This window comes from Lepus europaeus, chromosome 7, assembly GCF_033115175.1.
Source record: "Lepus europaeus isolate LE1 chromosome 7, mLepTim1.pri, whole genome shotgun sequence".
NCBI classification, from domain to species: domain Eukaryota; kingdom Metazoa; phylum Chordata; class Mammalia; order Lagomorpha; family Leporidae; genus Lepus; species Lepus europaeus.
Genome location: NC_084833.1, coordinates 16,118,834 through 16,190,922, shown reverse-complemented (window position 1 = coordinate 16,190,922; position 72,089 = coordinate 16,118,834). Strand labels below are relative to the sequence as shown.

Genomic DNA, 72,089 nt, shown 5'->3' with positions numbered 1-72,089 from the left:
GACAGTTTAGGTCATGAGGTTCTATGATATTACCCAAAGAAAACAGGTAGAGGGCAGGAGAAGTGGAACTACAACAAGATATAGATTTATGCCAACTTATGAAAGAATCCCTGAAGGACATCAGGTACCAAGTTCAAGGAATCGTGATAAAATCACAAGCGTGTGGGACCAGCATTGTGGCATAGTGGGTTAAGCCACTGCCTGCAGTGGTGGCATCCCATTTGGGCAATTGTTCGAGTTATGGATGATTCAATTCTGATCCAGCTCCCTGCTAATGTGCTTGGGAACGCAGTGGAGGCTAGGACCCCTGCACCCACTTGGGAGACCTGGAACAAGATCCTGGCTGTTGACTTCAACCTGGCCCCTGCTGGTCATAGCTTTCTTATTCTCTACCATAGTTATCATAGTAAAAATCACAAATAATATAAGCTATGCATTAATAATGGTTAATTCAGTGAATTAAAGACTAAAATAAATGAAACCAAATTGGAAATAATATTATATATTATTCTACAGTTATATTTGCTGAAATATCATCTTTGCAATTAGAATTGTAGGTGAAGCAAATAAAATACTTTTTCTAAACTACACTGAAGGCTCTTATTTATAAGAGCAGATATAAGAGAGGTCAAGTCTGTAATCTTTGCATTACTCCTCCAAAAATCCTGTTCACTGATGTGATTTAGTGCTAGTAGTCAACAGTACTAGATATTAAATGGGACATATAGATGTCACAGCAGATTATGTTTAGGTGCCTCTCATCTGCCCTAGGTAGATTTTCTGGACCTTGGGCCATCAGCTCTCCATGAATCCTATGCTTCTAATGTCCCTTGCTGGCTCTCTATGAGTAATAAAGTGTCTTGGCTTAATGTATTTTGTGAATGTTTGTATTAGTGGACTTGGGCTACTGGTAGAAACTGCCAAGATTCAATGTAAATTGTATAGACCCTATTCCTGGTGGTTGATGTAGTTATGATCTTTAGTATTCCATTGGGAGTCCAACCTGGAATTGATAACCAAAGCACAGTGAATCTACTTCATGAATTTAAAACAATTTTATAATTTAAAAACCAATATGAGGGAAGGTATGTGGCCTAGTGGTTAAGACTGCTGGTTAAAGGAGCAGATATTTGGCACAATGGCTGTATGGTATTCTCTCATCCCATATGAGTGCCTAGGAATCCAGTTTCTCCTCTTCTGATCCAGTTTCCTGCTAGTTCAGTGATGATTCAAGTTATTGTATTTCTGCCTCCCATGTGGGTACCTGAAATTGAGTTTCTGGCTCCTGGCTTCAGTAGAGGCCTAGCTTCAAGTTGTTTCAGGCATTTGGGGAGATAATCAGCAGGTGGGAATTCTCTCTCTCTCACTCTGTCTGCCTGTCTCTCTCTTTCCTTCCTTGTATCTGCCTGACTCTCAAAATCAATAGGATTTTAGGGGACAAGTAGAAGTTACATGGGTATGCCAAGCATTTCTCCAGGGTACAATTTCTTGGATCCATAAACTGTACTGAAGTGATGACAATAATGAATTCTGGAGTTAATCCTATTTCTGGATTGCTTAGAACTCAGTCCCTTCCTCTGGCTCATGTAGACAGGAAGAGAAAAGTGTATTTCCTAAGGAAGATGACCAGCTATGGTCAATGTCATCTTCCAGCATTGTCTCTTGGTTTCTGAGGCTGATGCAATACTTTAATTATTTATAATAATTGCTACTGAACCCATTTCCATACTAAGGGACTGTTAACAAATCCCATTGCTAACTTTCGGCAAAGAATAGATTCTTGGCAAGAGGCTTCAGAGCTGGAAGCTGCTACCCAGCTACCAAAAATTGGTCACCTTAGCAGTCCCAATTACCTCAAAGGCTCTGTTATCATTACACCAACCAATAAAGAATATTCTGAAGACCTCCTCTGTTCTCCTTTGCAGGAGGCCATGCCAAGTCTCTGTCTTTTCACAGAGGAATTTCTTGAGATCTTCCTCTTTCCTGTCAGCCAGAGCATAGGAAAAGCTTCATTCTCATTCAAGGCAAAACAGGCATGACTTGTGTGATGCCTTGCAGTTGCTGGCATTTAAATTTATGGCACCCAAGGATATCATTATGATATGTAGACAGTTGTTTCTCAAATTTGAGTTCCTTATGGAAAGTTTATATACAGAAATGCTCTGTAGTTCAGCTTTCACTTTTTTTTTTTTTTTTTTTTTAGCTTTCACCTTTAATTCACTTGTTTACTTATCCACTTAGACTTCAAAAGATAGAAACAAGAATACTTCCTAACTCGTTCTGGAAGGTCAGAATTACCTTCACACAAAAACATACAGTGAAAGTATTAAAAATTATAAACAAAGAAGATTATACATTAATATACTACATGACATAAATATAAAAAAGCATCAACAAAATATCAAGCACTTAGATGTAATATTTAAAATAATTATAGACTACAAAAGTAGTATTTAGTGTAGCTAGTTGGTACAGATTCAACATTTGAAAATCAACTAATGTAATTAATCACATCAACATATTGAAAGATCTCATGAGTATATCAATACATGCAGAAAAAACACGTTTAATGAAATCTAACACCCACTCATGACACAAATTCTTAGGAACCTACAAAAACGGTTCTTCTTCAACATGATGAATTATATCTACAAATATACAAATAACATCCTATTTGTGATTAGATCAGAACCAATCAATAATGTCCCTTCTTCCCACTTCTTTCACCATCAAATTCCTAGGTAATGCAATTAGCAATTAAAATAAAATAAAACAAAATAAATACTATTTTCAAAGAGAAAATTAAAATTGCCTCTTTTCATAGATGCCAGGGTTGTCCATGCAGAAAATTCAAAACAATTCACCAAAATTCCCTTCTGGAACTAACTATCAAGTATAATAATGTTGTAAGATACAAAGTTAAAATAAAATAATCAATTGCTTTCTTCTATAGCAAGAAAGAAAAAGGATATAAAACTAAAAACCTAAGGATGCCCAAAATAGAATATTTAGATAGACATATAACAACATATGCACCAAATATATGTGAGGAGAAATACAGTTCTGTGTAAAAAAAATTTCATTTATTTACTTGAGAGGTAGAGCTATGGACAGAGAGAGGGACAGACAGAGAGAAAGGTCTTCGACTCGCTGGTTCACTCTCCAAATGACTGCAATGGGCCAGAGCTGAGCCAATGGGAAAGAGCCGAGCTTGTCTGAAGCCAGGTGCCAGGGGCTTTGTTTGGCTCGCCCATAGAGGTGCTGAAGTCCAAGTACTGGAGCCATCCTACACTGCTTTCCCAGGCCACAAACAAATAACTGTATTGGAAGAGGAGCAGCCCACGCACAAACCAGTGCCATATGGAATGCATGAAAGGCAGGTTGAGGCACAGCCCACTGCACCACAGCACTGGCTACGATAAATATAACTCTTAAAAAGGAAATCAAAATAAACCTAAATACATGGAGAGATAGTCCACGTTCCTGGATAAGAAGTCTTAATATTTTCAAGATGTATGATCTTCCCAACTTGGCAGAAAGATTCTGCGCAATCTAAGTAACAATCCTGGAAATTATTTTTGTGGTTAGTAATAAACTGATTCATAGAAAGAAAAGAATTACTTTATATGAGCGAAATTAAACATTGTTTCCAAATGGTTATTGTTTATAGACTTACGTATTTTTCTGCTGAACTACAATCTTTTTTTAAACATTCTTTTTGCTGAAATTTTTATTTAGTGTGGCTTGAAGCATCTGACTATAATGTAATTTAAAATACATTTGCTCAAAAATAATAACTAAAATGTTACATTTTAAAAAGTTTAACTATAGGGGCGAAACACCCTGCTTATCCACCTCAGCAATGAAGAAAACAGAATGCGTACTTCTCTAAACACTAAAATAAAATTATCACATAGGCCTTTCTGAATATTTATCCATAAGATTTGAAATGAATCTGTCAAAGAGATATCTTCACTCCTATGTTCATTTCAAAATTATTTATAATTACCAAAATGAGGAAACTACCTAATGGAAGAATTAATCAAGTGAATGTGTATTATATCCTGCCATAGTGTAGAGCTTTGAAACAGAATCAGAATCTGTCATTTGCAACAACATAGATGAATCTTAATTTGAAGGAGAAAAGAATGTCATCAGAGCAGCACTCCCCAATTCTGATTTACATGAACTCTACAGTAATGAAGATAGAATACTGTTGGCAGGAGAACAGATATATAGATTTATGGAGAAGACTAGAGAGCTCATAAACAAAGTCAACTTATGTTTGAAAGGGGAGCAAGGTAATACAGTGAAGATAGTCATTTACCCATCAACCCTGGAGCAATTGGATATTTACATGTAAAAGTTTTTTTAAAAAAATCCTGCATTTGGGCCGGCGCCATGGCTTAACAGGCTAATCTTCCGCCTTGCGGCGCCGGCACACCGGGTTCTAGTCCCGGTTGGGGCGCTGGATTCTGTCCCCGTTGCCCCTCTTCCAGGCCAGCTCTCTGCTATGGCCCGGCAGTGCAGTGGAGGATGGCCCAAGTGCTTGGGCCCTGCACCCGCATGGGAGACCAGGAGAAGCACCTGGCTCCTGGCTTCGGATCATCGCGATGCGCTGGCCGCAGCTGCCATTGGAGGGTGAACCAACGGCAACAAGGAAGACCTTTCTCTCTGTCTCTCTCACTATCCACTGTGCCTGTCAAAAAAAAAAAAAAATCTTTCATTTGGAATATATCTTCCCATTCTCTCCTAGCCTTTAGGGTTCCTGATGAGAAGTCCACTGTGAGTCTAATTGGGGATTTTCTGCAAATAATCTGGAATTTCTCTTGTGCAGTTTTTAGAATCTTTTCTTTATGTTTTACAGTGGAGAATTTGATTACAATGTGTCATGGTAAGGATCTTTTCTGGTCATGTCTATCAGGAGTTGTATGTGTTTCCTGTACTTGGATGCCCCTTTCTTTCTCCAAATTGGGGAAATTTTCTGTCATTATTTCACTAAAAAGTCCTTCTAATCCTTTCTCTCTTTCCACACCCTCAGGAGCTCCTAGAACCTATATGTCAGGATGTTAAATAGTATCCTCTAGATTCCCAACAGTGTTTTTTAGTTTTCTAACTTCTTCTTTTTGTGTTTGACCTGACTGTATAATTCCCCATGCTTTGTGCTTGGCTTTCTTTGTCTGATATTCTTTTTATGCTTCACTGATTCTTTTCTTAAGGATTTCCACTGTAGTTTCAGTTGTTCTATTAAATTCTTCTCTTTGAATATTTCATTTTGATTTCCCTTTAAGATCTCAATTTCATGGGAGAAATTTTCTTTCATAACTTGTATGGATTTCAATAATTCATGCATTTACTTCTGATTACTTCTAAGTAATTCTATGATCAGCATCTTTCTTCTGTTGTTTTCCAGGAAAATTTTTTACATCTACCTCTACCATACATTTTCAGTTAAATTTTGTAACTAATGCAATTTTATTTAGATTTTAAGAGAATAAAAAAAAAACCTGTCAACCCAGAATACTACCCTGCAGAGCTCACGTTTATGAACGAAGGTGAAATAAAGACCTGACATGACTAACAGAAACTGAAAGATCACCCCGTCCAGTCTGCAGAAGATGCTTTAGGATAGGCTGCACGCAGAATCACAAAAATTTGGTCATCACTATGAAAAAAGGTAAAGGAAGGAAAATCTCCCAGTAAAACTACAAAGAAAATACAAAGTAAAATAGGAATATTTATGGAAAAATGGCAGAGAAAAGTCATTACTTATCAAAAATCACCTTGAATGTAAATTGCGTTAACTCTCCAGTTAAAAGACATGACTTAGCTGAATGGACTAAAAGATAAAACCGATTTCTTTTCTGCCTACAAGCAACATCTCTCACTAACAAAAATGCATGCAGACTGAAAGCAAAAGGATGGAAAAAGATATCCCATGCTAACAGAAATGAAAAAAGGGCTGGTGTACCATCCTGATATCAGACAAAATAGACTTTAACACAAAAACTGTCAAAGAGACAAAGACATTATGTAATGATTAAGGGATCAATTCAACAGGAAGATGTGACTACTATAAACGTATGTGCACCTAATATCAGGCACCTGGCTATTTTAGAGAAATGTTAAGGTATGTAAAAGGAGACATGGACTCAAATACATTGTAATGGGGGTTTCAATACCCACTTCCCACAAAGGACAGATCAACCAGACAGAAAATCAACAAGGAAACGGTAGAGTTATTAACACTATATACCAATTGGATCTAACAGATATCTATAAAACTTTTTATCCTGCAGTAAAGAAAACACATTCTTCTCACCTGAGCATGGAACTTTCTCTAGGATTGACCATATTCTATGCCATAAAGCAAGTCTCAGCAAATTCAAAAAAATCAAATTCTACCATGCATTGTCTCAGACCACAAGGCAATGAAGCTGGAAAGCAACAGCTCAGGAATCTCCAGGACATATGGAAACTCATAGAGACTGAACAACACACTCCTGAGTGAACAGTGTGTCACAGACTAAATAGAAAGAGAAATCAAAAACTTTCTGGAAACAAATGAAGATGACAATACAACATATCAAAACTTATGAGATACAGCAAAGCAGTGTGAAGAGGACAGTTTATGCCAATTGGGGCATACATCATGAAACTGGAAAGGGAGCAAATAAATGAACACTCAATGCATCTCAAGGATCTAGAAAAACCAAACCCAAAACTGGTAAGAGAAAAGAATACTCAAAAGTAGAGAAGAAATCAAAGTGATTCAAATTGGGAAATTGGAAGTCAAACAATCCTGATTAGCAGGTGACTTGATTCCATATATAGGGAATCCAACAGACTCTACAAGGGAGTCTTCGAATTCACAGAAGAGTTTGGTAATTTAGCAGGATAATAATCAATACACAACAATCAATAGCATTTGTATACACAGACAATGCAGTGGCTGAGAAAGAACTTCTAGGATCAATCCTATTCAAAATAGCTACAAAAAAAAAATCAAGTACCTTAGCATTCATTAACCAAGGATGTAAAAGAGCTCTATGATTAGAAGTAAAAAACATTACAGAAAGAAATAGAAGATACAAAAAAAAATGGAAAAATCTTCCATACTCATGGATTGGAAGAATCAATATCATCAAAATTTCCATTCTTCCAAAAGCAATTTCGACATTTGATGTGATACCAATCAAAATACCAAAGACATCTCCTCCTCGGATCTAATGAAAATGATGCTGAAATTCAAATGGAGACACAGGAGACCTTGAAGAGCTAAAGAAATCTTATACATCAAAAACAAAGCCGGAGCATCACAATACCAGATTTCAAGACATACTACAAGGCAATTATAATCAAAACAGCCTGATATTTGTAATCAAACAGATGGATAGAGCAATGGAATAGAATATACATGCCAGAAATCAATCCAAGTATCTACAACCAGCTTTTATTTGACCAAGGAGCTGAAACATCCCTGGACTAAGGACAGTCTCTTCAACAAATGGCGCTGGAAAAACTGAATTTCCACATGCAAAAGTCTGAAGCAGGATCCGTACTTTACACTTGGCACAAAAATCCATTCAAAAAGGATTATAGACCTAAATCTGTGACCTGATAACATAAATATATTAGAAAACATTGGGAAACCATGCAAGACATTGGTATAGGCAAAGAGTTCCTGGACAGACCTCAGAGACACAGACAATCATAGCCAAAATCAACAAAAGGAATAATATCAAATTGAGAAGCTTCTGTACTGCAAAATAAGCATTCAGGAAAGTGAAGAGGCAACTGACAGAAAGGGAGAAATTATTTGCAAATAATGCAATTGATAAAGATTAATAGCCAAAATACATAAAGGGTTCAAGAAACTCCACAACAGCAAAACAAACAACCCAGTGAAGAAATGGGCCATGGACTTAAATAGACATTTTTGAAAAGAGAGAATCCAATGGCCAACAGACACATGAAATGATGTTTGGGATCTCCAGCCATCAGGGAAATGCAAATCAAACCACAATGAGGTTTACTTCACTCCTGTTAGAATGGCTTCGATAGAGAAATCAGCAAACAACAAATGCTGGTGAGGATATAGGGAAAATATACCTTAGTCTACTGTTGGTGAGAATGTAAAGTTAAAAACACTATGGAAGTCAGTTCAGTGATACTTCAAAAATCTGAATATAGATCTACCATATGACCCAGCCATCCTACTCCTGAGAATTTACCCAAGGAAAAATAAATCAGCAAATAAAAGTTATCTGTACCCCCATGTTTATTGCAGCTCAATTCACGTTAGCTAACAGAAGGGATCAACCTAAATGCCTGCCAACTAAAGACTGGATAAAGAAACTATGGGGTATGTACACTATGGATTACTACACAGTGATAAAAAATGAAATCCAGTCATTTGCAACACATTGGATGATTCTGGAAAATATCCTCCTTAGTGAAATAAGCCAGTCCCAAATGGACAAATACCAGATATTCTCCTTGATCTGTGAGAACTAATAGAGCACGCGAAAGAAAAGCTGTAGAAATGAAATAGACATTTTGAGAAGCAATGACTAGAACATCCCTTGTCTTGACTGTTGAGGAACAGTTTTTATTTTTCTTAATGGAGAATAGGACTGGGAATGGGAGAGGTAGAAGCAGGTGGTGTGGGAGTGGGGGAGGGAGGGCGAGTATGGTAGTGAGAATCACTCTATTCCTAAAGTTGTACTTACAAAATTTATCCTCATTAAATAAATGGTTTCACTGGGGGAACAAAAAAAAGAATATTTAGCAAAACATGCCAAGAATAGTTTAAATCTAACAATAAGAAAATGAGCAACCTGTCTTTAAAAGTACAAAATATCTAGTTTTATATTTGATTCCTGAATAGAAACAGAAACTCAACAAAACTTACAACAATTCAAGAATCTATTGAAGAAGTCACAGTAACCCAAAGCAACACAAAACCAAAATCGACCATGATTAAATAAGTAAGGATCATATCATCTTGCCTGCATCATCAACTTTAGCATTATTAGCACCAAAAGAGATTACAAATTCCCTTTGCATTAGGGGTACATTCCTTTGGAGGCCAGTTTCTTTCATGTCTCTCACAGAGGACATAAAAAACTGGCTTGGCCCACAAGGCTGAGGAAGCTTCAGGAACAGACACCTTCCTTTGGCTAGCACAGCTCTACAAAGCTTGAACAGCAGATAGAACTAATGAAGCTCATCCAGGAGGGAGGAAGTAATGTGTTAATGCTACAACATGCCTCAATGCTCGCTGAGTACATGAACCTGGTCTCCACACAGAGTTGAACAAATCAGCATAATGTGGAAACTTGGATCAGCTCCAGCTAGCATAGATCTTCAAGAGTGGGAAAAGACACACAGAAAAGGATTTTTAACCAGGAAGGAGGCAGGATAATGGTTTTTTGATCATACTTCCCAAAGGGTCTGATTCCATATAGTATCACACAGAGAATATCTCACTGGTCTGACTGGCACTCTCAGAGAACACATGCAACAAAATAACACAGTCTCCTAAAAATTAACAGATTCTGGAGATTTGGGAGCATTTGGAAAGGAAAACCCAGAATTTTCAGTTGGGTTGACTGCTAAAGGTCTTCCTCATTAAATGCTAGTGAGTAAAGACTAGCAAATGGAACTGATTCAGAAGAGTAAAGTGCAGAGATACAAATCAAATCCACTAATTCACACATTTATCCATGATTCTCACATCTTAACTTTTGTTAAATTTAGCTATCAATCTCTTGCTGAAAATTTACTTAATTATTCTGTATAATTCACACAGCTTATGTAGAAATGCCTCATTTTGTTTGGAGATATAGTGTAACCCATATTTTTGGAGAAGTTCACCAAGTTTTTGACACAGAAATTAAAACATAGGTTCATTTTTTTTTTTTTGTATAAATCCTGATCGTCCTATCCATGCACGGACCCAGGTAGTTGAGACTTCTTGACCTCAGCAGGTACTCCTTGTACCTTCATGTATGTGAATTCGTTGTCCCTCCAATGGATCTCACATTCGGGTACTCAAGAGTTGGTGCAGTTTTAAAAATCATGGTAGGCCGGCGCCGAGGCTCAACTGGCTAATCCTCGGCCTTGCGGCGCCAGCACACCGGGTTCCGGTGTGCACCAGATTCTATCCCGGTTGCCCCTCTTCCAGGCCAGCTCTCTGCTATGGCCCGGCAGTGCAGTGGAGGATGGCCCAAGTGCTTGGGCTCTGCACCCTCATGGGAGACCAGGAGAAGCACCTGGCTCCTGGCTTCGGATCAGCGTGATGCGCTGGCCGTGGTGGCCATTGGAGGGTGAACCAACGGCAAAAAGGAAGACCTTTCTTTCTGTCTCTCTCTCATTATCCAACTCTGCCTGTCAAAAAAAAAAAAAAAGGTAATTATACACGTCTATTCTGAAATGATGCTGCTGTAAATGAGTATGCCATTTAATTTCATGCAGCTTTTGTAAATGACAGACTTTTAATTTCACTAACAGCTGTTAAATTAACAGTAGAAGAGCATGAAGTTCTGACAGTGATGTAGAGATTAAAGATAAAACAATTAAAGAAATCTGCACAGACAAGGAAGTCCTGCATGATTAAAAAATAGAGGTAATGAAGTCTCAAATATTTTCTGCATCTTCAAATCCACATGCTTGAGAAATACCCAAGACATGCTTTGCCTAGGTGTTTAAACATTTGGCAACTGAACAAGAAAAAGAAAAACAACAAAAGAAGGAACCTGACCTTTTCTCAACACATATGGAAGCATCCTCCTCACCTTCCAAGTCTCATGCTAACTACCAGTATTTCTCCCAGTTTGGATAAACCCAATATTTGTACAAGCAATTGTCACTGAAAGATGGAAATAGTGAGTCCATAGGTAACTTTAGGACTTAAATGCGTTGGAAGGAGAATGATTCATAGGATTAATGAATGAGCTTTCAGAATTGGAATTTCACACATTATAGTGCGAAATTGGGTGCATTGGTTGGAAAAGGACATGGGGAATAATTTTGATTAATGGGCTCTCAGGGTTCTTTCTTTTTCCTTTTTTTAATTATTTATTTATTTATTTTGAAAGTCAGAGTTATACACAGAAAGAGAAGGAGAGTCAGAGAGAGAGAGAGAGAGAGAGGTCTTCCATTTGCTGATTCACTCCCCAGTTGGCTGCAATGGCTGGAGCAGCACTGATCCGAAGCCAGGAGCCAGGAGCTTCTTCTGGGTCTCCAACATAGGTGCAAGAATCCAAGGACTTGGGCCATCTTCCACTGCATTCCCAGACCATAGCAGAGAGCTGGATCAGAAGTGGAATGGCAGGAACTCGAATCAATGCCCATATGGGATGCCGGCACTGCAGATGACGGCTTTCACACTATGCCATACAGCTGGCACCAAGGTTCTTTCTTATATCAGTCCATAGATGAAATGATTCCCATGGTTATAGGTTTTTCTTTTGAGACCACATCCTCTCAAGATTAACCATGTTTATGGCTTATAATTCCTATTGAACTCATTGCTCTCAGCTTATTCTTTTAGGAAAGTTGTTCTTGAAACTTCAGTTTTAAGAAATTGAAAGAATTGAAAGCTGAGGCATCTAAAAGACTGGCATTGTGATCTAGCTTGTAAAGCATCCCATACGGGCTCCGCTTTATCTTTGATTCTTCACTTTCCAGTCTAACTCCCTGCTAATGACCTAGGAGAACCAGAGGAAGATGGCCCAAGTCACTGGGCTCCAGCACCTATGTGGGAGACCTGGACTATGCTCCTGGATCCTGGCTTAAATCTGGTCCAGCCCTGGCCATTGAGGCTATCTGAGGAGTGAACCAGTGAATGCAATCTCTCTCTCTCTCTCTCTCTCTCTCTCTCTCTCTCTCTGTATCTCTCTCTCTCTTTGTGTAACTCTAATTTTCATATAAATAAATAAATCTTTAGGCCAGCAGTGTGGCTCACTAGGCTAATAATCCACGACCTGCGGCACTGTTACTCCGGGTTCCAGTCCCGGATGGGGCACTGGTTCTGTCACGGTTGCTCCTCTTCCAATCCAGCTCTCTACTGTGGCCCAGGAAAGCAGTGGAGGATGGCCCAAGTGCCTGGGCCCTGCACCCACATGGAAAACCAGGAGGAAGCACCTGGCTCCTGGCTTCAGATCAGCGCCGCACACCAGGCATAGCGGCCATTTGGGGGGTGAATCAATGGAAGGAAGGCCTTTTTCTCTGTCTCTCTCTCTCTCTCATTAACTCTGCCTGTCCAAAAAAAAAAAAAAAAAAAAAAAGGCATCTGGTGGATGGTGTTGTGGCGTAGTAGGTAAAGCCGATGCCTGCTTTGCTGGTCCAAGTTCAGCAGCTCTGCTTCTGATTCAGGTCCCTGCTAATACACCTGGGAAAGCATCTGTAGAAGGCCCAGTCATTCATGTGGGAGATACAGATTCAGTTCATGGCTCTTGGCATTGGACTTGCCCAGCCTTGGCCATTGTGGCCATTTGGGGAGTGAACCAGCAGATGGATGATTCTCTCTCTCTCTCTCTCTCTCTCTCTCTCTCTCTCTCTCTCTCTCTCTAACTCTGCCTTTCTAATAAATGACTTTTTTGAAAAAAGAGAGACATCTGTCAATGAATATTTCTTGTGCATTATTCACTTATATGGCAGTGGCATTAATATCAGAAATACCTTACGGGGTGAAGGATGACTTCTGATTTGCTCTTCTTTCTAGGATTTAAGGAATGCTACAGAAGTTCTCATTTGATCCTTTATATCTGATACACACTATAGCACAAGACAAGTAACCATGAGAAATATGTCAGCTTCGAAGTACATGCAGAGGCTGGGAAACCAACTTGAGTTACACTAAAACTAAACAAATAAACTAAAAAACACTTTAATTGAACAGAAGGGGTCACTTGAGCCAAACCTCTGTAGCCTGGCTTTCATATTCTTATACTCCAATCAAAGAGAACCATGGTACTATTTTGAATGTCTTGTATCATTGTCGGCTCTGAACTCAAAATTAACTATCTTTGAAATGTCTTGGTATTCTGACTCACTATTCATAAGCTATAGAGGCACAACATTTTTTTTTAAGTATGAAAAAGACTTTTGCATAGTTTCAGTGCAATGATTATTTCTTAGTGGGACCCAAGGTACAATTCAATCACTGATATATGGGTCTGAAATTTTATTTAATTCTGGAACATTGTCAGATACTACAATTTTCTACTGCAATTACTGGCAGTATTGTTCTCATCAGCTAGTGACATTAATAATACTACTATTTATATATCTTTCTGGGGCTGCCATTGTGGCACAGTGTATTAATCAGCTGCCTGTGATGCAGGCATCCCATAGGAGCACTGGATCCAGTTCAACCTGCTTGGATTCTGAGCCAGGTCCCTGTTATTATGCGTGGGAAAGCAGCAGAAGATGGCCCAAATCCTTGGGCCCCTGTTGCTCATATGGGAGATCTAGATGGAGTCCCCAATGCCTGGCTTTGGCCTGGCCCACCTCTGGCCATTGTTGAAGTTTGGGAACTGAACCAGAGAATGGAGGGGTTCACTTTCTCTTTGTCTTTCTCCCTCCTCTCTCTTTCCATGTAACTCTGGCATTTAAATAAAGAGATAAATGTTTAAAAAAATGAAAAAGTCTTACAGTAACTTAGTTGGTTAATGGTCTGTCTATTTAGCAGTTACCCTTTCTTGTTACTAAAGTATTATGAGCTGCTTTCCATTGCCACAGTCCTACAGATAAAGGCACCTCATTGCACATTGGACTTACTGTCAATATTACAACTGCATCCACCTTTTCTCTGACATTCATTGTTTTCTTCTGCCTGCTATTCTAGAATCTCTTCATTCCTTTTAATTCCAGAGAGCAAAAATATAGGTAAGTACCATCATTTACTGCTTTCACAAATCTTTTCAAAACAAGTTTATGTCCCCCTTTCCTGTAGGCTTACACTGTATTAGTGAAGGCAGTATCTTTTGTGCCTTCAACAAAAACATAGCTCATGGGTTCTGGTCTTAAACATCAGAGTTCTCATCACTCTGAGTTTTCTTTCCTGATACTATGTCAAGGAACCTGGGGATCTTATTTTCATTTGTTGAGTCTACTGTGATAGGCAGAATATTGGTTCCACATAAATAACTGCTACCATCCCTGGAAGCTGCTAATACAATAGTTTACATGACAAAGAATTAAGATATAGTAAAATTAGGTCCTTTAATCAGATGACCTGTTTTGAAGATTTATTAATTTATTTGAAAGGCAGAGTTATAGAGAGGCAGCAGAGAAGAGATAGAGATAGAGAGAGAGAGAGAGAGAGTCTTCCATCCCCTGGTTCACTCTGCAACTGGCTGCAACAGCCAGAGCTGTGACATTCCGAAGCCAGGATCCAGGAGATTCTTCTGAATCTCCCATGTGGGTACAGGGGTGCAAGGACTTGGGCCATCTTCTACTGCTTTCCCAGGCCATAGCAGAGAGCTGGGTCAGAAGAAGAACATCTGGGACTCAAACCGGTGTCCCTGGGGGATGCGGGCAATGCAGGCAGCAGCTTCACCCACTATGCCACAGTATTGGCCCCGATTTTATTTTCTAGAACTTCCATAACATAGTACAATTGGTTTACTGGCTTAAACAGTAGAAATTAATTACCTCATTGTTCTGAATGTTGAAAGTTTGAGATCAACATATGAGCAGATTGGCCTCTCCTGAGAGCTACGAGGAAAGCATGTTCCATGCCTGCAGCCTCGCTCTTGACAACTGACTGACAATCATTGGCAGGATTTGCTTTGGTTAGGTTTACCACTGGGATTCTGCCTTCATTTTCATATGAGATTCTCTGTGTGTGTATATGTGTGTGCCTGTCTCTAAGCCTAAATTACCCTTTTATTTTTTATTTTATTTTAAGATTTATTTATTTATTTGAAAGGCAGAATTACAGAGAGGCAGAAGCAGAGAAAGACAGAGATAGCTTCCACCTTCTCATTCTCTCCCCGGATGGCCACAAAGGTCAGAGCAGCACTGATCAAAGCCAAGGAGCCAAGGGCTTCTTCCGTGTCTCCCAAGTGGGTGCGGGGGCCCAAGGACCTGGGCCATCTTCCACTGCTCTCCCAGGTCATAGCAGGGAGCTGGATCACAGTGGAGAAGCCAGGACTCAAAGCAGCACCTATATGGAATCAGAGCACTGCAGGCACTACACCACAGCGCCGGCCACCTAAATTACCCTTTTAAAAAGACATTCATAGTATAAGATTAAAGTCCACCATGTCTAGGTTTTTCACTGAATGTCGGGGCCAGTGGCCCTGGCCCGACATGAGATGCAGCAGGCTGAGGCTGTCCCTTATCTAATCCTGTTTCCAAGACTTTTCGTCCCATATTCCTGCAGGCAGGATGTGACTTCTGATGAAGGTTTATGATGTTCTTTGCTCTATCTGCAGAGCTTGTACCATGATCATTGCTACTTTGTAAACTTGCTCTATTCCTGTGCTATGCATGATTGCACACAATGAATGTTATCTGTATGGGGTCTGGGGTATATAACCTTGTCTTTCTGTGTGCTCGGGGCTGGAGACTGAAGGGTTTCCTTAGGGAGACTGCCTCCAGTCCCTCATCGCCGGGCCCCCTACTTTGGCTTAGAACGCGATGAGGCAATAAACGTGGTGATGAATTGACTGAGTGCTGTGTGTCTCCATGTGGTTTGTCGGGTGGCCTCCGACAACTGAAATCGGTTAACTGTAGAAAAACCCTATCTTGGCAGGTCAAATTCCAAGATACTGGGGATCAAGATTCTAACTATTTTCCTTTCTTCACCGCATAACAATATCAAATCGCAATTTCAGAGTGAATGTCTCTTGTCAAAAAATATTTAGTCTCTAGTTGCATGTTGCACTATGCTGTGTTAACACCTTCAGGATCCACTCCTGCAGTGCAGTGTTCTCATGGTTTAGATCTGTATGTAATTACTAAGCCCCAGAGTTTCCTCATGTATGTCATCTCCCCTACAACAAGATGGTCCTTTCCTGCTTAGGTTTGCTTGAGACTTGTCCCTCACTCGCTGTTTGGAGTCAATAAAGGGCACAAAATCTTGAAAGGAGAGGAAATACTGTATTGCATGTTCTTCCAAGAGCTTTGTATCAAGACAAGGGAAGGTGATTCCCATTTTTCCCTATCAGAACACAGGCTTCACCCAGATAAAATCCTGGTGGAGCTACACAGCCAGTCTTCTTTGCATCGTTATTATAAATTTCTGAACCTGGCTTTGAGCACAATGTATGTCTGCAGGACATCTGATGACAGTACTAACAGGAATCTTAAGACATTTTGGCAAAGTTTGTCTAGAGAAGGAAAGACATTCAATATACACCATTTTTCACAATCCCCTGGTTTTGAGACAAATGAAGACACCATGTGAAACCCTGTCAATTGGAATCAACTGCTTTGCATATGTTTCAACAGCTGAACTAAATGTAATTGCTATAAAGTCATAGTGTTCTTGATGGTTATTTTCTCCTGAAATACAAAGAATATGAAAAATGTAAACATGAAGCAATAATTGTTCTTGAAATGCAAAATTTTCACTCATAAACAATAATAGATGATCATTTTCTCACGGTTAGGTAACTAATTTACTGGTACAATAAAATTATTCTGACTTCATATTTAAAACATTTATTTTTTTTATTTCAGAAGGGGGAGAGAGAGAGAGAGAGAGAGAGAGAGAGAGAGAGAGAGAGAGAGAATGAGAAAGAAGAGGCTAGCTAGAGAGTCTTCCTATAGACTAGTTCACTCCTCAAATGTTTGGAAACCTAGGACTCGATGCAGGCCTCAACATAAGTGGCAGAGCACATGAATTTACACCATTGCCTGCTGCCATTAAAGATTCGTATTAGCAGGACACTCGAATTGTGAGCAGACCCAGGAATCAAATGTAGGCACTCCAATATGGGGTGTGGTCATCCTAAGTGGTATCTTAATGCAATTTGTAATATGAAATTCTATTCCCAAATAAAAATAATCAAGACTAATTTTCTATATGGAAAACATACACACAAGAGAACTAACTGAAGTTGGAATGTTAGCATTCATATGAGGAGACACTGTAGTGCAACAGAGAGTGACAAAAGGTGGTATCTATCACAAGTGTAGAATTATAATTTTCTGTTTTTTATTTAGTAAATATAAATTTCCAAAGTATAGTTTATGGATTACAATGTCTTCTCCTTCCCATAATTTCCATCCCACTCGCACCCCTCCCATCTCCCGCTCCCTCTCCCATTTCATTCACATCAAGATTCATTTCCAATTATCTTTACATACAGAAGATCGATTTAGTATATACTAAGTAAAGATTTCATCAGTTTGTACCCACACAGAACATAAAGTGTAAAATACTGTTTCAGTACTAGTTATAGCATTACTTCACATTGGACAACACATTAAGGACAGAGATCCTACATGAGGAGTAAGTACACAGTGACTCCTGTTGCTGACTTAACAATTTGACACTGTTGTTTATGGCATCAGTAATTTGCCTAGGCTCCAGTCATGAGTTGCCAAGGCTATGGAAGCCTTTAGGGTTCGCCAACTTTGATCTTATTCCGATAGGGTCATAGTCAAAGTGGAAGTTCTCTCCTCCCTTCAGAGAAAGGTAACTCCTTCTTTGATGGCCCCGTTCTTTCCACTGGTATCTCACTCACAGAGATCTTTCATTTAGGTCTTCTTTTTTTTTCTTTCCAGAGTGTCTTGGCTTTCCATGCCTAAAATACTCCCATGGGCTCTTCAGCCAGATCTGAATGCCTTAAGGGCTGATTGTGAGGCCAGAGTGCTATTTAGGACATCTGCCATTCTATGAGTCTGCTGTGTATCCTGCTTTCCATGATGGATTATTCTTTCCCTTTTTGATTCTATCAGTTAGTATTAGCAGACACTCGTCTTGTTTGTGTGATCCCTTTGACTCTTAGACCTATCAGTGTGATCAATTATGAACTGAAATTGATCACTTGGACTAGTGAGATGGCATTGGTACAAGCCACCTTGATGGGATTGTGTTAGAATCCCCTGGCACGTTTCTAACTCCACCATTTGGTGCAAGTCCGATTGAGCATGTCCCAAATTGTACATCTCCTCCCTCTCTTTTTCCCACTCTTATATTTAACATGGATCACTTTTCAATTAAAATTTAAACATTGATGCTATAAACATTAATGTGCAGACAGCTTTTTTGTTTGCCAATTTAATTTCCTTTGGGTAAATTCCAAGAAGTGGGATGGCTGGGTTGAAGGGTAGGGTTATATTCAGGTTTCTGAGGAATCTCCAGACTGACTTCCATAGTGGCTTAACCAGTTTGCATTCCCACCAACAGTAGGTAAGTGTCCCTTTTTCCCCACATCCTCTCCAGCATCTGTTGTTGGTAGATTTCTGAATGTGAGCCATTCTGACTGGGGTGAAGTGAATCCTCACTGTGGTTTTAATTTGCATTTCCCTGATGTCTAGTGATCTTGAATATTTTTTCATGTGTCTGTTGGCCATTTGGACTTCCTCTTTTGAAAAATGTCTGTTGAGGTCTTTGGCCCATCTCTTAAATGAGTTGTTTGTCTTGATGTTGTAGAGTTTCTTGATTTCTTTGTAGATTCTGGTTATCAACCCTTTATCTATTGCAGTGTTTGCAAATATTTTTTCCCATTCTGTCAGTTGCCTCTTCACTTTCCTGACTGTTTCTTTTGAAGTACAGAAACTTCTCAATTTGATGCAATCCCAAATGTTAATTTTTGCTTTGACTGCCTGTGCTTCTGGGGTCTTTTCCAAGAAGTCTTTGCCAGTACCTGTATCTTGCAGGGTTTCTCCAATGCTCTCTAATAATTTGATGGTGTCAGGTCATAGATTTAAATCATTAATCCATGTTGAGTTACTTTTTGTGTAAGGTGAAAGGTAGGGGTCTTGCTTCATGATTCTGCATGTAGAAATCTAATTTTCCCAGCACCATTTATTGGATAGACTGTCTTTACTCCAGGGATTGATTTTGGATCCTTGATCAAATATAATTTGTTTGTAGATGTTTGAATTGATTTCTGGTGTTTCTATTCTGTTCCATTGGTCTATCCATGTTTCTGTACCAGTACCATGCTGTTTTGATGACAACTGCCCTGTAGTATGTGCTGAAATTTGGTATTGTGATGCCTCCGGATTTATTTTTGTTATACAAAATTGCTTTAGCTATTGGAGGTCTCCTTTAACTCCATATGAATTTCAGCATCATTTTTTCCATATCTGAGAAGAATGTCTTTGGCATTTTGATTGGTATCGCATTGAATCAGCAAATTGCTTCTGGGACAATGGACATTTGATGATATTGATTCTTCCAATCCATGAATATAAAAGATTTCTACATTTTTCGGTATCTTCTTCTATTTCGTTCTTTAAGGTTTTGTAATTTTCATCATAGAGATCTTTAACGTCCTTGGTTAAGTTTATTCCAAGGTATTTGATTGTTTTTGTAGCTATTGTGAATGGGATTGATCTTAGAAGTTCTTCCTCAGCCGTGGCATTGCCTGGGTATACAAAGGCTGTTGATTTTTGTGTATTGATTTTTATATCCTGCTACTTTGCCAAACTCTTCTATGATTTCCAATATTCTCTTAGTAGAGTTCTTTGGATCCCCTAAATAAAGAATCATATCATCTGCAAAGAGGGATAGTTTGAGTTCTTCCTTCCCAATTTGTATCCCTTTAATTTCTATTTCTTGCCTAATGGCTCTGGCTTAAACCTCCAGAACTATATTGAATAGCAGTGGTGAGAGTGGGCATCCCTGTCTGGTACCAGATCTCAGTGGAAATGCTTCCAACTTTTCTCCACTCAATAGGATGTTGGCCGAAGTTTTTCATAAAGTGCTTTGATTGTGTTGAGGAATGTTCCTTCCATACTCAGTTTGCTTAGAGTTTTCATCATGAAAGGGTGTTGTGTTTTGTCAAATGCTTTCTCGGCGTCTATTGAGAGAATCATATGGTTTTTCTTCTGCAGTCTGTTAATGTGATGTATCACACTGATTGTTTTGCAAACATTGAACCATCCCTGCATACCAGGGATAAATCCCACTTGGTCTGGGTGGATGATCTTTCTGATGTGTTGTTGCATTCTATTGGCCAGCATTTTATAGAGGATTTTTGCATCTATGTTCATCAGGGATATCGGTCTGTAATTCTCTTTCAATGTTGCATCTGTTTCCGGCTTAGGAATTCAGGTGATTCTGGCTTCATAAAAAGAATTTGGGAGGATTCCCTCTTTTTTTGATTGTTCTGAATAGTTTGAGAATAATTGGAGTTAGTTCTTCTTTAAATGTCTGGTAGAATTCAGTAGTGAATCCATCTGGTCCTGGGCTTTTCTTTGTTGGGAGGGCCTTTACTACTGTTTCAATTTCTATGTCATTTATGGATCTGTTTAGGTTTTCTATGTCTTCCTGGCTCAACTTAGGAAGGTTGCATGTGTGCATGAATCTATACATTTCTGATAGACTTCCCTGTTTGCTGGCATACAAGTCCTTGTAGTAATTTCTGATGATTCTTTTTATTTCTGTGTTGTCTGTTGTTACGTTTCCTTTTTCATTTCTGATTTTATTGATTTGGGTCTTTTCTATTCTTTTTTTAGTTAGTTGGCCCAATGGGGTGTCAATTTTGTTTATTTTTTCAAAAAACACAGTTCCTCGTTTGGATGATTTTTGTAATTTTTTTTGGGGGGGGGATTCACTCCTGTTGATTTCTTCTTTGATTTTCATTATTTCTCTTCTCCTACTAGTTTTGGGTCTGGTTTGCTGCAGATTTTCCAGATCCTTGAGAGGAATTGAAAGCTCATTTATTTGGTGAATTTCCAATTTCTTGATGTAGGCACCTAGTGCTATACACTTTCCTCTTAACACTGCTTTTGCTGTATCCTATAAGTTTTGGTATGTTGTACTGTTATCCTCATTTACTTCCAGAAAATTTTTGGCTTCTCTTTTGATTTCCTCTATGACCCATTGTTCATTCAGAAGCACATTGATCAATATCCATCATTTGCATATGCTTTAGGGATTCCTGAGTTGCTAATTTCCAACTTCATTCCTTTATTTTCTGAGAAGCTGCATCGTGTGATTCTAATTCTTTTGAATTTGCTGAGATTTGCTTTATGGCTTAGTATGTGGTCAACCCTAGAGAAGGTTCCATGTAATGCTGAGAAGAATGTAAATTATTTATGTGTAGGATGAAAAATTCTATAGATATCTGTTAGATACATTTGAGTTATAGTGTTGTTTAAATCTACTGTCTCCTTGTTGATCTTCGGTCCAGTTGATCTGTCTATTTCTGAGAGTGGAGTATTGAAGTCCCCCAGTACTATTGTATTGGAGTCTAAGTCTCCCTTTAAGACCCTTAACAAATCTTTTAAATAAACCAGTGCCCTGTAATTAGGTGCATATACATTGATAATCATTATATCTTCCTGTTGAATTGATCCCTTAATCATTATATAGTGCCTCTCTTTGTCTCTCTTAACGTTTTTTGTGTTAAAGTTTATGTTGTCTGATATTAAGATGGCTATGCCTGCTCTTTTTTCATTTCTGTTGGCATGGTATATCTTTTTCCAGCCTTTCACTTTCAGTCTGTATCCATCTTTGTTGGAAAGATGAGTTTCTTTTTTTTTTATTTTTTTTATTTTTTTTTTAACTTTTATTTAATGAATATAAATTTCCAGTATACAGCTTATGGATTACAACGGCTTCCCCTTCCCATAACTTCCCTCCCACCCGCAACCCTCCCCTCTCCCGCTCCCTCTCCCCTTCCATTCACATCAAGATTCATTTTCAATTCTATTTATATACAGAAGATCAATTTAGTATAAAATACTTCAACAGTTTGCACCCACATAGCAACACAAAGTGAAACATACTGTTTGAGTACTAGTTATAGCATTAAATCAAAATGTACAGTACATCAAGGACAGAGATCCCACATCAGGAGCAAGCGCACAGTGGCTCCTGTTGTTGACCCAACAAATTGACACTCTAGTTTATGGCGCCAGTAACCACCCTAGGCTGTCGTCATGAGTTGCCAAGGCTATGGAAGCCTTCCAAGTTCCCCGACTCTGATCATATTTAGACAAGGTCATAAAAGACAGGTTGAGGATAGTAACCAATGATCCTAAGAGTGGCCTTAACCAGGTCTGAACAATTATACAGCATTAAGTGGGGAAGAGGATCATCAGTACACACAGGTTGGGAGTAGAGCCATTGGTGGTAGAGTAGAGGTTATGATTACAAAGGAATGAGGCTCAAGTGCACTAGACAGGGTCTAGAACAAAGGACAGAGTCATTATTAGAGGAGCTAAGAAAGGTGCTGTCTAAGCTACAATTAAGTTTTCTGATTGAGAGGCAAATAGAACCTGATAGAAGGGGCTTGATAATAATCTGTTGGGTTTTAGGCCTTGTAAGTTAAGAGGCCCAGACCTATCTATCTCTTCACATGGGGTATATCCTAAGGGAGGTGTGAACCTCCTAGGGGAAGGCACTCTGTTGACTTACATTACTTGGCTGGCCTGGGAGGAGAGCTGGCCAGGTAAAGGCAGGTGGCATCTCTAACAAGAAATTTACAGTTCTGCCTGCAATGTTGCTGACCCTACTTGACCATACCCTCAGCTGCAGTGGTCACTTTGGAAGTTGGGCTGAGTGAAGGGCTTTTCAGCTTGGAGCCAATAAGATCTGTGGCTCTGACCTGGGCATCCTTCGATTCCAGGGCAGGTCCATTTCCAGTGATCCAACTCTTGGCAGAGCTGCCAGGGCTCTTCACAAGCTGACTTCTGCTGAAGCCCAGGCTTACCACATTGAAAGCCACTGCAGTGGACTGGCCTGTTGGGTCTCCTTGAGGGCAGATCACTGCACAGATCAGCCATTAATAGGCCTGCCACCCATTGCTTCTGATGCCTAGCTTTCTTTTCCTCCTGGTTTGTGTTAAAGCAGACCAGAGGATGCAAGTCAAGGGAGTGCCCGTGTCCCATCTCTAATCTTCGGTGGCCTGAACTACAAGTCTATAGTCACAGGCATGTTCTGTAGTAGTTTTTCTAAGGTAGACAATGCCCATGAGGAAAATTATATTCTCACTTTAAAACTTTCTTTCCCTTTGGTCTGAAAGGGAGGTTTTTTTTTTTTTTTCTACTTACTGTATACTTCGCTGATGGCGATGTGAATCTCGCTATGAGATTATTAGTTAAGTTCTTATTTTGGCTATGCTATTACAGAAAAATGTCAGCCATCTCTTATAAGGTCTAAAGATTAAATTGTGCATCCCACAGATTCCTTCATAATAGAATTAGTTCCCTACCTTGAAGAAAATAGAGAAGTGAAAGAACAAGTTGGGCTTAGAATAGAGAAATGAGGGAGTAAGTCCTAGATCGCTTGCTGACAATAGCAATATTACATGAATACTTAGCAAACCGTTTCAACCCTTAGATAAGAACTTAATAAAACATTTACCGGAAGGTCCAATGCCTTCTATAAATTTTAAGAATCATGTATTTGAAAACCCGTCTTAAATATCTAACATGGTGTAGTTTGTTTAACCAGTAAACTTAAGCACAACCATATAAAATGTTTTTAGTTTCTTTCTACCGACAAGTTTAAAACATATGATACACAGATTCAGGTCATACAAATTAAAATGTATCTTTGATTGATTTTAGCAGCTTAAATTTATGGACAATCTTATCTATAAGCCATTTAAAATAAAACTCTTAATAAAATTTCCCCATGTGGACATACAATATGTACGCACATATAACATAGCATAATAGACCAATATCAAAATCCAAAATATTTGGTTGAAATAAGATTCCTTAAAATCATGACATAACATAGATCAAATCTGATCATTGTTACAAGGTGATTATTCAAGTCTTTGAAAATAAGCACATAGTTAAATAACCCATAGCTCTTCATCTCCTCCCTCTCTTTTTCCACTCTTAGATTTAACAGGGATCACTTTTCAGTTAAAATTTAAACACCTAAGAATAATTGTGTGTTAATTACTGAGTTCAACCAATAGTACTAGAACCACAACAACAACAACAAATACTAAAAAGGATAAAGTATTACATTGTACATCTAAAGTCAGGACAGGAGCTGATCAGTTCATTGTTGCTTATAGTCCATTTCACTTAACAGGTTTCCCCTTTGGCACTCAGTTGTCACCGATCAGGGAAAACAAATGATATTTTTCTCTTTGGGACTGGCTTAATTCACTCAGCATGATGTTTTCCAGATTGCTCCATCTTGTTGCAAATGACTGGATTTCGTTGTTTCTTACTGCTGTATAGTATTCTATGGAGTACATGTCCCATAATTTCTTTATCCAGTCTACTGTTGATGGGCATTTGGGTTGGTTCCAGGTCTTAGCTATTGTGAATTGAGCTGCAATAAACATTAATGTGCAGATGGCTTTTTTATTTGCCAAATTAATTTCCTTTGGGTAAATTCCAAGGAGTGGGATGGCTGGGTTGTATGGTAGGGTTATGTTCAGGTTTCTGAGGAATCTCCAGACAGACTTCCATAGTGGCTTAACCAGTTTGCATTCCCACCAACAGTGGGTTAGTGTCCCTTTTTCCCCACATCCTCTCCAGCATCTGTTGTTGGTAGATTTCTGAATGTGAGCCATTCTAACCGGGGTGAGATGGAACCTCATTGTGGTTTTGATTTGCATTTCTCTGATTGCTAGTGATCTTGAACATTTTTTCATGTGTCTGTTGGCCATTTGGATTTCCTCTTTCGAAAAATGTCTATTGAGGTCCTTGGCCCATCTCTTAAGTGGGTTGTTTGTTTTGTTGTTGTGGATTTTCTTGATTTCTTTGTAGATTCTGGTTATCAATCCTTTATCTGTAGTATAGTTTGCGAATATTTTTTCCCATTCTGTTGGTTGCCTCTTCACTTTCCTGACTGTTTCTTTTGAAGTACAGAAACTTCTCAATTTGATGCAGTCCCAAATGTTAATTTTGGTTTTGACTGCCTGTGCTGTTGGAGTATTTTCCAGGAAGTCTTTGCCTGTGCCTATATCTTGCAGGGTTTCTCCAATGCTCTCTAATAATTTGATGGTTTCAGGTCGTAGATTTAAGTCTTTAATCCATGTTGAGTGAATTTTTGTGTAAGGTGATAGGTATGGGTCTTGCTTCAAGCTTCTGCACGTGGAAATCCAATTTTCCCAGCACCATTTATTGAATAGACTGTCCTTATTCCAGGGATTAGATTTGGATCTTTGGTCAAATATAAGTTGGCTGTAGATGTTTGGATTGATTTCTGGTGTTTCTATTCTGTTCCATTGGTCTATCCATCTGTTTCTGTACCAGTACCATGCTGTTTTGATAACAACTGCCCTGTAGTATGTCCTGAAATCAGGTATTGTGATGCCTCCGGCTTTGTTTTTGTTGTACAGGATTGCTTTGGCTATTCGAGGTCTTCTGTGTCTCCATATGAATTTCAGCATCATTTTTTCCAGATCTGAGAAGAAGGTCTTCGGGATCTTGATGGGTATTGCATTGAATGTATAAATTGCTTTTGGGAGAATAGACATTTTGATGATATTGATTCTTCCAATCCATGAGCATGGAAGATTTCTCCATTTTTTGGTATCCTCTTCTATTTCTTTCTGTAAGGTTTTGTAGTTTTCATCGTAGAGATCTTTAACGTCTTTGGTTAAGTTTATTCCAAGGTATTTGATTGTTTTTGTAGCTATTGTGAATGGGATTGATTTTAGAAGTTCTTCCTCAGCCGTGGCATTGCCTGTGTATACAAAGGCTGTTGATTTTTGTGCATTGATTTTATATCCTGCTACTTTGCCAAACTCTTCGATGAGTTCCAGCAGTCTCTTAGTAGAGTTCTTTGGGTCCCCTAAATAAAGAATCATATCATCTGCAAAGAGGGATAGTTTGAGTTCGTCCTTCCCAATTTGTATCCCTTTAATTTCTTTTTCTTGCCTAATAGCTCTGGCCAAAACTTCCAGAACTATATTGAATAGCAGTGGTGAGAGAGGGCATCCCTGTCTGGTACCAGATTTCAGTGGAAATGCTTCCAACTTTTCCCCATTCAATAGGATGTTGGCCGTGGGTTTTTCATATATTGCTTTGATTGTATTAAGGAATGTTCCTTCCATACCCAGTTTGCTTAGAGTTTTCATCATGAAAGGGTGTTGTATTTTATCAAATGCTTTCTCTGCATCTATTGAGAGAATCATATGGTTTTTCTTCTGCAGTCTGTTAATGTGATGTATCACACTGATTGTTTTGCGAATGTTGAACCATCCCTGCATACCGGGGATGAATCCCACTTGGTCTGGGTGGATGATCTTTCTGATGTGTTGTTGCATTCTATTGGCCAGAATTTTATTGAGTATTTTTGCATCTATGTTCATCAGGGATATTGGTCTGTAATTCTCTTTCAATGTTGCGTCTCTTTCTGGCTTAGGAATTAAGGTGATGGTGGCTTCATAGAAAGAATTTGGGAGGATTCCCTCTTTTTCGATTGCTCTGAATAGTTTGAGAAGAATTGGAGTTAGTTCTTCTCTAAATGTCTGGTAGAACTCAGCAGTGAATCCATCTGGCCCTGGGCTTTTCTTTGTTGGGAGGGCCTTTATTACTGTTTCAATTTCTGTGTCAGTTATTGGTCTGTTTAGGTTTTCTATGTCTTCCTGGCTCAATTTAGGGAGGTTGTATGTGTCTAAGAATCTGTCCATTTCTGATAGATTTCCCTGTTTGCTGGCATACAAGTCCTTGTAGTAATTTCTGATGATTCTTTTTATTTCTGTGGCGTCTGTTGTTACGTTTCCCATTTCATCTCTGATCCTATTGATTTGGGTCTTTTCTCTTCTTTTTTTAGTTAGTTGGGCCAATGGGGTGTCAATTTTGTTTATTTTTTCAAAAAACCAGCTCCTCGTTTGGCTGATTTTTTGTAATGTTTTTTTGGATTCAATCCTGTTGATTTCTTCTCTGATTTTAATTATTTCTCTTCTCCTACTGGGTTTGGGTTTGGTTTGCTGCAGATTTTCTAGATCCTTGAGATGACTTGAAAGCTCATCTATTTGGTGCCTCTCCAATTTCTTGATGTAGGCACCTATTGATATAAACTTTCCTCTTAACACTGCTTTTGTTGTATCCCATAGGTTTTGGTATGTTGTGCTGTTATCCTCATTTACTTCCAGAAAATTTTTTATTTCTCTTTTAATTTCTTCTATGACCCATTGTTCATTCAGGAGCATGTTGTCCAATCTCCATGTGTTTGCATGTGCTCTAGGGATTCCTGAGTTGCCAATTTCCAATTTCATTCCTTTGTGGTCTGAGAAGCTGCATGGTATGATTCTAATTCTTTTGAATTTGCTGAGACTTGCTTTATGGCCTAGTATGTGGTCAATCCTAGAGAGGGTTCCATGTACTGCTGAGAAGAATGTAAAGTCCTTAGATGTAGGATGAAATGTTCTGTAGATATCTGTTAGATCCATTTGGGCTATAGTGTCGTTTAAATCTACTGTCTCCTTGTTGATCTTCTGTCCTGTTGATCTGTCTATCTCTGAGAGTGGAGTATTGAAGTCCCCCAGTACTATTGTATTGGGGTCTATGTCTCCTTTTAAGTCCCTTAACAAGTCTTTTAAATAAGCTGGTGCCCTGTAATTAGGTGCATATACGTTGATAATCGTTATATCTTCCTGTTGAATGGATCCCTTAATCATTAAATAGTGCCCCTCTTTGTCTCTCCTAACAGTTTTTGTGGTAAAGTTTATGTTGTCCGATATTAAGATGGCTACGCCCGCTCTCTTTTCATTTCTGTTGGCGTGGTATATCTTTTTCCAGCCTTTCACTCTCAGCCTGTATGGATCATTGTTGGATAGATGGGTTTCTTGTAAGCAGCAAAAGGATGGGTTTTGTTCCTTAACCCAGTCAGCCAATCGGTGTCTTTTAACTGGACAGTTCAAGCCATTAACATTCAATGTGACTATTGAGAAGGAGTAACTTTGCCCTGCCATTAGCCAAAGATACTTTCTAATATATGGTTTGAGATTCCTGTGATCTTTTGGTGTGAGGTTTCCTACCTTTACCTTCTTTCATATTGGTGACCGTGTTTCTGTGTTTCTGTATGCAACACATCTTTAAGCATGTTTTGCAGGGCTGGACGAGTGGCGACAAATTCTTTCAATTTCTGTTTGCTGTGAAAGGTCTTAATTTCACCTTCATTCACAAATGAGAGCTTTGCAGGATATAATATTCTGGGCTGGCAGTTTTTCTCTCTTAGCACCTGGGCTATGTCTCGCCATTCCCTTCTAGCTTGTAGGGTTTCTGAAGAGAAGTCAGCTGTGAGTCTAATTGGAGATCCTCTGAGAGTAATCTGGCGTTTCTCTCTTGCACATTTTAGGATCTTTTCTTTGTGTTTCACTGTGGTGAGTTTGATTACGACGTGTCGTGGTGAGGATCTCATTTGGTCATGTTTATTAGGGGTTCTATGAGCTTCCTGTATTAGGATGTCTCTGTCTTTCTCCAAACCTGGGAAATTTTCTGCTAGTATCTCACTGAAAAGGCCTTCTAATCCTTTCTCTCTCTCCATGCCTTCAGGTACTCCTAGAACTCGAATGTTGGGTTTTTTAAGAGTATCCTGTAGATTCCTGACAGTATTTTTTAGATTTCTGATTTCTTCTTCTTTTCTTTGATTTGATTGTTTCCTTTCCTGTTCTCTGTCTTCTAAGTCTGATATTCTCTCTTCTGCTTCGCCCATTCTGTTTTTAAGACTCTCTAATGTGTTTGTCATTTGATCTATTGAATTCTTCATTTCATTAAGATTTCTCGTCACTCTCACCATTTCTTGTTCCACTAGTTGTTTCATTTCATTTTGATTCCTCCTTAATATTTCATTTTCACGAGAGAGATTTTCTACCTTGTCCATTAGGGATTTCTGTAGTTCAAGAATTTGTTTTTGAGAACTTCTTAATGTTCTTATCAATTTTTTGAGATCTGCTTCTTGTATTTCTTCAATCTCCTCATCTTCATAATCTTGAATTGGGGTGTCTTTTTCATTTGGGGGTGTCATAGTGTCTTCCTTGTTCTTGTTAGCTTGGTTTTTGCGTTTGTTGTTTGGCATGTTGGAGATATTTGGTTTCTTCACTGTGGTGTTTTTTTCTTGTTACACTATGGCTCTATATTAAGTGTACTGTCTGCTTTCAGTGGTGCCTTAGAGGCTTGAGATGAGCGTGGACTGAGAGCTGTGTTTGGTTTCTCAGGGCTGAGGGTGTGTCAAAGATGACATTCCCAGGTTAGGTGTGGTAAATCTCTCTCTTTTTTGATTCAAAAGGGAAGTAATTCCGCACAGCTGAACGTAATTGGAGGTAGTTAGCAGGCAAATGATATACCCACAGGAGCCAGAGATCGGAAGCTCTTTCCCACGGACCACACAGGCAATCTCTGCTGCCCTCAGTGTGGGCTCCAATTCTCCTGAAATCTCCCACTGGGTTGCCAAGTTAGATGCTAATCTCCTGTTATTTCACCCCTCCCCCCAGAGTCAGGTTTTTCTGCTAGGCTCAGGGCCGGTGCAGACCTGAGGTCGCCCTGCTTATGACGTATGTCCAAAATGGTGCCTGCTCTGTCTTGCTCGCCTTTGAGAGGTGAGCGGAGAGAGAGAAACTTGTGTCCGTATCGGTTGCTTTTTTTATTTTTTTCCTCTCTCTCTTCTAGTTAGCCTGGTGAACTTTTCCCCACGGAGTTTCAAGCCTCGTTCCCTCTAGCCTCCTCTTTCCGCTTGCCCGCTGGTGTCTCGGGCTATTGTGGTTCGGCTCACCTCGCGTTCCAGCGCTGGTGCGTTGAGTCTGCTGCTGGTGTCCCGAACTTGGGCTCCCGTGCTCTCCACGCAGGTACACTGTGAATTACTAGTTCCGGAAGAGTTTCCTATGCTGTTTCATCCCCTACTCTTCCTTGACCCTGCAGTATCTCCACTTATATTCACCTGTCTCTGTCTCCGGACTAATAGTTTGCTCTCTGCCTATTCCGCCATCTTGCCGCTCTCAAGATGAGTTTCTTGTAATCAGCAAATAGAAGGGTTTTGTTCCTTAACCCAATCAGCCAATTGGTGTCTTTTAACTAGATAATTCAGGCCATTAACACTCAATGTGACTTTTGATAAGTAGTAACTTTGCCCTACCATTTGTCAAGGATATTTTCTAATATATGCTTTGAACTCCCTGTGATCTTTTGCTGTGAGGTTTCCTTCCTTTACCTTCCTTCATATTGATGACCCTGTTTCTGTGTTTCTGTGTGTAACACATCTTTAAGCATCTTTGGCAGGGTTGGACGAGTGGCAACAAATTCTTTCAATTTCTGTTTGGTATGAAAGGTCTATATTTCACCTTCATTTACAAATGAGAGCTTTGTAGGATATAATATTCTGGGCTGGCAGTTTTTCTCTCTTAGTACCTGGGCTATGTCTCGCCATTTCCTTCTAGCTTGTAGGGTTTCTGATGAGAAGTCTGCTGTGAATCTAATTAGAGATCCTCTGAGAGTAATCTGACGTTTCTCTCTTGCACATTTTAGAATCTTTTCTTTATGTTTCACTGTGTTGAGTTTGATCACAACGTGTCGTGGTGAGGATCTTTTTTTGGTCATGTTTAATAGGGGTTCTATGAGCTTCCTGTACTAAGATGTCTCTGTCCTTCTCCAAACCCGGGAAGTTTTCTGCAATAACTCACCAACAAGGCTTTCTAATCCTTTCTCTCTCTCCATGCCTTCAGGAACTCCTAGAACCCGAATGTTGGGTTTCTTAATAATATCTTGTAGATTCCCAACAATATTTTTTCGATTTCTAATTTCCTCTTCTTTTCTTTGGTTTGACTGTATACTTTCCTGTGCTCCTTCTTCTAAGTCCAATATTCTCTGTTCTGTTTCACTGACTCTGTTTTTAAAGCTCTAAAATGTGTTTGTCATTTGATCTATTGAGTTCTTCATTTCATTTTGATTTCTCTTCACTATCACACTTTCTTGTTCTACTGTTTCTGCGTTTCACTTTGATTCCTCCTTAAGATTTCATTTTCTAGAAGGAGATTTTCTATCCTGTCCAGTAAGGCATTCCTTAGTTCAAGCATTTTTTTTAAAACTTCTAATTGTTCTTATCATAAATTTTTTGAAATCCATATCTTGCATTTCTTCCATCTCATCATCTTTGTAATCTTGGCTTGGGGTGTCTTGTTCATTTGGGGGTGTCATAATGTCTTCCTTCTTCTTGTTTCCTCGGTTTCTGCATTTGCTGCTTGGCATTGTGGATAAATTCTTTGGATTCTTCTGTCCTCGCTGTGGTGTTTTTTCTTGTTATACTATGACCATATTAAGTGGATTGTCTGCTTTTGACGAAGCCTTAGATGCTTGAGATGGATGTGGCCTGAGAGCTCTGTTTGGTTCCTCAGGGTTAAGGGTGTGCCAAAGGTGACACTACAGGATAGGTGTGATGAATCTCTCTCTCTCTTTCTTTCTTTCTCCCCCCCCCTTTTTTTATTCAAAAGGGAAGTAATTCCACACAGCTGATTGGAATTGGAGGTATTTAGCAGGCCAATGATATACTCACAGGAGCCAGAAATTGGAAGCTCTTTCCCAAGGACCACACAGGGAATCTGTGCTGCCCTCAGTGTGGGCTCAAATTCTCCTGCAGTCTCCCACTGGGTTGCCATGGTTACTGAATTGTAGCATCTCTGGAGAGTACTCACGTGAATTCAGTGAGTTCTCTCCCCCACAGTCCCTTTTCTCACAGTCTCAGTTCATTAGCACCACACATTCACTAGGTCCTAATCTCCTGTTATTTCACCCCCGCCTCGAGTCAGGTTTTTCTGCTAGGGTGAGGGCCGGTACAGACCTAAGGTCACCCCACTTATGACATATGTCCAAAATGGTGACTGCTCTTTGTCTTGCTCGCCTTTGAGAGGTGAGCGAAGAGAGAGAACCTCGTGTCCATATTGGTCACTTTTTTTTTTTCCTCTCTCTTCTAGTTAGCCTGGTGAAGTTTTCCCCACAGGGTTCAAGCCTGGTTCCCTGTAGTCTCTTTTTTGCCCACCTGTGTCTTGGGCTATTGAGGTTCAGCTCACCTCACGTTCCAGAGCTGGTGTGTTGATTCTGCTGCTGATGTCCCGAACCATGGACTCCCACACTCTCCACGCAGGTCCACTGTGAATCACTGGTTCTGGAAGAGTTTCCTCTGCTGTTTTTTCCCCTATACTTCCTTGACCCTGCAGTATCTCCACTTTTATTAACCTGTGTCTTCCCGAACTATCAGTGTGCTCCCTTCCTATTCTTCCATCTTGCCGCTCTCCCAGAATTATAATTTTCATCCAAAAAATTTGAATTGGTTATCAAGTTAATCTTTTATGGATTGAAATAAACTCTGTTATACGGTCTAAAAATATTCTTCTGTTTTCTCACATCTTTTAATCTGTTAAATTATCTTCACATTTCCTTTCATCAACTGGTTGCACTATTTATTTCTAGCCCATACAAATACCTCTAAGTTAACTTGAGCTAAACATGTTTTAGGTGCCATAGCCTTATAGTGTAAACAATTTTCTATTGTAGTTATGATTTAAGAGAAAACTTAATGCTCTCTGCAAAAATATAAGGAAGAATAATTAACAGAAAAATACAAAATTTATTTATTTATTTATTTTATTTAATAAATGTGAATTTACAAGGTGCAACTTTTGCATTGTTGTGGCTTTCCCTCCCCAACTTCACTCCTTCCCACAGCCCTCCCCTCTCACACTCCTTCTCCCATCCCAACCGTCATTGAGTTTCATTTTCAATTATCTTCATATAAAGAAGATTAACTTAGTATATACTAAGCAAAGATTTCAACAGACTGCGCTCACACAACTGCACAAATTATATAGTATTGTTCGACTAGTTATGTTATCTTTAACTCTCATAGTAAAACACATTAAGGACAGAGATCCTACGTGGGGAACATTTGCTCAGTGACTCCTGTTGTTGATTCAACAATTGACACCCTTATTTATGATGTTAGTAATCACCCCAGTCTCTTGCCATGAACTGTCAAGGCTATGGAAGCCCCTTGAGTTCTCCAACTCTGAACTTGTTTAGTCAAGGCCATATCACAGTGGAGGTTCCTTCCTCCCTTCAGAGAAAGGCGACTCCCTCCTTGATGGCCCATTCCTTCCACTGGGGGAAAAAGACAAATTTTGAAAAAGATTGATTTATGCTTATACACTAATGTCAGAGCCTTCTTAAGATCGAGTCTCCTTCAGAAGAGAGAATATTATTTTCTGTGTTCTCCTACTCTTCTATAAAGAACCTAAGTAAATGCATGATAATTTCAACATATACACCAAAGAATTAGAATGGAGATTACCCTAGTGTATATAGGATATATTCAGTATATAGTAGAATATATATATATATATATATATATATATATATATATACACATACATACACACATAAATTCATACACAGGTATGTATGTATAGAATTATTTACCACTGAAGATTTTAAGATTATTTGAATCTAGTAGTTTCAGCTGAACTACGGAAAGCAATTATGTAGCTGATCAGAAATGACAGAACCATAATATTTAAAGTACTAATAGAGAAAACCATTTGAAAGCGGGAAGCCTAACCATGATGAAAATATAAAAGTGCATATATACATGGGTAACTATTTGCAGAGAAATCTAGAAGTCAGCATAGAGAAGAGCAGGGAAAACAGCTGGCTAAGTCATAAGTGATGCTAGGCAGGCAAGAGATCCGGATTCACAGCAGGGAACAACAAGGCAAGCAAAGAGCTTGCACATTTCTTTTCACCACATGCTGGATCTCTCGACACAAAACAAACCAAACAGCAACTGGTTTATGTGTTCCCATTGCATCATTACAAGAGGGAACGTATCCCCATGCCTCAATATAGGCTTATATTAAATCCACAATGACAGATCATATCCCCTATTGAATTCAAACAAGGAATTAGAATTTGAAGCCTCCACTCATCGTGTGTCATCTGAGATCAACTTCTTGCTCCACAGTCTCCTCATGGCATTTTTCACCTCTGCATTTCTCAGCGTATAAATCAGAGGGTTCAGCAAAGGTGTTCCAATTGTATAAAACACTGCTATCATCTTATCCACGGGGAAAGTGGTGGCAGGGCGTGTGTATATGAATATGCAAGGACCAAAGAACAGGATGACCACAGTGATGTGAGAGATGCAGGTAGAGAGGGCTTTTCTCCTCCCTTCAGCACTGTGGTTCCTCAGAGAACGCAGGATGATCCCATAGGAGAACATTAGCATGACAAAACTCACTGTGCAAATGGCCCCACTATTGGACACCAGGAGTAGGTTGGTCACATAGGTGTCTGCACAGGCCAGCTTCAACAAGGGCTGCAAGTCACAGAAATAGTGATCAATCAAATTAGGACCACAGAAAGGTAACCTCAAGGCAAGGGAAATCTGAGCTGAAGAATGCACACAGGACCCCACCCAGGCTAAGGCCACCAAGATGGTACAGACCTGGGGGCTCATGATGGTCATGTAGTACAAGGGCTTACAGATGGCCACATAGCGGTCAGCAGCCATGAGGACAAGGATGAAGATCTCCAGGCAGCCAAAAAAATGGGACGTAAAGACTTGGATAATGCATTCACTGAAAGAAATAATCCCTTTCTCCAAAAGTGCATCTGCAATGGTTCTGGGGGCTACCGAGGTAGAGAAGCAGGTATCAGATAAGGATAAGTGAAAAAGGAAGAAGTACATTGGACTCCCAAGTGCTCGGCTGGTCTTGATGGTAACAAGAATCAGCAAGTTCCCCAATATTGTTCCCAAATAGAAAAACAAAAATGTGACAAACACCATTTTCCTCCTATCAGGATCGTCTGTCAACCCCAGTAGAATGAACTCAGTCACATTATTATGCAGCTTCATGGCTTCATGAATGAGGAGAAGGGACAAGGGTGAAATGATTTACCTGCAAAAAACAAAGGGATACATTTGTGGTGTGCTTATTGATGTTATGAAATATTTTCATCAAACTTTAAAATTCCTCATCAGAGAGATTCTGTCTGAGATTTCTTAATAAGTCCCATCAACGGTTGTTTCTCAATTTGAGTGACAAGTTCATAAGGTTATTATGCGCAGCAAATATGCTTATGAATGTAACGTTCTCCTATAGCCTTCTTTGATTATAAGACCTCGTCAGTTTGGGGAAGGTTCTGAGTGATTTTGCTAATTCAATTTATGCAAAATCAAGTTGTATACCTATTTAATATTAGCTTCATTGTTACTATATCCAGTAAGCATCAGGGTCCACGTTTTAGAGGGCACATCACTCATCATTTAGGATGAATTTATCTGTCTTTGGAGTGTTGTGATATAAAGTCACTCATTACTGCTCTTCTAAAGAGAATTTATACATATTTAGTACGCTAAATATGTAGGCATGTTTATACAAACATATCTTATTTGTACTAGATAATGTTGTCTGCTTCTCTGCAGAATTTCTCCCAAACATTCCACCTTCAAAAAAGGAATGGAAATGCTTATAACCTCTAGATAATCTGCCTACTTAGTTACTAATATTTTAACTATTCCCTTTCTAATTTTCCTTTGCTTTATTAAAAGGAAACATTAGAACACTGAGAATCCTTGAATATTCTTTTAAATATAATGAAAGGTGGGTATTATAGCACTTTTTTATGGTTTTCCTATTTAGGATTTTAGTTTTGTGACTGAATCAAGGATTTTAAAAGTGTGTAGTTTGAAGCCGGTGCCGTGGCTCAACAGGCTAATCCTCTGCCTTGGGGCGCCTGGACACCAGGTTCTAGTCCCGGTTGGGGTGCTGGATTCTGTCCCGGTTGCCCCTCTTCCAGGCCAGCTCTCTGCTGTGGCCCCGGAGTGCAGTGGAAGATGGCCCAAGTTCTTGGGCCCTGCACCCCATGGGAGACCAGGAGAAGCACCTGGTTCCTGCCATCGGATCAGCGCGGTGCGCCGGCCGCAGCGCGCTGGCCTCTCTCTGTCTCTCTCTCACTGTCCACTCTGCCTGTCAAAAAGAAACAAACAAACAAGCAAACAAAACAAGTGCGTAGTTTGAAAGAATATCATTGGTTTTAATATAGCGAATATATTATAGTTTTCATCATTCAGGTATCCAAAACCGTATCCAAAACAAAAACAAAACTGAGGGTGATTTTTAAATAATTTAATGAATTAGATCTAAAACCTGGAGTGGAAATTATACTCTGCACAACAGCTAATGACTATGAAAGACACTGGGACTCTGACACACATAAAATTGTCTGAGGAATTTCTTTATAAAAAAAAAAAATGCTTGGCCCTAAAGGAATCCAAGGAGAACTGAAATTTTTCAATCCTTTTCAAACTGATGTAGAGTTTCTTAGATGTTTATGAGTGTTATTCTATCTCCATTTTTTTTTTTTGGTATAGGTTCTCATAGGAAACCAACACAAAAGCATGTAGTAAAGATTTTCAGACATAATAGCATATGTACTTATAGGGCATTTTCTAGAACTACTGCACTTATTTCAACTCTTCAACTAAAGATTAGTGAAGTTTAAAATGCCTACACTAGTTAAAAGAGTAATACTGTGTTTGTATTGTAGTTAACAGATGGTTGAAATAAAATTAATAAAGGAAAGGTGGAGAATAAGCGATTGTGCAATGCAGAGTTAGGTGGCTTCTTTTCTACTTCTGTATTGCATTGCAGACACAACAGCAGGAAGAGTGGCTGCTCCTGTAGGATTCTTTCTCAAAAGACCCTTCCCTCTACATTCAGTTATGTTAGATTTCTGTCTCTGAAAGAAATCCACACCTTCTATTGTTTTGCAGAAGTCACCATAGTATGAGAGCATTAACAGGTATTCCCAAACCCATTATCCCTCAGAAGCTTAACTAAAACAGGGTTACAATCTACCTCCTTGAGAACCTCCCCCCATAATTCCAGCTATCTAATCAAGAGATGTTGGGGAAAATGGACTTGGCTCAGAATCAAGGGTCGTCATGAAGTTCAGTATTAGTTCCATACATTTTTAGTATTAACCATACCGACTCTCATCTCAATATTTACTTATTTTGTTTTTGAAAGAAAGCATGAATGCTGTAGAGGGGCCAATGTTGATAAATTGAAAATTTAAATAAGAATTTGCAGGGATAAATAATGAATAAAATACAATTTTTACCCAAAATATTTCTAGCTACACCTCTGTCCAAGTTGTCACCCTAATTATCCAGTTTTAGCCAACTGAATAATATGTTTGTTCTGAATTTTGTATGAAAATATAATTCCTCTCTTCTCACTGAATATCTGGTGTATGTTGAATGCAAATCACATTATTAATTCTCTTTAGAAACCTGCAAAGGGCAACAATGTCTTCCTTGTGATACATAATGCATTGAAATATGTTTATTGAAATTAAAAATATGACATCTTCCAAAATCTTTGCAAAGTCATCATTCTCTATTAATCACTTTCCATAATTTTTCATCAGGCATGAACTCTTCCAAGTTCTTGTTGCCTGTAATTCTGGGTGAGGGCTCATCCTGCAAAGCTTCCTTTTGTATGGAAAGCCTTTGTGAATCTCACAAAACATATGTAAATATTCATATTATAATTTATACTGGGTTATGCGGTAATGATAAATCTCTGAGCTCAAAAGTGGGAAATAATCTGCCACTTACCTACTAGAAGACATTCAATTGGTGTCAAATCTGTCTGTTCCCTTTTGAATCCAGCTTTCTTATAAATACTTAAAAAAAAAAAAAACTTCTTTCTGTATTCCAGAGGGATTATCTTAAGACATGAGACAAGATGTTAATACTCTAGGCATTTTTATTCGCTAAGGTGTTTCTTCATTTCTTGCTCAGAAGCATCTCAGATTTTGTAATTTATTTAACTTTTGATTTACCTATTTAGCCTGGAAGGATGGCAACTTAATCATCCTCATAGCTAATAAGATTTTGTGTGTTGAGTGCCTCAAGCAGGATAGTATCAAATCAAAGGAAGAACAATGAAAATGGACAGTGGGGGGAGTGATGCAGAACACAATAGGGTGAGGCAACAGTTGTTGATAATGGAGAGAGGCTCTAAGACAGAGGTTTTCTCGCACACAGGGCCCTAGTCACCCCTGTCTGGTTAGGAAACACATTTTCCAGCTCCTGTAATAGACTTGTAATTTTTTTTTCTAAGATAACCCTAGGAAGGCAGTGTGTTGTTCTACCAGAGAGTCTGTTCTGTGTGCCATAAATGTCTCCTCCCAATAAGCCTCAACTTTATAGCATGATTCTGAGAATGAATGTTTACAATGAATGCTAGCATGGCCAGCACCGTGGCTCACTAGGCTAATCCCCCACCTGTGGTGCCGGCATTCCGGGTTCTATTCCCATTTGGGAAGCTGGATTCTTTCCCAGTTGCCCCTCTTCCAGTACAGCTCTCTGCTGTGGCCCAGGATTGCAGTGGAGGATGGCCCAGGTCCTTGAGCCCTGCACCCCATGGGAGACCAGGAGGAAGTACCTGGCTCCTGCTTTGCATCAGCACACCACACTGGCTATAGCAGCCACTTGGGGGATGAACCAACGGAAGGAAGACCTTCCTCTCTGTCTCTCTCTCTCTAAAATCTAAACTCTGCCTGTCAAAAAACGAAACAAAACAAACAAACAAACAAACAAACAAAAAACAATGAACGCTACCTCTCAGATTATAAAAATTTAATATTTTGGTCCATTCTCACAAATGCAATTATAGATTCAATGCGATACCAATCAAAATGTCAAAGACATTCTTCTCAGATCTGGAAAAAATGATGCTGAAATTCATATGGAGGCACAGGAGACTTTGAATAGCTAAAGCAATGTTGTACAACTAAAGCAAAGCTGGAGGCATCACAATAGCAGAAATCTGGGCATAGTATGGGGTAGTTATAATCAAAACAGCATGGCACTGGTTCAGAAACAGATGGATAGACCAACAGAACAGAATAGAAACACCAGAAATCAATCCAAACATCTACAGCCAACTTATATTTGATTAGGGATCTAAAACCAATTCTTAGGCCAAGGACAGTCTATTCAAAAAATGGTGCTGGGAAAACTGGATTTCCATTGCAGAAGCATGAAGCAAGACCCATACCTTATACTTTACATAAAAATCACTCAGCATGGATTAAAGATCTAAATCTATGACCTGACACCATCAAAGTATTAGGGAACATCAGAGAAACCCTGCAAATATATAGGCCCAGGCAAAGACTACTTGGAAAGACCCCGAAGGCACAGGCAGTCAAAGCCAAATTGGGATTACAATTGGGATTACATCAAACTGAGAAGTCTCGGTGCTAAAAAAGAAACAGTCAGGAAAGTGAAGAGGCAACCGACAGAATGGGAAAAAAATATTTGCAAACTATGCAACTGATAAAGGATTAATAACCAGAATCTACAAACAGATCAAGAAACTCTATAACAACGAAACAAACAACCCACTTAAGAGATGGGTCAAGGACCTCAATAGACATTTTTCAGAAGAGGAAATCCAAATGGCCAACAGACACATGAAAAAATGTTCAAGATCACTAGCAATCAGGGAAATGCAAATCAAAACCACAATGAGGATTCACCTCACCCCAGTTAGATTGGCTTACATACAGAAATCTACCACCAACAGATGCTGGAGAGGATGTGGGGAAAGGGACACTAACCCACTGTTGGTGGGAATGTAAACTGGTACAGCCACTATGGAAGTCAGTCTGGAGATTCCTCAGAAACCTGAATATAACCCGACCATACAACCCAGCCATCCCACTCCTTGGAAATGACCCACAGGAAATTTAATTGGCAAAGAAAAGAGTTGTCTGCACCTCAATGTTTATTGCAGCTCAGTTCACAATAGCTAAGGCTTGGAATCAACCTAAATGCCCATCAAAAGAAGACTGGATAAAGAAATTATGGGATATGTACTCTATAGAATACTATACAACAGTAGAAAATGAAATCCAGTCTTTGCAACAAAATAAAGGAATCTGGAAAACATCATGCTGAGTGAATTAAGCCAGTCCCTAAGGGACAAATATCATGTGTTCTCCCTGATTGGTGACAACTAACTGAGCACCTAAAAGGAAACCTGTTGAAGTGAAAAAACACTGTGGGAAATAATGTCTTGATTAGCCCTTGTCCTGACTGTCGAGATATACCTTACTACTTTATTCCTTTTAGTAATTTTTTTGTTCTACTTAATACCATTGGCTGAACTCTTTAATTAAGACACAATTATTGTGAGCTGTTTAAATTTAACTGAAAAGTGATCCCTGTTAAATATAAGAGTGGGAGTATGAGAGAGAGAGGTGTACAGTTCAGCAGATGCTCACTCAGACTCATGCCTAATGGTGGAGTTAGAAACGTGCCAGGGGATTCCAATTCAATCCCATCAAGGTGGCATGGACCAATGCCATCTCACTAGTCCAAGTGATCAGTTTCAGTTCATAATTGATCATAATGATAGGATTAAGTGTCAAAGGGATCATATAAACAAGAGTAGTGTCTGCTAATACTAACTGATAGATTACAAAGGAGAGAACTATCCAACATGTGAAGCGGGATACAAAGCAGACCCATAGAATGACAGATGTCCTGAACAGCATTCTGGCCTCAGAATCAGCGCCTAAGGCATTTGGATCTGACTAAACAGCCCATGAGAGTATTTTAGGCATGGAAAGCCAAGACACGCTGGCAAAAAAAAAAAAAAAAAAGAAGGATCTCTGCGAGTGAGATCCCAGTGGAAAGAATGGTCCATCTAAGGAGGTACCTTTCCCTGAAGGGAGGAGAGGACGTCCACTTTGATTATGGCCTTGTTTAAATAAGATCAGAGTTGACAAACTCAGGAGGGTTCCATAGCCTTGACACTCACGACAAGTGGCTCAGGTGATTAGTGACGTCATAAATACCAATGTCAATTGTTAACAATAGGAGTCACTGTGCACTTACTCCTCATGTAGAATCTCTGTCCTTAATGTGTTGTACTATGTGATTTAATGGCATAACTAGTACTCAAACAGTACTTTATACTTTGTGTTTCTGTGTGGGTGCAAACTGTTGAAATTGTTACTTAGTGTATATGAAATTGATCTTCTGTATATAAAATAATTGAAACTGAATCTTGATGAAGAATGAGATAGGAGAGGGAGTGGGAGATGGGATGCTTGGGGGTGGGAGGGTAGTTATGGGGAGAAAAAGCCGCTATAATCCAAAAGTTGTACTTTGTAAATGTATATTTATTAAATATTCAAATATCTAAAATGTTTAATAATATTTAATATTTAAAAATACATTCATTAAATATTTACTAAATATTATTAAATAAATGTTAAAAACAAAAATTTATTAGATATTTATTATGTATTATTAAAGATTAAATAAATGTTTAAAAATTATAAGTAAATATTTGAAAAGGAAACAAAAAAATTTACTATTTGTTTTATTGACTCATGTTAGCAAACAGAGACGCTTACTAATGGTTTCATTTTTATTGGAATTTGTTTTTCTTAAATAAACGTTAAAAAGAAAAACTAAAAACTTCTCTGTTTCGTTTTATTGACTATTGTTAGCAAAAAGAAACGCTTACTAATGGTTTCATTTTCATTGAATTAATTTTACTACCCAAATATTTACTGAATACTCTTCATACACTAGGCTCTTTTCACATGATGTTCATGGTGTCTTCTGTTTCATCACATGAGGGAGATATTTCAAATGACAATTCACTTGAGAGAAAAATTAATTTCATAGAAGGTAATCTTGCAGGAGACCAGCTCCAGCCAGTCCAGGGGCCCCAGGGCTTGAAGGTGTCGGTGCTCGAAGAAATGAGAGACACACTCACAGCAAGGCTGATGGCATGGCTCTGGCTTGCGAGCACAGACTTTATTTTTAGATCATGTCACATAATGATTCTTTCTTCTTACAATGAAAAGTCTGTTGTCCATTTTTTTACATTACAATTTCTTTGATTTTCAAGGGCACATTTGGAACATGAGTTACAATCACAGATGGGTGCGAGATAACGGGCTGCCCACACAAGCCAAGGCCTGCAATGCTGCTGAACTATGCAGAAACTGACTACACAAGCTAGAATAGTACCTTCCTAATGTAATCGTTACTAGAAGCCCCACGTTCAAAGCAGGCCCTTTTTAAATGTACCCCCTCTTAGAAGTAATTTCTATAACTCTAATTTATTTATTGTACTTATTTAAATGTTCACTAGATCTATTCCAGAGTTTTGACTTCCCAGCCATTGTAGTATTTGTAGCATATATAGAATTAAACTTTTATTAACATGTGTCTTTATTCTAGTGGGAAGTATATACCAGGGAACCTGTTGCCTTTTAATTCTTTTCCACAAACAACTCAACCTTGCATAAAGCATTAACCCTTTCTCCTACACTAACATTCTGCTTGATTAAAATTCTACAAAGCAATGGAAATTTTGAAGAATAATGAGACTGAGTGTTCTTCTCTAAACTTTGGAATACAGCAATCATTAGCAGGACCACTGGGAAGCCCCGGCTTTCTTACACAGAGTGTAGTTCTCAACAAACCTAAAACTACCAAGAGGACCTCAGCTGTCCTTCTCATGCCTTGCTGAGACAGTCCTTCTGCTGTGACCTTGTCAGCAAACCAAAGTTGCCCTGGCCTCACTAGTAATCTATTTGCTCACGTTGCACATTAGTTGGTTCAGTACTGAGATCTGTCGTGCTGACTGCTTTATTTCATGGATTTTCTTCTTTCAATGTGTTTTCCTTACATTTGCCTAAATTGAAAACCAGGGAGTGCTAGAAAGCGATGATGAAGAAAGATTTTTTTTTTAGATGGTTAAGTAGTGGCATTTGAAGATGAGAGATCTTAGAATCATTAGTGAAGCAAGGAAGACAGGTTGAAATTCAGGCAGTCGTGGTGTAGATGAGTACTAGTGAAAATGTACATAGACTTCTGGGATGTTTTTTTAGAAGTATGAAGTTCAAGTTAGCAATGAAGAATCACATTTTTTTAAAAAAAGGGGATTTATTTATTTGAAAAGCACATGTGTGTGTTAGAAATATTTCATCAACTAGTTTACTCCTTAATTGCCTACAATAGCCAAGGCTGGGCAAGGCTAAAGCCATGAGCCAGGAAGTCCAACTGTATATGCACACAGATGGCAGGAATCAACATTCTTGGGCCATCATCTGTTGCTTCCCAAGTATATTAGCAGTGAACTGGATCAGAAGCAGGGTAGGCAGGGCTTGAAGCAGAACTCCAATGTAGGACATGGGCATCTGCTGTCCCAGAGTGCCTGTTCCCCACAATTGGACTTGAGAACCATTGCTTATAAATGACAGTTTAGGTCATGAGGTTCTATGATATTATCCAAAGAAAACAGGTAGAGGGCAGGAGAAGTGGAACTACAACAAGATATAGATTTATGCCAACTTATGAAAGAATCCCTGAAGGACATCAGGTACCAAGTTCAAGGAATCATGATAAAATCACAAGAGTGTGGGACCAGCATTGTGGCATAGTGGGTTAAGCCACTGCCTGCAGTGGTGGCATCCCATTTGGGCAATTGTTCGAGTTATGGATGATTCAATTCTGATCCAGCTCCCTGCTAATGTGCTTGGGAACGCAGTGGAGGCTAGGACCCCTGCACCCACTTGGGAGACCTGGAACAAGATCCTGGCTGTTGACTTCAACCTGGCCCCTGCTGGTCATAGCTTTCTTATTCTCTACCATAGTTATCATAGTAAAAATCACAAATAATATAAGCTATGCATTAATAATGGTTAATTCAGTGAATTAAAGACTAAAATAAATGAAACCAAAATGGAAATAATATTATATATTATTCTACAGTTATATTTGCTGAAATATCATCTTTGCAATTAGAATTGTAGGTGAAGCAAATAAAATACTTTTTCTAAACTACACTGAAGGCTCTTATTTATAAGAGCAGATATAAGAGAGGTCAAGTCTGTAATCTTTGCATTCCTCCTCCAAAAGTCCTGTTCACTGATGTGATTTAGTGCTAGTAGTCAACAGTACTAGATATTAAATGGGACATATAGATGTCACAGCAGATTATGTTTAGGTGCCTCTCATCTGCCCTAGGTAGATTTTCTGGACCTTGGGCCATCAGCTCTCCATGAATCCTATGCTTCTAATGTCCCTTGCTGGCTCTCTATGAGTAATAAAGTTTCTTGGCTTAATGTATTTTGTGAATGTTTGTATTAGTGGACTTGGGCTACTGGTAGAAACTGCCAAGATTCAATGTAAATTGTATAGACCCTATTCCTGGTGGTTGATATAGTTATGATCTTTAGAATTCCATTGGGAGTCCAACCTGGAATTGATAACCAAAGCACAGTGAATCTACTTCATGAATTTAAAACAATTTTATAATTTAAAAACCAATATGAGGGAAGGTATGTGGCCTAGTGGTTAAGACTGCTGGTTAAAGGAGCAGATATTTGGCACAATGGCTGTATGGTATTCTCTCATCCCATATGAGTGCCTAGGAGTCCAGTTTCTCCTCTTCTGATCCAGTTTCCTGCTAGTGCAGGGATGATTCAAGTTATTGCATGTCTGCCTCCCATGTGGGTACCTGAAATTGAGTTTCTGGCTCCTGGCTTCAGTAGAGGCCTAGCTTCAAGTTGTTTCAGGCATTTAGGTAGATCATCAGCAGGTGGGAATTCTCTCTCACTCTGTCTGCCTCTCTCTCTGTTTCCTTCCTTGTATCTGCCTGACTCTCAAAATCAATAGGTTTTTAGGGGACAAGTAGAAGTTACATGGGTATGCCAAGCATTTCTCCAGGGTACAATTTCTTGGATCCATAAACTGTACTGAAGTGATGACAATAATGAATTCTGGAGTTAATCCTATTTCTGGATTGCTTAGAACTCAGTCCCTTCCTCTGGCTCATGTAGACAGGAAGAGAAAAGTGTATTTCCTAAGGAAGATGACCAGCTATGGTCAATGTCATCTTCCAGCATTGTCTCTTGGTTTCTGAGGCTGATGCAATACTTTAATTATTTATAATAATTGCTACTGAACCCATTTCCATACTAAGGGACTGTTAACAAATCCCATTGCTAACTTTCGGCAAAGAATAGATTCTTGGCAAGAGGCTTCAGAGCTGGAAGCTGCTACCCAGCTACCAAAAATTGGTCACCTTAGCAGTCCCAATTACCTCAAAGGCTCTGTTATCATTACACCAACCAATAAAGAATATTCTGAAGACCTCCTCTGTTCTCCTTTGTAGGAGGCCATGCCAAGTCTCTGTCATTTCACAGAGGAATTTCTTGAGATCTTCCTCTTTCCTGTCAGCCAGAGCATAGGAAAAGCTTCTCTCTCATTCAAGGCAAAACAGGCATGACTTGTGTGATGCCTTGCAGTTGCTGGCATTTAAATTTACAGCACCCAAGGATATCATTATGATGTGTAGACAGTTGTTTCTCAAATTTGAATTCCTTATGGAAAGTTTATATACAGAAATGCTCTGTAGTTCAGCTTTCACCTTTAATTCACTCATTTACTTATCCACTTAGACTTCAAAAGATAGAACCAGGAATACTTCCTAACTCGTTCCGGAAGGTCAGCATTACCTTCACACAAAAACATACAGTGAAAGTATTAAAAATTATAAACAAAAGCCGGCGCCGCGGCTCACTAGGCTAATCCTCCGCCTTGCAGCGCCGGCACACCGCGTTCTAATCCCGGTCGGGGCACTGGTCCTGTCCCGGATGCTCTTCTTCCAGGCCAGCTCTCTGCTGTGGCCAGGGAGTGCAGTGGAGGATGGCCCAAGTACTTGGGCCCTGCACCCCATGGGAGACCAGGAGAAGCACCTGGCTCCTGCCATCGGATCAGCGTGGTGCGCCGGCCGCAGCGCGCCAACCGCGGCGGCCATTGGAGGGTGAACCAACGGCAAAAGGAAGACCTTTCTGTCTCTCTCTCTCTCTCTCTCACTGTCCACTCTGCCTGTCAAAAAAAAAAAAAAGAAAAAAAATTATAAACAAAGAAGATTATACATTAATATACTACATGACATAAATATAAAAAAGCATCAACAAAATATCAAGCACTTAGATGTAATATTTAAAATAATTATAGACTACAAAATTAGTATTTAGTTTAGCTACTTGGTACAGATTCAACATTTGAAAATCAACTAATGTAATTAATCACATCAACATATTAAAAGATCTCATGAGTATATCAATACATGCAGAAAAAACACGTTTAATGAAACTAACACCCACTCATGGCACAAATTCTTAGGAACCTACAAAAAGGGTTCTTCTTCAACATGATGAATTATATCTACAAATATACAAATAACATCCTATTTGCGATTAGATCAGAACCAATCAATAATGTCCCTTCTTCCCACTTCTTTCACCATCAAATTCCTAGGTAATGCAATTAGCAATTAAAATAAAATAAAACAAAATAAATACTATTTTCAAAGAGAAAATTAAAATTGCCTCTTTTCATAGATGCCAGGGTTGTCCATGCAGAAAATTCAAAACAATTCACCAAAAGTCCCTTCTGGAACCAACTATCAAGTATAATAATGTTGTAAGATACAAAGTTAAAATAAAATAATCAATTGCTTTCTTCTATATCAAGAAAGAAAAAGGATATAAAACTAAAAACCTAAGGATGCCCAAAATAGAATATTTAGGTAGACATATAACAACATATGCACCAAATGTATATGAGGAGAAATACAGTTCTGTGTAAAAAAATTTTCATTTATTTACTTGAGAGGTAGAGCTATGGACAGAGAGAGGGACAGACAGAGAGAAAGGTCTTCGACTCGCTGGTTCACTCTCCAAATGACTGCAATGGGCCAGAGCTGAGCCAATGGGCAAGAGCCAAGGTTGTCTGAAGCCAGGTGCCAGGGGCTTTGTTTGGCTCGCCCATATAGGTGCAGAAGTCCAAGTACTGGAGCCATCCTACACTGCTTTCCCAGGCCACAAGCAAATAACTGTATCGGAAGAGGAGCAGCCCGGGCACAAACCAGTGCCATATGGAATGCATGTAAGGCAGGCTGAGGTACAGCCCACTGCACCACAGCACTGGCTACGATAAATATAACTCTTAAAAAGTAAATCAAAATAGACCTATCAGAGCTATCAATTGTGAGCTGATATTGACCACTTGGACTAGTGCGATGGCATTTGTACATGCCACCTGGGTGGGATTGTGTTGGAATCCCCTGGCACATTTCTGACTACACCATTTGCGGCCAGTCCGATTGAGCATGTTCCAAATTGTTCATCTCCTCCCTCTCTTTTTCCACTCTTAGATTTAACAGGGATCACTTTTCTGTTAAAATTTAAACACCTAAGGATAATTGTGTGTTAATTACTGAGTTCAACCAATAGTACTAGAACAACAACAACAACAACAACAAATACTAAAAAGGATAAAGTATTACATGAGATCCCAGTGGAAAGAACGGGGCCATCAAAGAAGGAGGTACCCTTCTCCGAAGGGAGGAGAGAACCTCCACTTTGACTATGACCCTATCGGAATAAGATCAAAGTCAGCGAACCCTAAAGGCTTCCATAGCCCTGGAAACTCATGACTAGAGCCTAGGAGAATACTGACGCCATGAACAGGAGTGTCAAATTGTTAAATCAGCAACAGGAGTCACTGTGTACTTACACCCCATGTGGGATCTGTCCCTAATGTGTTGTCTAAAGCGAAGTGATGCTATAACTAGTACTGAAACAGTATTTTTATACTATGTGTTTCTGTGTGGGCACAAACTGATGAGGTCTTTACTAATTATATACCGAATTGATCTTCTGTACATAAAGAGAATTGGAAATGGAAAAAAAAAAAAAAACCTGGTGTTAAAATGGAAATGGCATAGAAAATTAATTAATTTGAAAAAAAAATTTTGTAGGATCTCTGTCTTTAATGTGCTGTACATTGCTATTTAATGCTATAATTAGTAATCCAATGGTAGTTTATTCACTTTACGTTGCTATGTGGGCAAAATGTTGAAATCTTTACCTAATATATACTAAACTGATCTTCTGTATATAAAGAGAATTGAAAATGAATCTTTACATGAATGGAAGGGGAGAGGGAGCGGGAAAGGGGAGGGTTGCGGGCGGGAGGGAAGTTATGGGAGGGGGGAAGCCTTTGTAACCCATAAGCTATACTTTGGAAATTTATATTCATTAAATAAAAGTTTAAAAGAAAAGTAAATCAAAATAAACCTAAATACATGGAGAGATAGTCCACGTTCCTGGATAAGAAGTCTTAATATTTTCAAGATGTATGATCTTCCCAACTTGGCAGAAAGATTCTGCGCAATCTAAGTAACAATCCTGGAAATTATTTTTGTGGTTAGTAATAAACTGATTCATAGAAAGAAAAGAATTACTTTATATGAGCGAAATTAAACATTGTTTCCAAATGGTTATTGTTTATAGACTTACGTATTTTTCTGCTGAACTACAATCTTTTTTTAAACATTCTTTTTGCTGAAATTTTTATTTAGTGTGGCTTGAAGCATCTGACTATAATGTAATTTAAAATACATTTGCTCAAAAATAATAACTAAAATGTTACATTTTAAAAAGTTTAACTATAGGGGCGAAACACCCTGCTTATCCACCTCAGCAATGAAGAAAACAGAATGCGTACTTCTCTAAACACTAAAATAAAATTATCACATAGGCCTTTCTGAGTATTTATCCATAAGATTTGAAATGAATCTGTCAAAGAGATATCTTCACTCCTATGTTCATTTCAAAATTACTTATAATTACCAAAATGAGAAAACTACCTAATGGAAGAATTAATCAAGTGAATGTGTATTATATCCTGCCATAGTGTAGAGCTTTGAAACAGAATCAGAATCTGTCATTTGCAACAACATAGATGAACCTTAATTTGAAGGAGAAAAGAATGTCATCAGAGCGGCACTCCCCAATTCTGATTTACATGAACTCTACAGTAATGAAGATAGAATACTGTTGGCAGGAGAACAGATATATAGATTTATGGAGAAGACTAGAGAGCTCATAAACAAAGTCAACTTATGTTTGAAAGGGGAGCAAGGTAATACAGTGAAGATAGTCATTTACCCATCAACCCTGGAGCAATTGGATATTTACATGTAAAAGTTTTTTTTAAAAAAATCTTGCATTTGGGCCGGCGCCATGGCTTAACAGGCTAATATTCCGCTTTGCGGCGCCGGCACACCGGGTTCTAGTCCCAGTTGGGGCGCCGGATTCTGTCCCCGTTGCCCCTCTTCCAGGCCAGCTCTCTGCTATGGCCCGGCAGTGCAGTGGAGGATGGCCCAAGTGCTTGGGCCCTGCACCCGCATGGGAGACCCGGAGAAGCACCTGGCTCCTGGCTTCGGATCAGCGCGATGCGCTGGCCGCAGCTGCCATTGGAGGGTGAACCAACGGCAACAAGGAAGACCTTTCTCTCTGTCTCTCTCACTATCCACTCTGCCTGTCAAAAAAAAAAAAAAATCTTTCATTTGGAATATATCTTCCCATTCTCTCCTAGCCTTTAGGGTTTCTGATGAGAAGTCCACTGTGAGTCTAATTGGGGATTTTCTGCAAATAATCTGGAATTTCTCTTGTGCAGTATTTAGAATTTTTTCTTTATGTTTTACAGTGGAGAATTTTATTACAATGTGTCATGGTAAGGATCTTTTCTGGTCATGTCTATCAGGAGTTGTATGTGTTTCCTGTACTTGGATGCCCCTTTCTTTCTCCAAATTGGGGAAATTTTCTGTTATTATTTCACTAAAAAGTCCTTCTAATCCTTTCTCTCTTTCCACACCCTCAGGAGCTCCTAGAACCTATATGTCAGCATGTTAAATAGTATCCTCTAGATTCCCAACAGTGTTTTTTAGTTTTCTAATTTCTTCTTTTTGTGTTTGACCTGACTGTATAATTTCCCATGCTTTGTGCTTTGCTTTCTTTGTCTGATATTCTTTTTATGCTTCACTGATTCTTTTCTTAAGGATTTCCACTGTAGTTTCAGTTGTTCTATTAAATTCTTCTCTTTGAATATTTCATTTTGATTTCCCTTTAAGATCTCAATTTCATGGGAGAAATTTTCTTTCATAACTTGTATGGATTTCAATAATTCGTGCATTTACTTCTGATTACTTCTAAGTAATTCTATGATCAGCATCTTTCTTCTGTTATTTTCCAGGAAAATTTTTTACATCTACCTCTATCATACATTTTTAGTTCAATTTTGTAACTAATGCAATTTTATTTAGATTTTAAGAGAATAAAAAAAAAAACCTGTCAACCCAGAATACTACCCTGCAGAGCTCACGTTTATGAACGAAGGTGAAATAAAGACCTGACATGACTAACAGAAACTGAAAGATCACCCCGTCCAGTCTGCAGAAGATGCTTTAGGGTAGGCTGCAAACAGAATCACAAAAATTTGGTCATCACTATGAAAAAAGGTAAAGGAAGGAAAATCTCCCAGTAAAACTACAAAGAAAATACAAAGTAAAATAGGAATGTTTATGGAAAAATGGCAGAGAAAAGTCATTACTTATCAAAAATCACCTTGAATGTAAATTGCGTTAACTCTCCAGTTAAAAGACATGACTTAGCTGAATGGACTAAAAGATAAAACCGATTTCTTTTCTGCCTACAAGCAACATCTCTCACTAACAAAAATGCATGCAGACTGAAAGCAAAAGGATGGAAAAAGATATCCCATGCTAGCAGAAATGAAAAAAGGGCTGGTGTACCGTCCTGATATCAGACAAAATAGACTTTAACACAAAAACTGTCAAAGAGACAAAGACATTATGTAATGATTAAGGGATCAATTCAACAGGAAGATGTGACTACTATAAACGTATGTGCACCTAATATCAGGCACCTGACTATTTAAGAGAAATGTTAAGGTATGTAAAAGGAGACATGGACTCAAATACATTGTAATGGGGGTTTCAATACCCACTTCCCACAAAGGACAGATCAACCAGACAGAAAATCAACAAGGAAACGGTAGAGTTATTAACACTATATACCAATTGGATCTAACAGATATCTATAAAACTTTTTATCCTGCAGTAAAGAAAACACATTCTTCTCACCTGTGCATGTAACTTTCTCTAGGATTGACCATATGCTAGGCCATAAAGCAAGTCTCAGCAAATTAAAAAAATTCAAATTCTACCATGCATTGTCTCAGACCACAAGGCAATGAAGCTGGAAAGCAACAGCTCAGGAATCTCCAGGACATATGGAAACTCATAGAGACTGAACAACACGCTCCTGAGTGAACAGTGTGTCACAGACTAAATAGAAAGAGAAATCAAAAACTTTCTGGAAACAAATGAAGATGACAATACAACATATCAAAACTTATGAGATACAGCAAAGCAGTGTTAAGAGGACAGTTTATGCCAATTGGGGCATATATCATGAAACTGGAAAGGGAGCAAATAAATGAACACTCAATGCATCTCAAGGATCTAGAAAAACCAAACCCAAAACTGGTCAGAGAAAAGAATACTCAAAAGTAGAGAAGAAATCAAAGTGATTCAAATTGGGAAATTGGAAGTCAAACAATCCTGATTAGCAGGTGACTTGATTCCATATATAGGGAATCCAACAGACTCTACAAGGGAGTCTTCGAATTCACAGAAGAGTTTGGTAATTTAGCAGGATATTAAATCAATGCACAACAATCAATAGCATTTTATACACAGACAATGCAATGGCTGAGAAAGAACTTCTAGGATCAATCCCATTCACAATAGCTACAAAAAAATCACACAGAGTTGAATACATCAGCATAATGTGCCATAACTTGGATCAGCTCCAGCTAGCATAGATCTTCAAGAGTGGGAAAAGACACACAGAAAATGATTTTTCACCAGGAAGGAGGCAGGATAATGGTTTTTTGATCATACTTCCCAAAGGGTCTGATTCCATATAGTATCACACAGAGAATATCTCACTGGTCTGACTGGCACTCACAGAGAACACATGCAACAAAATAACACAGTCTCCTAAAAATTAACAGATTCTGGAGATTTGGGAGCATTTGGGAAGGAAAACCCAGAATTTTCAGTTGGGTTGACTGCTAAAGGTCTTCCTCATTAAATGCTAGTGAGTAAAGACTAGCAAATGGAACTGATTCAGAAGAGTAAAGTGCAGAGATACAAATCAAATCCACTAATTCACACATTTATCCATGATTCTCACATCTTAAATTTTGTTAAATTTAGCTATCTCTTTCTGAAAATTTACTCAATTCTTCTGTATAATTCACACAGCTTATGTAGAAATGCCTCATTTTGTTTGGAGATATAGTATAACCCATATTTTTGGAGAAGTTCACCAACATTTTGACACAGAAATTAAAACATAGGTTCACTTTTTTTTTTTTTTTTGTATAAATCCTGATCGTCCTATCCATGCATGGACCCAGGCAGTTGAGACTTCTTGACCTCAGCAGGTACTCCTTGTACCTTCATGTACGTGAATTCATTGTCCCTCCAATGGATCTCACATTCGGGTACTCAAGAGTTGGTGCAGTTTTAAAAATCATGGTAGGCCGGCGCCGTGGCTCAACTGGCTAATCCTCGGCCTTGCGGCACTGGCACACCGGGTTCTAGTCCCGGTCGGGGCGCCGGATTCTATTTCGGTTGCCCCTCTTCCAGGCCAGCTCTCTGCTATGGCCCGGGAAGGCAGTGGAAGATGGCCCAAGTGCTTGGGCCCTGCACCCTCATGGGAGACCAGGAGAAGCACCTGGCTCCTGGTTTCGGATCAGCAGGATGCACTGGCCGCAGTGGCCATTGAAGGGTGAACCAACGGCAAAAAGGAAGACCTTTCTCTCTGTCTCTCACTATCCACTGTGCCTGTCAAAAAAAAAAAAAAATCATGATAAATATACACGTCTATTCTGAAATGATGCTGCTGTAAATGAGTATGCCATTTAATTTCATGCAGCTTTTGTTATCCCGTTTGTGAAATGACAGACTTTTAACTTCACTAATAGCTGTTATATTAACAGAGAAGAGCATGAAGTTCTGACAATGATGTAGAAATTAAAGATAAAACAATTAAATAAATCTGCACAGACAAGGAAGTCCTGCGTGATTAAAAAATAGAGGTAGTGAAGTCTCAAATATTTTCTACATCTTCAAATCCACATGCTTGAGAAATACCCAAGATGTACTTTGCCTAGGTGTTTAAATATTTGGCAACTAAAAAAGAAAAAAGAAAAACAACAAAAGAAGGAACCTGACCTTTTCTCAACACATATTGAAGCATCCTCCTCACCTTCCAAGTCTCATGCTAACTACCAGTATTTCTCCTAGTTTGGATAAACTCAATATTTGTACAAGTAATTGTCACTGAAAGATGGAAATAGTGAATCCATAGGTAACATTAGGAATTAAATGCATTGGAAGGAGAATGATTCTTAGGATTAATGAATGAACTTTCAGAATTGGAATTTCACACATTATAGTGTGAAATTGGGTGCATTGGTTGGATAGGAAACAGGGAATAATTTTGATTAATGGGCTCTCAGGGTTCTTTCTTTTTCCTTTTTTAAATTATTTATTTATTTATTTTGAAAGTCAGAGTTACACACAGAAAGAGAAGGAGAGTCAGAGAGAGAGAGAGGTCTTCCATTTGCTGATTTACTCCCCAGTTGGCTGCATTGGCTGGAGCAGCACTGATCCGAAGCCAGGAGCCAGGAGCTTCTTCTGGGTCTCCAACATAGGTGCAAGAATCCAAGGACTTGGGCCATCTTCCACTGCATTCCCAGACCATAGCAGAGAGCTGGATCAGAAGTGGAACAGCAGGAACTCGAATCAATGCCCATATGGGATGCCGGCACTGCAGATGGAGGCTTTCACACTATGCCATAGAGCTGGCACCAGGGTTCTTTCTTATATCAGTCCATAGATGAAATGATTCCCATGGTTATAGGTTTTTCTTTTAGGACCACATCCTCTGAAGATTAACCATGTTTATGGCTTATAATTCCTATTGAACTCATTGCCCTCAGCTTATTCTTTTAGGGAGGTTGTTCTTGAAACTTCAGTTTTAAACAGTCCCAAAGAGAAAAATATCATTTGTTTTCCCTGATCGGTGACAACTGAGCGCCAAAGAGGAAACCTGTTAAGTTAAATGGACACTATAAGCAACAATGAACTGATCAGCTCCTGTCCTGACTTTAGATGTACAATGTAATACTTTATCCTTTTTAGTATTTGTTGTTGTTGTTGTTGTTCTAGTACTATTAGTTGAACTCAGTAATTAACACACAATTATTCTCAGGTGTTTAAATTTTAACAGAAAAGTGATCCCTGTTAAATCTAAGAGTGGAAAAAGAGAGGGAGGAGATGAACAATTTGGAACATGCTCAATCGGACTGGCCGCAAATGGTGGAGTTAGAAATGTGCCAGGGGATTCCAACACAATCCCATCAAGATGGCATGTACCAATGCCATCGCACTAGTCCAAGTGATCAATTTCAGCTCACAATTGATAGCTCTGATAGGTCTAAGAGTCAAAGAGATCACACAAACAAGACAAGTATCTGCTAATACTAACTGATAGAATCAAAAAGGGAGAGAAAGATCCAACATGGGAAGTGGGATACACAGCAGACTCATAGGATGGCAGATGTCCTAAACAACACTCTGGCCTCAGAATCAGCCCTCAAGGCATTCAGATCTGGCTGAAGAGCCCATGAGAGTATAGCAGGCATGGAAAGCCAAGATATCATGGAAAAAAAAAAAAGACCTAAATGAATGATCTCTGTGAGTGAGATCCCAGTGGAAAGAACGGGGCCATCAAAGAAGGAGGTACCCTTCTCCGAAGGGAGGAGAGAACTTCCACTTTGACTATGACCCTATGGGAATAAGATCAAAGTCAGCGAACTCTAAAGGCTTCCATAGCCCTGGCAACTCATGACTAGAGCTTAGGGAGATTACTGACGCCATGAACAGGAGTGTCAAATTGTTAAATCAGCAACAGGAGTCACTGTGTACTTACACCCCATGTGGGATCTGTCCCTAATGTGTCGTCTAAAGCGAAGTGATGCTATAACTAGTACTGAAACAGTATTTTTATACTTTGCGTTTCTGTGTGGGCACAAACTGATGAGGTCTTTACTAATTATATACTGAAGTGATCTTCTGTATATAAAGAGAATTGGAAATGAAAAAAAAAAAAAAACCTGGTGTTAAAATGGAAATGGCATAGAAAATTAATTAATTTAAAAAAATTATGTAGGATCTCTGTCTTTAATGTGCTGTACATTGCTATTTAATGCTATAATTAGTAATCCAATGGTAGTTTTTTCACTTGATGTTGCTATATGGGCAAAATGTTGAAATCTTTACCTAATATATACTAAACTGATCTTCTGTATATAAAGAGAATTGAAAATGAATCTTTACATGAATGGAAGGGGAAAAGGAGCGGGAAAGGGGAGGGTTGCGGGCGGGAGGGAAGTTATGGGAGGGGGGAAGCCATTGTAACCCACAAGCTATACTTTGGAAATTTATATTCATTAAATAAAAGTTTAATAAAAAAAAGAAAAGAAAAGAAAAAAAAAGAAATTGAAAGAATTGAAAGCTGAGGCATCTAAAAGACTGGCATTGTGATCTAGCTCGTAAAGCATCCCATTCGGGCTCCGCTTTATCTTTGATTCTTCGCTTTCCAGTCTAACTCCCTGCTAATGGCCTAGGAGAATCAGAGGAAGATGGCCCACGTCACTGGGCTCCAGCACCTATGTGGGAGACCTGGACTAAGCTCCCTGGATCCTGGCTTAAACCTTGTCAGCCCTGGCCATTGAGGCTATCTGAGGAGTGAACCAGTGAATGGAAGATCTCTCTCTCTCTCTCTCTCTTTCTCTCTCTCTGTTTCTCTCTCTCTCTTTTTGTGTAACTCTAATTTTCATATAAATATAAATCTTTAGGCAGGTGGCATGGCTCACTAGGCTAATTATCTCCGACCTGTGGCGCCAATACTCCATGTTCTAGTCCCAGATGGGGCACTGGTTCTGTTCGGTTGCTCCTCTTCCAGTCCAGCTCTCTACTGTGGCCCAGGAAGGCAGTGGAGGATGGCCATGTGCCTGGGCCCTGCACCCACATGGAAAACCAGGAGGAAGCTCCTGGCTCCTGGGTTCAGATCAGCACAGTGCACCGGGCGTAGCGGCCATTTGGGGGGTGAATCAATGGAAGGAAGGCCTTTTTCTCTGTCTCTCTCTCTCTCTCATTAACTCTGCCTGTCAAAAAAAAATCTTCAAAAAAAAAAAAAAAGACATCTGGTGGATGGTGTTGTGGCGTAGTAGGTAAAGCCGATGCCTGCTTTGCTGGTCCAAGTTCAACAGCTCTGCTTCTGATCCAGGTCCCTGCTAATACACCTGGGAAAGCAGCTGTAGAAGGCCCAGTCATTCATGTGGGAGATACAGATTCAGTTCATGGCTCTTGGCATTGGACTCGCCCAGCCTTGGCCATTGTGGCCATTTGGGGAGTGAACCAGCAGATGGACGATTCTCTCTCTCTCTCTCTCTCTCTCTCTCTCTAACTCTGCCTTTCTAATAAATGACTTTTTTGAAAAAAGAGAGACATCTGTCAATGAATATTTCTTGTGCATTATTCACTTATATGGCAGTGGCATTAATATCAGAAATACCTTACGGGGTGAAGGATGACTTCTGATTTGCTCTTCTTTCTAGGATTTAAGGAATGCTACAGAAGTTCTCATCTGGTCCTTTATATCTGATACACACTATAGCACAAGGCAAGTAACCATGAGAAATATGTCAGCTTCGAAGTACATGCAGAGGCTGGGAAACCAACTTGAGTTACACTAAAACTAAACAAATAAACTAAAAAACACTTTAATTGAACAGAAGGGGTCACTGGAGCCAAACCTCTGTAGCCTGGCTTTCATATTCTTATACTCCAATCAAAGAGAACCATGGTACTATTTTGAATGTCTTGTATCATTGTCGGCTCTGAACTCAAAATTAACTATCTTTGAAATGTCTTGGTATTCTAACTCACTATTCAAAAGCTATAGAGGCACAACAGTTTTTTTTTTTAAGTATGAAAAAGACTTTTGCATAGTTTCAGTGCAATGATTATTTCTTAGTGGGACCCAAGGTACAATTCAATCACTGATATATGGGTCTGAAATTTTATTTAATTCTGGAACATTGTCAGATACTACAATTTTCTACTGCAATTACTGGCAGTATTGTTCTCATCAGCTAGTGACATTAATAATACTACTATTTATATATCTTTCTGGGGCTGCCATTGTGGCACAGTGTATTAATCAGCTGCCTGTGATGCAGGCATCCCATAGGAGCACTGGATCCAGTTCTACCTGCTTGGCTTCTGAGCCAGGTCCCTGTTATTATGCGTGGGAAAGCAGCAGAAGATGGCCCAAATCATTGGGCCCCTGTTGCTCATATGGGAGATCTAGATGGAGTCCCCAGTGCCTGGCTTTGTCCTGGCCCACCTCTGGCCATTGTTGAAGTTTGGGAACTGAACCAGAGAATGGAGGGGCTCACTTTCTCTTTGTCTTTCTCCCTCCTCTATCTCTCCCTGTAACTCTGACATTTAAATAAATAGATAAATGTTTAAAAATATCAAAAGTCTTACAGTATGTTAGTTGGCTATTGGTCTATCTATTTAGCAGTTACCCTTTCTTGTTACTAAAGTATTATGAGCTGCTTTACATTGCCACAGCCCTACAGATAAAGGCACCTCATTGCACATTGGACTTACTGTCAATATTACAACTGCATCCACCTTTTCTCTGACATTCATTGTTTTCTTCTGCCTGCTATTCTAGAATCTCTTCATTCCTTTTAATTCCAGAGAGCAAAAATATAGGTAAGTATCATCATTTACTGCTTTCACAAATCTTTTCAAAACAAGTTTATGTCCCCCTTTCCTGTAGGCTTACACTGTATTAGTGAAGGCAGTATCTTTTGTGCCTTCAACAAAACATAGTTCATGAGTTCTGGTCTTAAACAACAATGTCCTCATCACTCTGAGTTTTCTCTCCTGATACTATGTCAAGGAACCTGGGGATCTTATTTTCATTTGTTGAGTCTACTGTGATAAGCAGAATATTGGCTCCAAATAAATAACTGCTATCACCCTGGAAGCTGCTGATATAATAGTTTACATGACAAAGAAGAATTAAGTTATAAGTAGAGTTAGGTCCTTTAATCAGATGATCTTTTTAAGATTTATTAATTTATTTGAAAGGCAGAGTTATAGAGAGGCAGTGGCAGAGAGAGAGAGAGAGAGACAGAGAGAGAAAGAGAGAGAGGTCTTCCATCCCCTGGTTCACTCTGCAACTGGCTGCAACAGCCAGAGCTGTGTCAATCTGAAGCCAGGAGCCAGGAGATTCTTCTGGGTCTCCCACATGGGTACAGGAGCTCAAGGACTTGGGCCATCTTCTACTGCTTTCCCAGGCCATAGCAGAGAGCTGGATCGGAAGAACAAGCAGGACTTGAATCAGCGTCCCTATGGGATGTGGGCACTGCAGGCAGCAGCTTCACACACTATGCCACAGTGTTGGCCCCTGATTCTAATTTCTAGAACTTCCACAATATAGTACAAGTGATTTAGTGGATTAAACAGTAGGAAATAATTACCTCATTGTTCTGAATGTTGAAAGCTTGAGATCAAGATATGAGCAGATTGGCCTCTCCTGAGAGCTACGAGGAAAGCATGTTCCATGCCTGCATGCTTGCTCTTGAGAATTGACTGACAATCATTGGCAGGATTTGCTTTGGTTAGGTTTATCACTGGGATTCTGCCTTCATTTTCATATGGGATTCTGTGTGTGCGTGTGTGTGTCTGTCTCTAAGTCTAAATTACTCTTTTATTTTTAAGATTTATTTATTTATTTGAAAGGCAGAATTACTGTAATTGCTATAAATTTATAGTGTTGGCCGGCGCCGCGGCTCACTAGGCTAATTCTCTGCCTTGTGGCGCCGGCACACCGGGTTCTAGACCCGGTCGGGGCACCGATCCTGTCCCGGTTGCCCCTCTTCCAGGCCAGCTCTCTGCTGTGGCCAGGGAGTGCAGTGGAGGATGGCCCAAGTCCTAGGGCCCTGCACCCCATGGGAGACCAGGAGAAGCACCTGGCTCCTGCCATCGGATCAGCACGGTGCGCTGGCCGCAGCACGCTACCACGGCGGTCATTGGAGGGTGAACCAACGGCAAAAGGAAGACCTTTCTCTCTGTCTCTTTCTCACTGTCCACTCTGCCTGTCAAAAATAAAATAAAATAAAAATAAATTTATAGTGTTATTGATGGAAATTTTACCCTGAAATATAAAGAATATGTAAAATGTAAACACAAAACTATAATTATTCTTGAAATGCAAAATATTCATTCCTAAACAATAATAGATGATCATTTTCTCAAAGTTAGGAAATGAATGTACTGGTACAATAAAATTATGATGACTTCATTTTTAAAACATATATTTTTATTTCAGAAAGGGAAAGAGAGGGAGAGATAGAAGGGGCGAGAGAGTCTCCCTATATGCTAGTTCACTCCTCAAATGTTTGGAAACCTAGGACTCAATCCAGGCCTCAACATAAGTGGCAGAGCACATGAATTTACACCATCACCTACTGCCATCAAAGATTCATATTAGCAGGAAACTGGGGACTCAAACCTAGGCACTCCAATATGGGGTGTGGGTATCCCAAGTGGTGTCTTAATGCTTGCCTTAAATTTAATAACTATCACATAATTTAGCAATTTATAAATTGAAATTGCACTCCCAAATAAAAATACTCAAGATTAATTGTCTATATGGAAAGCATACACACAAGAGAACTAACTGAAGTAAGTTTGAATGTTAGCATCCATATGAGGAGACACTGTAGTCCAATGGGGAGTGACAAAAGGTGGTATCTATTACCAGTGTAGAATTATAATTTTCATCCACTGATTTTGAATTGGTTATCAAGTTAATCTTTTATGGATTGAAATAAACTTCTGTTATAAAGTCTAAAAATGTTCCTCTGTGCTCTCACATTCTTTTCTAATCTGTTATATATTTTCAAATTTCCTTTCATCAACTGGTTGCACTTTTTATTTCTAGCCCATACAAATACCTCTATTAATTTGAGCTATACATGTTTCAGTTACCATAGCCTTATATCATAAACAATTTCTATCATTGTTATGATTCAAGAGGAAACTTAATGCTCTCTGCAAAAATGTAAGGAATAATAGTTAACAGAAAAAGACAGATTGTTAAAAAGATACAGGAAATGTCAGCGCCTTCTTAAGATGGAGTCTCCTTCAGAAGAGAGAATATTTTTTTTTCTGTTCCCCTACTCTTCTATAAAGAAGCTAAGTATCCATCAAAAGCAGACAGTCCACTTAATCAAGAGTCATAGTATAATGAGAAAAGCCACCACAGTGAGGAAAAAAAGAAGAAAAAACCAAAGCATATCTCTATAATGCCAAGCAACAAACACAGAAACCGAGGAAACAAGAACAAGGAAGACATTAAGACACCCCCAAATGAAGATGACACATCAATTCAAGATTATGGAGATGATGAGATAGAAGAAATGCAAGATACAGATTTCAAAAAATTTGTGATAAGAACATTTAGAAGTTCTCAAAAACAAATTCTTGAACTACAGAAATCCTTACTGGACTGGATAGAAAATCTCTCTTGTGGAAATGAAATCTTAAGGAGGAATCAACATGAAATGAAGAAACTAGTATAACCCAAAATTGTGATATTGAAGAGAGATCAAAATGAAATGAAGAATTCAATAGATGACAAACACATCTGAGAGCCTTATAAACAAAGTTAGTGAAGCAGTAGAGAAAATATCAGACTTAGAAGATAGAGCACAGGAAAGTATACAATGAAACCAAATAAAAGAAGAGGAAATTATAAAACTAAAAAAATATTGTTGGGAATCTACAGGATACTATTTAAAACCCAACATTCAGGTTCTAGGAGTTCATGGAGGCATGGAGAGAGAGAAAGGATTAGAAGGCCTTTTTAGTGAGATACTAGCAGAAAACTTTCCAGGATTGGAGAAGGACAAAGACATCCAAGTACAGGAGACTCATAGAACCCCTAATAAACATGACCAAAAGAGATCCTCACCATGACACGTTGTAATCCAACTCACAACAGTGAAATAAAGAAAAGATTCTAAAATGTGCAAGAGAGAAATGTCAGATTACTCTCAGAGGATCTCCAATTAGACTCACAGCAGGCTTCTCATCAGAAACCCTACAGGCTAGGAGAGAATGGCGAGATATAGCCCAGGTACTAAGAGACAAAAGCTGCTGGCCCAGAATATTATATCCTGCAAAACTCTCATTTGTGAATGAAGGTGAAATAAAGACCTTTCATAGCAAATAGAAATTGAAAGAATTTGTCACCACTCGTCCAGCCCTGCCAAAGATGCTTAAAGATGTATTACACACAGAAACACAGCCATCGATTTGAAAGAAGTTAAAGGAAGAAAACATCCCAGTAAAAGATCACAAGGAGTTCAAAGCATATATTAGAAATATCTTTGGGTAAAATGACAGGACAAAGGTACTACTTATCAATAGTCACATTGAACGTTAATGGCCTCAACTGTCAAGTTAAAAGACACAGACTGGCTGAATGGATTAAGGAACAAAACCCATCTATTTGCTGCTTACAAGAAACACATCTTTCCAACAAAGATGTATGCAAATGAAGGGAAAGGTTGGAAAAAGTTATTCCATGCCAACAGGAACCAAAAAAGAGCTGGCATAGCCATCTTAATATCAGACAAAATGAACTTCAACACAAAAACTGTTGAAACAAAGAGGGGCACTATATAATGATTAAGGGATCAATTGAACAGGAAGATGTAACTATTATAAACGTATATTCACCTAATTGCACACATACATATGTACATACACACAGACATACATACGCAGACATGTGTGTATAGAATTACTATCTGAAGCTTTTAAGATAATTTGAATCTGGCGGTTTCAGCTGAACTCGGAAAAGCAATTAAGTAGATGATCAGAAATGACAGTGCCATAATATTTAAATTACTAATAGACAAAACCATTTGAAAGAGGGAAACATTGCCGTGATGAGAATATAAATGTGGATACATAGATGGGTAACTATTCGCAGAGAAATCTAGAAGTCAACATAAAGAACAGCAGGGAAAACAGCTGGCTAAGTCATAAGTGAAGCTAAACAGGCAAGAGATCCGGATTCACAGCAGGGAACAACAAGGCAAGCAAGGAGCTTGCACATTTCTGGTCACCACATGCTGGATCTCTCGACACAAAACAAACCAAACAGAGACTGGTTTATGTGTTCCCATTGCATCATTACAAGAGGGAAATTATCTCCATGCCTCAATATAGGCTTGTATTAAATCCATAATGAACAGATCATATCCCCTATTGAATCCAAACAAGGAATTAGAATTTGAAGCCTCCACTCATCGTGTGTCATCTGAGATCAACTTCTTGCTCCACAGTCTCCTCATGGCATTTTTCACCTCTGCATTTCTCAGCGTATAAATCAGAGGGTTCAGCAAAGGTGTTCCAATTGTATAAAACACTGCTATCATCTTATCCATGGGGAAAGTGGTGGCAGGGCGTGTGTATATGAATATGCAAGGACCAAAGAACAGGATGACCACAGTGATGTGAGAGATGCAGGTAGAGAGGGCTTTTCTCCTCCCTTCAGCGCTGTGGTTCCTCAGAGAACGCAGGATGATGACATAGGAGAACATCAGCAAGACAAAACTCACTGTGCAAATGGCCCCACTATTGGACACCAGGAGTAGGTTGGTCACATAGGTGTCTGCACAGGCGAGCTTCAACAAGGGCTGCAAGTCACAGAAATAGTGATCAATTACATTAGGACCACAGAAAGGTAACCTCAAGGCAAGGGAAATCTGAGCTAAAGAATGCACACAGGACCCCACCCAGGCTAAGGCCACCAAGATGGTACAGACCTGGGGGCTCATGATGGTCATGTAGTACAAGGGCTTACAGATGGCCACATAGCGGTCAGCAGCCATGAGGACAAGGATGAAGATCTCCAGGCAGCCAAAAAAATGGGACGTAAAGACTTGGATAATGCATTCACTGAAAGAAATAATCCCTTTCTCCAAAAGTGCATCTGCAATGGTTCTGGGGGCTACGGAGGTAGAGAAGCAGGTATCAGATAAGGATAAGTGAAAAAGGAAGAAGTACATTGGACTCCCAAGTGCTCGGCTGGTCTTGATGGTAACAATAATCAGCAAGTTCCCCAATATTGTTCCCAAATAGAAAAACAAAAATGTGACAAACACCATTTTCCTCCTATCAGGATCGTCTGTCAACCCCAGTAGAATGAACTCAGTCACATTATTATGCAGCTTCATGGCTTCATGAATGAGGAGAAGGGACAAGGGTGAAAGGGTATACCTGCAAAAAACAAAGGGATACATTTGTGGTGTGCTAAGTGATGTTATGAAATATTTTCATCAAACTTTAAAATTCCTCATCAGAGAGATTCTGTCTGAGATTTCTTAATGAGTCCCATCAATGGTTGTTTCTCAATTTGAGTGACAAGTTCATAAGGTTATTATGCGCAGCAAATATGCTTATGAATGTAACGTTCTCCTATAGCCTTCTTTGAATACAAGACCTTGTCAGTTTGGGGAAGGTTCTGATTGATTTGGCTAACTCAATTTATGTAACATCAAGTTGTACACCTATTTTAGTATTAGCTTCAGTGTTACTATATCCAGTAAGCATCAGGGTCCACGTTTTAGATGGCGCATCACTCATCATTTAGGATGAATTTATCTGTTTTTGGAGAGTTGTGATATAAAGTCACTCATTACTGCTCTTCTAAAGAGAATTTATACATATTGGGTACACTAAATATGTAGGCATGTTTATACAAACATATCTTATTTGTACTAGATAATGTTGTCTGCTTCTCTGCAGAATTTCTCCCAAACATTCCACCTTCAAAAAAGGAAAAGAAATGTTATAGCCTCTAGATAATCTGTCCACTTAGTTGCTAATATTTTACCCATTCCCTTTCTGATTTCCCTCTGTTTTATTAAAAGGAAAGCATACAACACTCAGAATCTTTGAGGATTCATTTAAATCAAAAGAAAGATGGGTATTACTGCACAATTTTTCACAGTTTTGCTATTCAGGATTTTAGATTTTGTGACTGGATCAACGATTTTAGAAGTGCGTAGTGTGAATGAATAATGCTGGTTTTAACATAGTTGAATATAGTATAATTTTCATCATTCAGGTATCCAAGAGCATCCTTCTCTGTCCACCAGTCTTAGAACACAGAGATTCAGAAGCGGTAGTCAGGGCTGGTTTTACAGAAGAGTGATAGTAAATAATCAGTATCAGATTTGTTATTCAATTTGTTTTCTTTCTTGGAAAATTCAGTGATTATTCAACTTTGATTTTTTTTAAACTTTTATTTAATGAATATAAATTTCCAAAGTACAGCTTATGAATTACAATGGCTTCCCCCCCACCATAACTTCCCTCTCACCCGCAACCCTCCCCTTTCCCGCTCCCTCTCCCCTTCCATTCACATCAAGACTCAACTTTGATTTTTTATAGTTTTATTTACTTATTTGAAAGAGTTACGGAGAGTTTTTTTTTTTAATTTACTGCTTCAATTTTGATTTAATTTTTAAAACATTTTGCCATAATCACTTCAAATGCAGATACTATATATATATATATATATATATATATATATATACAGAGAGATAATATTTTCATTGAAAACAGGGAGGCAAAATATATATGCAGGTACAAACATAAACTTAGGTATAATCTGTTTAAGTATAACCTAGAAGTTACATGTAGCCTATGTTTTCCTTTTTTAATACTGCATATACTGTTCATGCTTTGCGTTGGAAGGAGTAGTTGGGCAAAGCACGGAACATGCTAGGCAAATTACATACACATTCCCTAAAATCATTTTTACCTCTCCTTTTATTTATTTTCTTTTCTTCAATAGACTTGATATATGATATATCAGTAAATTCTCTTGGGAAAATATCTGAGAAGGTTAACATTTGGGGATTTCCAAGGAATAAAAATAAACAGTTCTGGACTCCGTTATCATTGGCAAAGATATTTTCCCATAAGGGAACAGGGATGGAATCTTAATCATTAAAATAGGCTCATTTTTTCATTTGTTCATTAAAAGGAGTGATCATAGAGACCTCTAAGAGACTTTTGCTGCTCTGTAAGGACTTTCCTGTATTCTTCCTTACAACATTACATATAATTTCTTATGTGAAAAACATGTGTGTATTCTTTCAACTTCTTTTCTGAGGTAATAAATATGTGATTTCTTCTTTATATATAGTTTAATTTTATTAATATAAGGAGAATATATTTTATGTATTTCATAGGTACTATTCTTAGACAGAAACTATACTTCCCTCCTTCTTTTTCCCTCCCTCAATCCCCCTCCTTCATTCTTTCCTTTAATTTTTGAAGACATAATTTCAATCAACGCTCTATTCATAGGCTTAAAGCATTACTAGTCATGATATTCAAAAGTAAAGAAAAGAAGTAGAAATACCACAGTTCCACAGGAGTATGAACAAGGGATAAAAACAGCAATCAAATCTCAAGCTATTCATTTCATTCTTTTACTTTTTATTATATGTTAACTACTATATATCAGAGAAAACACATGACATTTGTCTTTTGGGGACTAACTATATTATTTTCCAGTTACCTCCATTTTGTTGCAAAATAAATATTTTTTTTTCTAATTATAACAGCCTTTGGAGACAATATGTTGCGGAAGTCTTTTTAATCTCCAAGTGTGTGACTTTGGTCATACATCTGACTGTATAACTTTTCATTTCTATACTAATAATCTGATTATACTATCAGTTGCTGGCAACAGCATTTACTTTATACATCTGGATGTTGATTTTTGAGGTAACTGAAAACCTTACATAGACATAACCAAATTAACCTGGTTCTCCTTTCAGGTTCTCATCAAATATTAATGAGTTGTTCAATCCATAGTCAATAATCATCTTGGAATTTCTATCCATTTTCATCTACTTCACCTACTTCAAAACTTCATGACCAACTCTAGAGACCTCTAAGAGACCCTGTAAGGGCTTTCCTGATTTGCTTTCTTATAGTAGTTCATAAAAAAAAACTGCTTAAATTAAATTATGTGTGCATTTTTTACTTCTTCCCTGAAATAAGAATATTGGAAATCTGCATTCTCAGAAAACTATTCTGTATTGCGTGTACAGATAGATATTAGATATACTTAGTGTTTTTAAATTGAATATTTTATCATATTATGATATAATGATAATCTAATATTTTACTACTATTCTTTGTGCAAACCAATTTATATTATTTCTATTACTATTATTGTTATTACTGGGGCTTCCCATACATTGTACATGATAAAGAAATATGATCCTGTTTTGAAAATCTAAAATAAATATCTTATGTTGGATTTGAAATAGCTTATTGAATAAATATTATAACGTGGAGTAGAAGGTGTTGTGCTCTGCAGAACACTCATTGTCATGAATGACACTGGAACTCTGATACCCATAAACATGGCTATCTTAATAATTTGTTGTTGGGGCCAGCATGGTGGCATAATGGATTAAGCCATTGCCTGCCATCCCAGCATCCCATATTGATGCCAGTTCAAGTCTTGCCTTCTCTACTTCCTATCCAGTACCCTGCTAATGCACTTGGGAATGCAGTGGAAGCTGGCCCATGTCCTTGGGCCCCTGCATCTACATGGAAGTCCTGGATAAAGCTCCTGGCTCCTGGCTTCGATCTGGCCCAGCTCTGGCCATGTGGCCAATTGGGGAGTGAATCAGTGGACGGAAGATCTTTCTATATCCATCTCTCCCTCTCTTTCTGTAACTCTGCCTTTCCAGTAAACAAAACATTATTTTAAAAAATAATTTGGGCTGCTGCCGTGGCTTAACAGGCTAATCCTCCGCCTTGCGGCGCCGGCACACCGGATTCTAGTCCCGGTCAGGGCACCGGATTCTATCCCGGTTGCCCCTCTTCCAGGCCAGCTCTCTGCTATGGCCTGGGAAGGCAGTGGAGGATGGCCCAAGTCCTTGGGCCCTGCACCCTCATGGGAGACTAGGAGAAGCACCTGGCTCCTGGCTTCGGATCAGCACGATGCGCTGGCCTCAGCGGCCATTGGAGGGTGAACCAACGGCAAAAAGGAAGACCTTTCTCTCTCTCTCTCTCTCTCTCTCTCTCTCTCTCTCTCTCTCTCTCACTATCCACTCTCCCTGTCCAAAAAAAAAAAGTTTAAAAAAAACAATTTGTAGCTGTTTTACATCCTTGGCCCTTCAGAAATTCATAAAGAGCATTAATGTTTTTCATTTCCTTTTGATACTTGTGCACGTTTTTGTGGATGTCTATATGTAAGATTCTACGTCCATTTTCTTTCCCAGAAGAGAGTTAGACCCTTTCAGTTGAAACTCAAAAAAAGGCACAAAAATAGTTTACAATGATCTGGAGACAAAATAGCACTTGTGAATATAACTTATCCTCTAATAACTACTAAACTTACCTCAACTCTTCCAACAAGATTAGCCAATATAGAATGACTCTGTTGGTCAAAACAGTGTGTTGATGTCAGTGGCCATGAAGAAGAGCTGAAAGAAAAGCAATCAAGGAAAGATGGAGACTAGATGAGGCTGCAATGCAGAGAGTCAAGTGGCACCTTCTGTGTTCACATATTGTGTTGCAGAGACCAAAGTGAAAAGCATTGCTTCTCCATCGTGATTCTGTCTCCCATCATCCACTCCTCCCTAATTCAGTTACATTAGACTTACATCTTTGGAAAAGCCCCACACACTCACTGTATTTCTAAGAAGAATTTGTCATTTTGTGTGGAAAGGAAAACAGGTTTTTTGAGGTATTTTATCCTTCAAAAGCTGAAATCAAAGAGTGATATAATCTATCCATATTGAGCTCTTCATTCTATGTGACTAAATCTTTTGTTTCTGCTTCCTGATCAAGAGATGCTCTGGGAGCCAGTGTTGTGGCATAGCAGGTAAAGTCACTGCCTGCGAGGTTGCAATGCCATATGGGCACTAGTTCAAGTCCTGGCTGTTCCACTTGCCATCCAGCTCCCTGCTTATGCGTCTGGGAAAGCAATAAAGGATATTGCAAGTACTTGGGCCTCTGCAAACATATGGGAGATCTGGAAGACAATCATGGCTCCTGGCTTTGGACAGGTCCAGCTCCAGCTGTTGCTGCCATTTGGGGAATGGACCATCAGAGGGAAAATCTCTCTATTTCTCTGTAACTCTGAATTTCAAATAAATAATTAATCTTAAAAATTAAGAGAAATGCTTTGGAAAGCAACCTGGTCTGAGGTTCAAAATATCTTCATAAAAGTCCATATCCATTATCTATGGTTCCTATATTTGATTGTCCCAAATATTATGAAATTAATGTTTAATTTTTCCTTTACTCAAGTATTATTAAACAGCAGGGACTTTTGTAGGACTAAAGATAAATTAAATGATACATTAAAGAAGATTAAGCGGTGGCAAATATTGATAAAAAAGGGAACATTTTTACCTGAGTTATGTTATACAATGCCTTTCCCACACATATGACATTATCTTCCAACTTCAATACGTAATGGTTGGTCTTCTCCTTTAAAGTTTACATGGGACACTCTCTGAGATGTAATTATTCAACTTTTCAAACTAAATCTTAGTGTATATATTAATTGCAAGTTATTTTCTTATGACACCATTCAAGAAATGGAAAGAGAAATGATTCTTTGCTGTAGAACACAATACTCTACCCAGAACTGTTTCTTGGGTGTGGAAAACTTGGCATTCTCCAGTAGTGTTATGAAGGTCACTACTAGCTGTTTCTCTATTAAAATAACCTCTTCTAAGTTTCTAATACCTGCACTTCTAGAGCGTACTTATTTTTCTCAGTTGCCTTACATTAAAAACAATCAGAACTTCTATGCACTCAGACATTTCAAGAAATCATAAAAAAGCCTTTAGACATGGAATATATCATCCTTCTCTCCACATACAATGACAGATATTCACATCCCTGATGTTCATGAAACATTTGTTGAACTCAGTGTATCATTTTATCCCTCAACTGGTATTTCATTGCCTTTATTTGCTATATTATGAGTAAATCATGAAAAACATTGTTACAGTACGATTAAATTGCACTCCTCCATCAGAATGCCTCCCTGAAACTGAGAGGTGACTGTGATCTGTCCCTTACCTGGCAGAAGAGTCTCTAGATGACTGTCAAGTACGTTCATCTCCTTTGAATGCAGCCTTCTTAATGAATGGTGGAAAAAATGTTCCTTTCTGGATTCCAGGGGGAGTATTTAACATATAACGATGTAAAACAGTTTCATCTTAGAGAGTATTATTCCCTAAAGTTATTTTTTGTTAATTAGAAGTATCTCAAATGTAATAAATGTAACATTTGTTTTTTTTCTATTTATCCCATAAGAGTAGCAAGTTAGCCCTCTGCACAGTCAACAACAAGATAGAAAGGTCTGGGAGTGTTGGGTGCCTGAGATACACCTAACACACAAAGGAAAATGAGGAAAAATACAAATGAGTGATGAATAGAAATTTAGAAAATAAGGAGAAAAACAGTAGTGTCATTGGTATAAAAATAGATCAAGAAAAACTCATCAGTGTACTTAGGTTGGCGTTATCTGTGATAGGAACAAATTTCTCTAGCGTTGTAATACACTTGTAATTTATTTGAAAGTGCAATCCAGGGAAGGCAATCTGGTGTCAAAAGCAGAGTGTCTCTTCTGTGGGCTATAGGCAGTTTTCACCAGAGACCCACAGATTTATAGCAAGTGATCTGCTGATTAATATGTATAGTGAGAATTGAACCTCATAAGTTTTCAGATTTATTATTATCTATTTTTACTAACTCAAACTAGCAAAAAAGCTATTTATTTAGGAATAAATTTTATTAAAACAAATTTTATTTAACCAAATATTTAGTGAGTACAACTTACATAATAGGGTCCATATTTATCACTGAATATAAGTTACATCATTCAATTTAAATAAGTATTCTATGAGGTTGTTGCTAGCAGACTACAAAAGAGAAACTTAAAATTCACAGAGAATTAGCAGCTTGCCCAGGCTGCATATTTAGTAAATTTAGTGAAGGAGTCCATAAAAAATGGCTGTCTTATTCTGTGTTTTTTACTTTCCCCAAATATTTCCTTTTCAATAACAAAAAAATGAAAAACCGGCATTACTGGGAAGTGATGATATCGAAATATCTTTTGACTAGTCAGTGTTCTGTCTCAGGTTGAGGAGCTTGGAATTGTATATAAGGCAATAAAGAGGTTGAAATTCATGTAGCCACAGGATGAACACTTGCAAATGCTAAGTAGATGGTTGTTTTTTTTTTAAGATTTATTGATTATTTATTTGAAATGCAGAATTACAGAGAGGCAGAGACAGAGAGAGAGAGAGAGAGAGAGAGATCTTCCCTTCACTGGTTCACTCCCCAAATGGCCATAACTGCCCGAACTGGGCCAATCTAAAGCCAGGATCCAGGAGCTTCCTATGGGCCTCCCACAAGGGCACAGGGATCAAAGCACTTGGGCAATCTTCTACTGCTTTCCCAGGCCATTGCTGAGAGCTGAATTGGAGCAACTGGGTGTGGTACTGACACCCATATGGAATGCTGGTATTGCAGGAGTGGCTTTACCTGCTGTGTCATAGCACTGGCCCCAGTTGCTTTTTAAAATTATGACTTTCCAGTATTACAAAACTCTATTTGGAAATTGTCACATGCAACTTTGAATCATGAGATTGGGTAAGATCATCCAACACAAATACTTAGAGAGATAAATGATCCAGCAAGAAAATGTAGTTACACAAATGTTTGAAAGATTCTCTGAACGATCTTGTGAAACATGCTCAAAGAATCAGACAAAATCATGAAAGAATCGCCACATGTAGTCCAAAGGACTAGACTTTTAGGAACAGTGTGTGAATATTCTGCACAAGAAGACTCCATGAACACTAGTGTCTGAAGCTTCCAGAGATACAAGTCCTGGTTGAAGCAGTCAATGGCCACAGAACTTTAAAGTAGAAGAACGTGCATAAAAGCAGAAACCAGGAAAAAAATTCATATTTTGTTCCTCAAAATTTAATAGATTCTGTAAATGGAACACTTATGGAGGGTAGAAACCATGACTATTTTGTTGTGAGCTACTAGCACACATATATGCACACACATATGAGGGAACTTTAAAAGATTTATGGAAATGAAACTAAAAGACAACAGGCATTATTTGTGACATTTTGAATACTATGCATGTATACTCACATATAATCATAGTATTTATAATTATATAGTATATGACCAAATCAATGATTTAGTAAGTGAATGAATAAAACAAATGAATTCAAATTGAAAAATAATTTGACTAAAATGCGTAATTACCCTTTGTGCAAAACTACCTCTGTGATGGAACATGAAACAGCAATCTCTTTTCATTCTTTCTAAAGAACTCTAAGATCACTAATATAGAAGGCAGCATAAAGAAGTAACATCTAAATCTGGGACAAACCAACTATTCCTCTAGGGACCCATTCTAAAAATGTGACCCTGTAGCACTCTCAACAGCACTAGGAGGCACAAAATAGGGTACTGAAAATTGTTAGTTTTTCCTCATAAGAGTGTGTGTGATAATTTTCATGATGGGGAATCAAATATTTTATGAGTAAATGGATGCATTCACATTTTGTAGGACTTGTGTGATTTTGCTGAGAGTGCCAAAATGTCTGCAGGCACTTATAGCCTGCTTCACAACATCAGATAAAGATGAGTTCTAAGAACGGCCACCCGGAATAAGAGAGGGAGGAGATGGACAGTTCGGCAAATGCTCACTTGGACTTACTCCTAAAGGTAGAGCTAGAACCATGC

At 38.7% G+C, this 72,089-nt stretch overlaps 2 protein-coding genes across 2 annotated transcripts; both read right to left on the bottom strand.

The window, feature by feature from the left end:
* Positions 1 to 34,027: 34,027 nt before the first annotated feature.
* LOC133764297 (olfactory receptor 4C11-like) lies at positions 34,028 to 34,960 on the bottom strand. Its single transcript, XM_062197967.1, has one exon. The coding sequence runs from the start codon at positions 34,958 to 34,960 to the stop codon at positions 34,028 to 34,030; it is 933 nt and encodes a 310-aa protein (XP_062053951.1).
* A 27,606-nt stretch (positions 34,961 to 62,566) lies between these two features.
* Positions 62,567 to 63,499, bottom strand: LOC133764296 (olfactory receptor 4C11-like). The gene has a single exon (XM_062197966.1). The coding sequence runs from the start codon at positions 63,497 to 63,499 to the stop codon at positions 62,567 to 62,569; it is 933 nt and encodes a 310-aa protein (XP_062053950.1).
* Positions 63,500 to 72,089: the final 8,590 nt, after the last annotated feature.

Bases quoted from the DNA above. Each gene is read 5' to 3' on its own strand.
- LOC133764296 (XM_062197966.1), bottom strand. From the start codon at position 63,499: ATGAAGCTGCATAATAATGTGACTGAGTTCATTCTACTGGGGTTGACA.
- LOC133764297 (XM_062197967.1), bottom strand. From the start codon at position 34,960: ATGAAGCTGCATAATAATGTGACTGAGTTCATTCTACTGGGGTTGACA.